Below are 72,089 nucleotides of genomic sequence, written 5' to 3' on the forward strand. Positions count from 1 at the left end.
GAGGGTGTCTGGCCTCTAAGGTGAACACATGGAGAGGAAGGTAAGCTGCCAGACATTACTACATATCCATGACACTCCCCCTGTGTAGTTGTGGGTTGATCCCTCACTTTTCTCATGATCATCCTTACCCCATAAGTTGCTCCAACAGTTGTCTTCTTCTCACCAAGCTTCTTGATGATGGTATTGTAGCCCATTCCAGCCAAGTACAATCTTGTCCTTGACATCCTTTGACAACTCTTTGGTCTTGCCATGATGATGAGGTTGGAATGGAAGAATGAGTGGAGTGGATTCTGTGTGCAGGTGTCTTTTATACACATAAAGAAATGGAAAGTAGCAAAGGACGGATGGACGTCGCACACCAAAAAAACTCTTGAGTTGTCTTTATTGAAGGAACATAAGCAAACACTGCAAATACACAGCAGGAATCAAAAACAGCTACGCGTTTCACACTTGGTTAGTGCTTTTCAAGACCATGAATAAGCACTAACCAAGTGTGAAACGCGTCGGCTGTTTTTGATTCCTGCTGTGTATTTGCGGTGTTTGCTCATGTTCCTTCAATAAAGACAACTCAAGAGTTTTTTGGTGTGCGGCCGTCCATCCGTCCTTTGCTACTTTCCATTACTTAGTGCATTGCCAGCACCCACATCTACCTGGACTTATCCACAATTGCACTTGGTATTTCCCTGGAGCGGTGAACCCCACTATACACATAAAGAGTTGTGGTTAGGATTACCTTCTTAACCACTTCAGCCCCGGACCATATTGCTGGTCAATGACCGGGCCACTTTTTGAGATTCAGCACTGCGTCGCTTTAACTGACAATTGCGCGGTCGTGCAACGTGGCTCCAAAACAAAATTGCGTCCTTTTTTTCCCACAAATAGAGGTTTCTTTTGGTGGTATTTTATCACCTCTGCGGTTTTTAGTTTTTGCGCTATAAACAAAACTAGAGCGACAATTTTGAAAACAAATAATATTTTTTACTTTTTATATATACAAACAGTGTAGCGCTGGAAATAAATCAAAGTGAATAAATCAATAGTCATACATTATGACAATCAAAAACAATATGTGAGGATCATAAGATATATGCTGAGGGCATATATTGAATATAATGGTTAATGTTCAGTGAAAAAAATAAACAACAATAAGTCCAATCAGCAGATGAAAGTCCTAAAGAAAAGATTCAGAGGAAAACTGTGTATCCAGTGTAGGTTAAATGATTCCAAACAAAACGTGAAGTCAGCCCATCACCTAGTAGTAAAATTAAAGGCTTACCAAAAAGCCTGTGACCACCCTTCTCAGGGGGGTCAAACAAGCTTATAAGATGAGGTTATCCTGCAGGTCAGCTGAAAGGATCCTCCGTCTCCCACGCCTTCACTGGATCCAAACCACAGCTCACAGGTGTTTTCAGGAGTGCCACAGGTGTATGTGTGTGGTAATGAGATACACACTCAAAGTGGGGATGAATATGCCACAATGGAAAAGAAACAAAAAAAGAGTTCCATAGTACAGGCGTTTTAAAAGGTTAAAGGATTTATTGGTGGCAATAAAAATACAAACTCTCGTATTCAGCGAGAGATAATAAATGTCTTTGCAAGGAAATAAAATCAGATAGTAGCTCTGTTTGGCGTCAGGCCGCCTATAGGAAGAAAAAAACACGCGCACGCGCCTCTTATACCATCCTGAACCACAACGGAACATAGTCATTGGTTCAACAGCGGGGCCACCACAGAGCTAAAAACAGGTGTACACGGAGAGACAAAAATTATCGGGATCATCAGCGACATCTGGTGGATAGGTAACACAGTGCAGCAATTAAAAGAATGTATATTAGTAAAAAACACAGTGACATATTGTGGACAATTGTCAGAATGCTCATAAGCACAACAGAAGCAGTGTACAACATTGCAAATAACATCACCATGCTCCTTCCTTAATATTATCACAGTTAAAAACCCTTACGAGCTAACAAAGTAAAAATTCATATATTCAACAATACATGAGCGCAAGCTCAGCATTTTGGAATGTATATTGCAAAAATACAAAAAATACAAAAAATGTAGTGGTTGTAATTTAGAGATTATCACCTTCCAGAGAAAGTTCCTATAGGAGGAATAACCCCTACGAAAAGACCATCATAGGAAAAAGATTTTCTCTAAAAAAAGATATGGAAAGAGGACATGGAACCATCATTAATGGGAAGGGACATCAACCATTATTAATAAAGCAGTTGATGTCCCACTCCACATTAAGACCTCCCAGGACGTGACATTCAAGTCTGTGGATCCAGACAGTTTCGCCCTAGAAATTGTCCTTTTACCATTGCGTCCGCGCCAATGAGGCATATATTTCTCCAGGGCTATGAACACCGTCCCAGTTGGGTCTCTATTGTGTTTCAAATCATAGTGTTTGTCAAACCAGCTATGATATTGGAAATATGCTTGCACCATTTAACCTGAAGTTTACAGACTGTGCAGCCAACATATTCAAGCCCACAGGGGCACCTTAATAAGTATACAGCGCATTTCGTGCTGCAAGTGATAAAGGATTTGATCGGATACGTGACACCTGTCTTAGTGGAAGTAAAGTCTGTAAATCTCCTACCCGAAGGGCATTAATATTGCAGAGATAAAAACCTTTAAAATCCCCAAAAAACAAAGGGCGTGTAGGTGGGTCCAGTACATTTGGTGCAACCGAGTGTCTTAGATTTGGAGCACCCCTAAATAGGACTCTGGGGTTTTCTGACAAAAGTGGACCCAATATTTTATAATGTTTAATTACCGGCCAGTGTTTCTTAATAATGCGTTTAATGGCCCAATGTTGGCTGGAAAAGGTCGTCAGAAAGGCCAATCCGAAATCCTCCCTGGTGTCCCTTTCGGGTGGTCTCTCAGAGAGGAGTGTGTGACGATTTCTTGTCCCCACCTCTTTTTGGTGAGATCAAGGCTGGCCCCATCATAGCCTTTTGCTAAAAATCTAGAGCGTAGAATTTCAGCTTCTCTATGGAAGTCCAAAAGGTTTGACAAAAGGAGATTGGTGGGACTTTAAATGAGGCATGGGAAAGTGCCTCCATCCCAGTTATAGCGAGCAAAGAGGGGACAGTGGGACGTTAATGAAGCAGTTCACAGGCGGGGAGAAAGGATGAAAATAATCAAGTTTAATGAATGTATAAAATACCAATGTATTAATGTATGAAAGGTGACATGTGTCAGTGCACACAAAATCAACCTACATGGACATATACATATAATAAACAGAAATCATTAAACAGTAAAAAAGATTATAATCATGAATAAAAACAGGTGTACATTCAGCAGCACATGACAACATGATGTACCGGTGTAAATCATAGCAGGTATAGATGGGTATCGTCTTGTTGGGACAGGTAACTGCATCTTTAGTGCCCGACACGTTTCTGTGTTTCTGTAAAAACACTTTCTCAGGGGCGGATGCTAGGAGTATCTGAAATGTTAAGGTATGATTGTGTCAAAGTATTGGCCAGGTGCACTAGAACGGACAGTATGTCAATTCAGGTACTTACAATGTATATCACATCAGGGTGCAGTATGGAAAAATGGGCCAGGGGGGATATGTCTCTCCCAGGAGCTGGGACGGCGAGGAAACCAGCACAGCACGAAAGCATACCGGCATCACCTCCGGAGTACAGGCCACCCATCTCCACATCACAGCCAAGGGTAATGAAGGTAGTAAGTAGGTAACTAAAGGAGGAGAGTAGGTCCAGTTAGGATTCACCCTGATGTGATATACATTGTAAGTACCTGAATTGACATACTGTCTGTGATTTATGATTTACACCTGTACATCATGTTGTCATGTGCTGCTGAATGTACACCTGTTTTTTAGTCATGATTATAATCTTTTTTACTGTTTAATGATTTATGTTTATTATATGTATATGTCCATGTAGGTTGTTTGTGTGCATGACACATGTCACCTTTCATACATTAATACATTGGTATTGTATACATTCATTAAACTTGATTATTTTCATCCTTTCTCCCCGCCTGTGAACTGCTTCATTTAAAGTCCCACTGTCCCCTCTTTGCTCGAAGTCCAAAAGGTTTGTGCAATTTCGCCCTAGGCGCAAAAATTTACCTTTGGGTACTGCCGACTGCCAGGAGCGGTGATGACACGAGTCAAGTGGTATATAACCTTCTGTCTGTCGGCTTGAAAAAATGTAAATGTAATAATTTACCCTCTTCAATGCGAATGTCGAGATCAGAAAATTGATACGGATAGGGCTTCGCTCATGAGTCAAAACAATCCCTCTGTCATTTAGGTTAAAAATTAGATAAAGCATCTGCAGATTCAACATCACCATCCCAGACGCACAATATCGTCTATAAACCTTTTCCATAATATAAGCTAGATGATCTATCTCGAAAAACTATCCTCCTCCCATTTTGACATGAATAGGTTGGCCATACTGGGGGCAAATTTAGCCCCCATGGCCACGCCCCTTGTTTGCAGTAATGAGTGCCATTATGCCAAAATGGTTATGTTTCATTGCGAAGTCCAATAGTTCCATCACAAAATTACTATGTGTTATGGAAAGATTGGAATCACGGAAAGAAAATTGTACGCTTCATGTCCTAAATGGTGTGATATGGACGTATAAAGAGAAGCGACGTCTGCTGTGATCAACACATATGTTTTCCACTCAATATGTTACTGAGTGTGTTGATCACATGTTTCGTATCTTTCAAGAAAGAAGGAGTGCCCATCACCAGTGGTTGCAAATAATGATCCACATACTTGCCAATTCTAGATGTTATAGAATCTATACCACTGATGATGGGTCTTCCAGGAGGATTCACCAAGTCTTATGTACCTTGGGCATATATACATCACTGGCAATCTTGGTGCCAGAGGAACAGATGATCTTTTTCCTTTTTATTCAAAATACCCATATCATATCCTTTGGTGATTAGTGACTTTAACTCACGTTTGTATTGTATTATGGGGTCCATGGCGAGGATAGAGTAAGTCTCAGTATCAGACAAAATTCTTGTCATTTCTGCAAGATAGGAGGTCTTGTCTAATGACAATAGCACCTCCTTTGTCCACCGGACACAATAATATCTTTCCTGTTACACAGGATTCCATGCCTTTTAAGGTCATGTTGAGCTGTACAGGTTGATATTAAGTTTATCTAGATCCTTTATTAGTAGGTCTCTAAATACATTTAAATTGGAGCTTGAGTGCTCGAAGGATTGAAGGAGGCGTTAGCCATTCGGAATGTGTAATGGCCGAGGATTCCCTATTAAGTTGCCTAGTGGGATACTCAAAATATATCTTTTGACATTTAGTTTGCGAGTATAGTATTTGTCCAAATTCCGAGGTGGGACAAACTTCAGACCTTTGTTCAGGATTGTTAATTCCTCATTTGAAAGTTGTTGAGTACTGAGGTTAATTATACCTGTATTGTCTATACTCCTCTGTCTTTTTGCGGTGAAGTTTTCTCCCGCCTCTGCACCCTCTCCTGCGTCCCCATTTCTTTTGTTCCGATTTCTGCGGTAAGACGAAAATCCCACCCTGAGTTATTCTCCGTTTATAACCCCTGAGGGGGTCTAGATGTATTGCGATTACCACTCGAATTCAATGTTTTTCCACCCCGAATTGTCTGCAGAGGTGTAAATCTGTTACCTGTACCAACATTGTAATGACCCCCGTTTTAGGGCGGCCTGACTCTGAAAATCTGGTTGTTCGGATTGGTGACGCCAGACTAAAGGGGAATGGTGATTCGAACGAGGAATGAAGTTCCTATAGTTACCTTTACTTCTCCTTTGTTGAGGTCCTCTTCTGCCCCTCCTCGGGGTAAGAGGATGTTCTTGTGGGGGATGGGAAACTTGTTGATTGACATGATCATCTCGTGGTAACCCCCTCTGTTCAGGAAAGGAATTTTGGGGAGCAGCTGGGCCAGCATTGCTGTCCGGGACAGGGCCGGGAATAGCTTGCCATTTAAAAACTATTTTATCCTTATAATCTTTTTAAATCTCTATTGTACTTTCTTTTTTTCTTAATTTTTTGCTCTGTTTCTTCTTTAATTAGGATAGCTTTTAATGCATCTGATCTGTGTGACTAATCTGGTTCAGATTTAAACCGAACAAGTTTATCTCTGATGACATTAATTTCACAATCTAGCATAGTGAGTTTTCGTTTATTTTTTGCTATCAAAAATTGCAAAAATTTATGCCTGCTTCATTAAAATATTTAAACCATTCTGCAGGCTCACCATCATCCTTCTGGGAATTGACATCCCATCAGAGACTCCTGGGAACCATATCTGCCTTAACATATTCCTCAAAGTAAGCTATGTCCCATCTGGTGTGAGTTTCAGTAATGGTGAGATTTTTTAATCTAAGGAAACAACCCGTTAGATCATCTCTGGGGTCATCGTTACCATCAAATACCCCCACAGTGTTGGTAACAAGTTGTGACCTATATTCAAAAATATCCATTATGGATATACCAGCTGCAAATACAAAATATATCAAACAGAAAAATGTGTATAGAAGGGAAGGGGAAAGGGGAAAATTTGCGCTTGGTAAAATAGATAAAATGGAATAAAATATGTTGATAATCCCTGAGGGTAATATCAATAATCCCTGAAGGTGTCCTGCAGCTAAACACTAAACCTTGATACCAAGTCAAAAGAAACATATATACAAACAGTGTAGCGCTGGAAATAAATCAAAGAGAATAAATCACGTCATATACATTATGACAATCAAAAGCAATAATGTCCAATGAATCAGCAGATGAAAGTCCAAAGAAAAGGATTCAGAGGAAAACTGTGCATCCACTTAGGTTAAATGATTCCAAACAAAACCTGAAGTCAGCCTATTTACTTTTTGCTGTAATAAATATCCCCCAAAAATATATAATAAAAACATTTTTTTTCCTCAGTTTAGGCTGATACATATTTTTTTAAGCGTTTATTGATTGGTTTGTGCAAAAGTTATAGCGTTTACAAAATAGGGGATAGTTTTATGGCATTTTTATTAATATTTTTTTTTTTACTAGTAATGGCGGCGATCAGCGATTTTTATCGGTACTGCGACATTATGGCGGACACTTCGGACACTTTTGACACATTTTTGGGACTATTGGCATTTTTATAGCGATCAGTGCTATAAAAATGCATTGATTACTATAAAAATGCCACTGGCAGGGAAGGGGTTAACACTAGGGGGCTAGGAAGGGGTTAATTATGTTCCCTGGGTGTGTTCTAACTGAAGGGGGGAGGGACTGACATGGGGAAATTACAGATCGCTGTTCATACATTGTATGAACAGACGATAAGTCATTTCTCTCCCTGACAGGACAGTGTTTACACACACAGCTCCCGGTTCTCGCTCTGTAACGATCGTTTTCGGGTGCCCGGCGGTGATCGCGCCTGCCGGGCACGCGCGTCGGCATCAGGGGCGCGCGGGCGGCACGCGTGCCCTATTGGCTGAACTGCGAGATGACGTATAGCTACATGATCTCGCGCAGCCGAGCCGACCTGCCACCGTATAACTGCGGCAGCTGGTCGGCAAGCGGTTATATTTACAGGACTAATCTGTGTACCACATGATAGACATGTGCACACTGAAATATTTTGTTTCGGAATTTCGTTTTCGTTCGAAAAATAAATGTATTTACTTACTCCCGAAATTCGTTTTTATTTATTCGTTTTTTGGTTGGAAATTGCATTCGTCCGAAAATCCGAACGAATTAAGTTTGAATCTGTCATTGAAGGCTTATGGTGTCTGACTGTCTGTCGAATGTTCAAATAAGATTAGACGGAGCAGCGAAACTGTACGACGCTGCAATCATACTTTTCTGGTCGATTGTTCCGCCTACAAGCTATAGTAGAATTCTAATGTTGTATGACACTAGTAATAATTATATTTATTAATTATTTTACTAGTCAACCAACATTAGAATTTTTCTATAGCCTATGGGCCGAGCATTTGACCGGAAATGTATGATTGCAGCGTCGTACAGTTTAGCTGCTTATCAAATCTTCTTAGAACTATCAACAGACACCATAAGCCTTCAATGACAGATTCAACGTTTGTATGTTTTCCGATGCTTTGTCAAATCTTCGTCATTCATGTTGAATTGTCAAGTTAGTTCTAGCTATTTTACTGCCTCCTCTCTGGTTACAATCAGCCAATAACATTCATCATCATCATCATTATTTTTATTTTACTTCCCCCACCCAATTCTAGCAGCGATTATTTCTCTCTATGTCGAATCTTTTCTCTCTATGTAGAATAATCTTAGACTAATAGAGTTAAGGTTAGGCACATTCGACCAACGAAAACTAAAATAAAGCATTTGTTTATGTCGGAACTTTCGGTTTTTGTATTCTGTGCGTTCGTTTTCGTTTGTTTAAAACGATTACGAAAATACCTGAAATTCGGACGAAAACGAATGCACATGTCTACCACATGAGCACATGTAGCCAGTCTGTGGGAGTCAGAATTATTGTTGGTTGGTAGGGGATAAAATACTCATTTTACTCACTGAACTGCAACTCAATGTATAACATTTGTATCATGTGTTTTTTCTGTATTTTTGGTTGATATTTTGTCTGAAATTATGGACCCTTCATTTCTTTGTAAGTGGGCAAACTTACAAAATCTGCAGGGGATCAAATAATTATTTTCCCCATTTTTAGGACTACAGAATGATTAGTGTCTGTGTTGTGAATAATAGCATAGGGGTGGTTTTTAATAGTTTATAAAAAAAAAAAACTTTGCAAGGATGACACCTCAAAAATGCTGTGTGTTGTCAGCCCACAACAGGAGCTGAGAGCATTTCAGGCAGTTTAACACATGTTTTTCTGTACTTCAAAGAGTCTATAAAGGTATAAAACATTGAGAAATGTGCATGTATTATAGAAATTTACCGTATGTTTTTTTATTATAATATTTTTCCCAACATACAACTTTAAAGTGGTTGTAAAGGCTTAAGGTTTTTACATTGATGCATTCTATGTAGAGCTACTAGATAAGATCGCCTCCTTGACCCCTCTTTTAGCTTCCAAGGACTTATAGAAAGATAGGCCCGCCAGCTTAGCACAGCTGGGACTTTGATGAATAGGCTGGATCCTCAGAAGGATGGAAAGATGACCAAGCAGCTTGTCTGACTGGGAACCTCTTCTCCCAGGAAAAGTCCCTGCTCTGCTGGAGCTACAAAAATATTCAGGCTGCTCATCTGACTCTCCCACCCACTATGTTGTGCAGATCTTGCAGCCGGCAGAGCCCACAGCAGCCCAAAGTAATCACACACACACTGCTCTTTTGATAGGTAGAACCACGGCACTAAATTTGCCACGGCACTAAATTTGCCAGGGCACTAAATTTGCCTAGTCAAACCTAACAGACTATCTAGGAGGGAACTACATCAGTAACACAGTTTTATTTTTATTTTACTTTCATCCATCATATCATTTTTTTTTTTTTTTGGACAGTCTGAAGGCCCTAGATGTTGACAGGTTGATCATGATGATTTAGGGTATCATAATAGTAACGTTTTCTTTATTTAAATGTATTTACACAATCCATAAAAAGGACAGACGATCCAGCATTTTTTAAATATTGACATTGCCCTATTAAAGGCTAGAAGGGGTCAAAATTGTTTAGTGAAGTAGAAAAGTTGTATAGATTGGCATTGATATGGCCTTAGGAACGCTTACCAAAATGCCCTTATAAACGAAAACCAACAGGATCATGCTATCACTTTCTCTGTTCCTTATCACAGACTTATCTTGGAGACTCCCAGTCCCTCGCTCAGCCTCCAGCTCCGTCTCAGAAGCCTCAGGTAATATCTTGTTACAGTATACTAAATGGCGATAATGTGAAAAATATCTACATATGACATGCAGATGGACATGTCATCCTTGTAAAATTCTCAGCTAAGAACGCCTTCCTGCCTGCATGACTGTGCTAAGGGCAGATGGATCACAGGAAGTAAATGTTACATGAATCATCTGCCCTTACTCAAGATGGCCACAGCAAAAAATGCAGTAATAAGCGATAATGTGCGATAAAGTTGTGAAACAATGATAAAGTGTGCTAATTCAAGAAGCTATGCAGCAAAAATAAACAAATATGCATGAATGATTATTCCTAATATAAAAAATAAATAAAAATGCTGTAATATGCGATAATATGCAATATTAAGTAAAACAGTGATAAAGTGCGCTAATACAAGAAGATATACAGAAACAATTGACAAATATACCGTATTTACCGGGGTATAGCGCGCTCCCGCGTATAGCACGCACCCCTAAACTTGACCCGAATTCCTGTGAAAAAAAGATTTTTTGTACTTACAGTTTTGGTGTCTTCCGCGGCGTCCATCGGCGGCCTCGTCGGGTCTGGGGTCCATCTGCGGCTTCGGGTGTCCTCTTCGTCGGGTCCGGCGTCCTTCTGCGGCGTCTTCACATCCTCCCCGCTCGTTTGCCGCGCCGAGTTTGAATACTGCGCCGACATATACCGAGCGCAGTACACTCGTGTATCGTCGGGCAGGCTCGGCTACTCTCGTGGTGACGTCCTGTACGTCCAGGACGTCAACGCGAGAGGCGTCGGAACTGCCCGAAGATACACGAGTGTACTGAGCTCGGTATATGCCGGCGCAGTATTCAAATTCAGCGCGGGAAAGCGGGTATCGGCGTATACCGCGCACCCACGATTTTGCCCTGATTTTCAGGGCAAAATAGTGCGCGGTATACGCCGATAAATACGGTACATGAATGACTATCCCTAATTAAAAATAAATAGAAACAATGCAGTGATCTGCGATAATATGTGAAACAGTGATAAAGTGCACTTATTCATGAAGCTAGGCAGCAAACAAAAGGATAATATGTAAGAATGACTACCCCTAAAAAAAAATTTTAAATAAAATATATGCGATAATATATGAAACAGTGATAAAGTACATTTCACATTTTACAAAAAAAAGATATTAAGATAAGTCCCAAATAATAAAGTGCATGTGCATCAAAAAGTGGTGAGATGTGAAGATCAAGTGCCCCAAAAAAAATAGTTCTTGAAAGTTGTGAACACAGTTGCTCCCATCAGGAGTGTGCCCTAGTAGCTCACCTTAAACAAGACCACAACGGGTCTAGTGGCGCTTTGGTATGTAATATATAATATATTTATATATATATATATATATATATATATATATATATATATATATATATAGATATATATATATTATATATATATATATATATATATATATATATATATATAAAATCTCCTTAACCACAGTTCATGTTCCAATATCCTGTCCTCTCCTGCATCGAAATCCACAGCTGGTCTGGCAAGGCTTTAATATGTGGGTCCTTTATGGACAATCACATTCCACTCTCCTCTCCTTATAGCATAAACCCAGGATGTGGTATATGGCTCAGTAATCGAGGATAAATATCTACTATGCTGTATTAGATCTCCTCCTCTCCTCTATTCACAGGCCATACAAGACAAATAAGAACTCCATAGTGTAGTAATTTCACAGAAGAAATTGTTTTAGTAAAACATAATACCTTACATCTAGGTTAAAAGCAAGCAGTATCGATAAAATCCCTACTTCCAGTCTCGGCCGTGACCGGAAGTGATGTCACTGACTTCTCCTACGCGTTACGTTACTGGACATGTGACTTTTTCATAGCTTCTTGAATCTTTGAAAGTCATGTATTACTGCATTTTTTTATTCTTTTTTTTATTAGGGATAATCATTAATGCATATTTGTTTATTTTGCTGCATAGCTTCTTGAATTAGCACACTTTATTATTGTTTCACAACATTATAGCTTACTACTGCATTTTTGTCTTTTTGTTGCTGCATAGCTCCTTGAATTAGCACACCATTTTCATTTGAATGAAGTAGCGCTAATTACTCTAATAATAAAGTGCTAGGTGAAAATAATGCCGCGTACACATGATCATTTTTCGGCAGGAAAAAAAGTAAGTTTTTCGGCATGTGGAAAAAACGTTGTTTTTTCCAACTTCATCATTAAAGCGACGTTGCCCACACACAATCGTTTAAAAAAAATGCTCTAGCAAAGCGCGGTGACGTACAACACGCACAACGGCAGTATAAGGGGAAGTTCTATGCAGATGACGCCACCCTTGGGGCTGCTTTAGCTGATTTCCTGTTAGTAAAAGACAATTCGCGCTTTTCTGTCTGTTACAGCGTGATGAATGTGCTTACTCCATTACGAATGGTAGTTTTACCAGAACAAGCGCTCCCATCTCATAACTTGCTTCTGAGCATGCGCAGGTTTTTTATGTTGTTTTAGCCCACACACGATCATTTTTTACAACCCGAAAAACGATATAGTTTAAAACGTTGTTAAAAAATGCAGCACGTTCGGAAAAAAAATTTGACGTTTTTCAGAACCCGAAAAATGATGTGAAGCCCACACACCAACATTTTAAATTAAATTTTTTTAAAACGTAATTTTTTTCATGCCGAAAAATTATCGTGTGTATGCGGCATGACGATAGAAGATGAATAAATAGGATATAAAGTGCATTACATCGAGATGGCATCTAAATAAAAAAATCAATCAACTAGATAAAAGTCCATAAGGATTGAAATATATGTAAATTGCATAAAAATAGTGCATCCACAAAGAATCTGATGATCCACGGAGAGAATCAGTCTTTAGAACAACAGGATGATTTCATATGTAAACAGAATGGAGAGGGGGAGAGGGACGGGTAAGGGAGTCCAAATCTGCAGGTTTATGTAGATATCACAGAATTATATCTCGAATCCTCCCCCAGTTGTGCTAGCCTCTAACCTCATTGATGGACCACAACAGGTCTAGTAGTGCATCAAACGGTGATGAACAGCAGAAGTCAATTGCTTTCTCCTCCTTGGTGTGTCCTGGAAAGGGAACCACTGTAGCTATACCTCCGATCTCACCAACGATTTCCTGGGAAATATTAACTCCAGATCCATGGGTTAAAAGAAAAAAAGAAGGTTCACCATAGTATAGTAGATTTTAAAAGCAGGTTCTTGCATTTATTAAAAATATGCGATACAGTAAAAACGGCAAAAAACGCCAGACAACAAAATAAACGTCATATGCAGGGACTTCCGGTCACGACTGTAACCGTAACTGATGTCACCAAGCTCCCCCCGACGCGTTGCATCACTACACACGTGACTTGGGATGTGACTTGATAAAGTCACGTTAGTGACGCAACGCGTTGGGAGGAGCTTGGTGACGTCACTTCTGGTTATGGCCGTGACGGAAAGTCCCTGCATATGACGTTTATTTTGTTGTCTGGTGTTTTTTGCCATCTTTTACTGTTATCGCTTATTTTTAATATACGCAAAAACCTGCTTTTAAAATATTCTATACTATGGACCTTTTCTTTTCTTTTAACCAGTGGATCTGGAGTTGATATTTCCCAGGAAATTGTTGGTGAGATCGGAGGTAGAGCTGCATGGTTCCCTGTCCAGGACACACCAAGGATGAGAAAGCAATTGCCTTCTGCTGTTCATCACCGTTTGATGCACTACTAGACCCGTTGGGGTCCATCTAGTTGGGAGGCTAGCACCACTGTGGAGGATTTGAGATATAATTCTGTGATATCTACATACACCTGCAGATTTGGACTCCCTTACCTGTCCCTCCCCCCCCCTTCTCCATTCTGTTTACATATGAACTCATCCTGTTTTTTAAAGACTGAGGCCCCATACACACGAGAGGATTTATCCGCAGATACGGTCCAGCGGACCGTATCCGCGGATAAATCCTCTCGAGGATTTCAGAGGATTTCTATGCGATGGCGTGTACACACCATCGCATTGAAATCCGCGCTGAAATCCTCTGCCGATGACGTGTCGCGCCGTCGCCGCGATTATGACGCGGCGACGGGCGCGACGCTGTCATATAAGGAATTCCACGCATGCGTCAAATCATTACGACGCGTGCGGGGAATCCCTTTAGACGGATGGATCCGGTAAGTCTGTACAGACGAGCGGATCCATCCGTTGGAATGGATTCCAGCAGATGGATTTGTTGTGCATGTCAGCAAATATCCATCTGCTGGAAATCCATCCCAGGGGAGATTTTCTCTGCGGATAAATATCCGTTGGCGTGTACACACCTAGGAACTATCCGCAAAACCCATGGGTTTCTGCGGATAGATCCTATGGTGTGTACACGCCAACGGATAGTTCCTGTACTGATGTCCATCCCTGACCCGGCTCTGTTCCTGACTCTGATTCGGTACCTCACTGCCCGCTTGCTGACGAACCTGGCTATCCCAGAGACCTTGCTCCTGTCTATGTTCCTGTTAACCCTCGGTTACCTGCCTGGCTATCACCTGTTCCTGCGCAACTCATCACAGTCTGCTCCAGGCCGCTGAACCCTGCCAAGCTGTTCTCCCGGGACCCCCGGCTCCAGGCACTCATGTCCTTCGGCTTCCTCTGTCTCACCTTCAGCGGAGCCAGGACAGGAGATATAAGAGAGGCCGACCTCATCAAATCAGTCTCCCATCCGATCCCTGACACTACTGCAGCTGTGTGCTTCCTCTAGTGCCTGCTCCTGTCACACTGATGCTTGGGGATGGTGGATTGGAAACCAGCCAGCAGTACATGCAGGAATCCTGAGGAAGAAGTGAAGATTGAGATCAGTTGAGGTGTAGGTAAACCACAGTGTATAAGCAGTCTTGGGCCCTTTTCACGTGATTGGGTCTGCCTGTCTGTTTTTTAGGTGGACCCAATTGGATCCTCCATTCACCTCTATAGAGCGACAGATGTAAATGAACGTGTGTCCGCTTACACCTGCCCACCTCCAATCCACTTAAAAAAACAAAACAGGAGGGGCTTTGTCCCCTTCTGCCTGGGCGGATTGGATCAGAGGGCTCATTGCATAGGACAGGCTGTGTCTGCTATGCATATGCTGAGTAGACATGGATCTGTCATCTTCCCGCTACGCCCATTGTGGCCCGCAAATGGTTACCAAGTCCCTAAAGTGGCCCCAACTCCTCCAAAAGTTGGGCACCCATGGTTTAGGCGATATTCACACTAGTTGGGGACATCACCGGTGCATGCCCTCTGAAGGTCTGGCACTGCTGTAACCGAGGGTGTGACGTCATTGCGGCTCCAGCCACTCACACAGCCGGGGTCTGTGAATCTGGAAGGAAGATGGAAGCCCCCTCAGTGGTAACAGCGCACCGCTGGACGGCTTCCTTCTAAGGTAAGTATTTCATAATCTGTTCGAATGCAATGCATAATGCTATTATTTTGCAGGGGAAAGTTTTATTGTTTTGTGTGGGTTTTTTTTGTTTTTTTTTATTGCAGTGGTTTACTACCAGATATATATTTTTGTATTTTTATTTTAAATATGTGACCAGCAACAGGGAACTAGAAGCTCCTCCTGCAGACAGGCTGGGAAAGATCTGCGTCATGTGATGGCTGTATATCGATTAGGAAAAAGATACTTAGATTTTTTTTTTTATAAAAAAGAAATAACAAAAATCTCAGTGCCATCGTCCACATACAGTAAATTAAACAGTGTATATAGTAGCACTTTAAAGGAGAAGTACAGCCAAAGCTGATGTCACAGCGCTGTTCCAGCCTTGGGTAAGATCGCGACATTAAAGTCTGGATCTCCCTAAATGCTTGGACCGGTACCTGGCTCAGCGAGCCACTGAGAGCCTGAGCCAGCTGCTCCTGCCCCCTCCACAGCCCAGTGAGTGCGTGGGCAGAGAGCAGTGACTGACAGCAGCTCAGGGAGCTGTGAGAACCGAACGATCAGCGGTGTTGGATTGCTCGGTTCTCAGTGTTATGATGAGTAAGTACGATTTTAAAGGGATTCACATACTTCTCTTTTAAGTATTTTGAACAATATTTAAAAACCTAAAACATCAGTTTATAAACTTGAAAACATTTCAGAATAAAGAAAGGGTTCCTGTAAAAAAATAAAATAAAAGCCATTGTAATACAAATCTAATAATAACTGAACACCTGGCAAACCTCTAAGTACACCTTTTGAAATGCATAACTAGGAACTGGTTTACCTGCCAAAGGATTTGTAATTCTGTTCAGCCAGTCCTATGATCCAGACAGTATAACCAGACTCTTGACCTCTATTGCAGCAGGAGGATAGCTTGTACAGAACACTGGATCAAAGCTGGCCCCTGAGAGCAAGGCTGACAATTAAAGCTTAAATTAATGCAAATTGATTTGGATGTTCTATGTCAAGCTTTGTGGATGACAAGCGGTTTGCTCCTTTTTTTTGTTGGCCTGTACTTTTGATTGACGTGGCCTCTAACCAGTAAGGGTAAGCTAGCTAGAGATTTACAATCTGTATACAGGAACTACACATGGAGGCAATTCCATGGTTAAATGTTCTTTGGCTCGTCTTCCTCTTGTGAATTATTTTCTATAAATGGAAATGGTTTCCTCAGATGTTGCTGAGCAATAGAAAAACTTCATCAGGCTGTCAAGTCTGAGTGAGCTGAACATGTAAGTGCTGTTCCCCCCCCCCCCCCCCCCCCCCCCCCGAACAGGATGGTTAGTGTATAGCATTACATCATGGTAAAGAAACGGCACAAGTATCGCTTAAAGCGGGATCAGATGTAGAGCAGGCCTCTAGGGATCTTCATCTATGGTGGACATGATGGGACGCACTGCTAAGCTGAACACAGCAATTGGCTACTATGAAGAAGCAGAGCACGAGGGATGGAAGAAAGATGGCGTGTTATGGGCAAGGAGACAGGCTGCGTATTTTTGCTCACAATGCACAAGCCCGCTGTTAATTTTGGTTCCCTTCCAATGCCCTTGTGACCCCCATTTTCCTACCCTCCTGCGTAGGCCTGGAACCCAGCCGCCATTTTTGTTTGGAGAGGACAAGGGGCGGATGTAATGAATGGATTTTATTGTGTCATATTTCACAAACCCTTTCTGACTGCTCAGGGATGGACTGGAAAATCTTCTAGCGGAATCCCTGCCAAGAGCAACACAAAGTAATTCCCCAGACTGTAGCTTGTGCTGCTCTCTCGCTGGCCTGAACCCAGACGAGGAATGTGGCCTGACAATTTTCTAACTCTTGTTCCTTCTTAATGCCTGAAACTCCGCAGCCGGCCAACAAAAACACAGAAAATAACCCTTCAGCAGATAACATATTTACGAGCCTGCAGGTGGGAGGCGGACATTGTTTCGGAAATATTTCTCAGATTTAATACTCTGCACAGGGAATGGCATCGTTATTGATAGAAATTAGGTGATAAATGAATGTGCAGCCCTGGAAATGTCAGATCAAGCTTTAGAAATGTGTGCATAATTACAACTCCTGGTCTAATTAAAAAACACAAGATTGGATTAGAAGTGAAACTCAATTTTTCTTGAGAGGAAGCATTCTATGTAGTGCAAAGATTTTAGCACCTCTTTGCAGATTCTTACCTACTTCGGCACTATAGACGCTCACAAAGACCACAGTAGACTCCTATTATGCATTAAAGAGGGGGTTCACCCTATAAAAAAAAAAAAAATTCTAGCATTAAATTAAGCATAGTAGCGCGAGCTACAGTATGCCTTTATTTTTTTTTTTTTTTGCCCCGTACTCACTGTTTAATCCTATAGTGTAGATTCAGACTCCCCGCAGGGAATGGGCGTTCCTATCCAGAGCGAAGATGATTGACGGCCGGCTCTGGCGCGTCACGCTTCTCCGGAAATAGCCGAAATAGGACTTGGCTCTTCACGGCGCCTGCGCCTAGTCTGTGCGCAGGCGCCGTATAGCGCCGTGAAGAGCCGAGACCTACTCCGGCTATCTTCGGGGAGCGTGACGTGCCATAGCCGGCCGTCAATCGTCTTCCCTCTGCATAGGAACGCCCATTCCCCGCGGGGAGTCTGAATCTTCACTATAGGATTAAACAGGGAGTACGGGGCAAAAAAATAAAAATAAAGGCATACTGTAGCTCGCGCTACTATGCTTAATTTAATGCTAGAATGTTGTTATTGAGGGTCAACCACCGCTTTAAGGTGGAGGGTGAACCTGCCCCTGTGATGTAAATAGGACAACATTGCAGATACAATAGCTCCAGTGCCTTGCAAAAGTATTCAACCCCCCCCCCCCCCCTTGGCTTTTTACCTATTTTGTTACGTTGGTCTTCAATGTCTTTTTTTTAATCTAAATTATATGTGATGGATCAGAACACAGTAGTCTAAGTTGGTAAAGTAAAATTAGAAAAATATATACATAAAGCTATTTTTTAGAAATTTAAAAAATTAGAATTGGCATGTGCATATGTATTCACCCCCTTTGTTATGAAGCCCATAAAAAGCTCTGGTGCAACCAATTACCTTCATAAGTCACATCATTTGTGAAATGATGTCCACCTGTGTGCAATATAAGTGTCACATGATCTGTCATTACATATACACACCTTAGTGAAAGGCCCCAAAGGCTGCAACACCTAAGCAAGAGGCACCACTAACCAAAGACTGCCATGAAGACCAAGGAACTTTCCAAACAAGTAAGGGACAATGTTGTTGAGAAGTACAAGTCAGGGTTAGGTTATAAAAAAAAAAATCCAAATCTTTGATGATCTCTAGGAGCACCATCAAATCTATCATAACCAAATGGAAAGAACATGGCACAACAGCAAACGTGCCAAGAGACGGCCGCACACCAAAACCTACGGACCGGGCAAGGAGGGCATTAATCAGAGAGGCAGCACAGAGACCTAAGGTAACCCTGGAGGAGCTGCAGAGTTCCACAGCAGAGACTGGAATTACTGTACATAGGACGACAATAAGCAGTACGCTCCATAGAGTTGGGCTTTATAGCAGAGTGGCCAGAAGAAAGCCACTACTTTCAGCAAATAAAAAAATAGCATGTTTTGAGTTTGCGAAAAAGGCATGTGGAAGACTCCCAAAATGTATGAAGGAAGGAGACTAAAATTTTACTTTTTACCCATCAAAGAAAACGCTATGTCTGGCAAAAACTCAAAAAATCACATCACCCAAAGAACACCATCCCCACTGTGAAACATGGTGGTGGTAGCAACATGCTGTGGGGATGTTTTTCAACAGTAGGGACTGGGAAACTGGTCAGAGTTGAAGGAAAGGTGGATGGTGCTAAATACAGGAACCTGTACCACTCTGTGTGTGATTTGAGGCTAGGATGGAGGTTCACCTTCCAGCAGGACAATGACCCCAAACACACTGCTAAAGCAACACTTGAGTGGTTTATGGGGAAACATGTACATGTGTTGCAATAGGCTAGTCAACGTCCAGACCTCAATCCAATAGAAAATATGTGATCAGACTTAAAGATTACTGTTCACAAGCACAAACCATTCAACTTGAAGGAGCGGAGCAGTGTTGCAAGGTGGAATGGGCAAAAATTCCAGTGGTAAGATGTGGCAAGCTCCATAGAGACTTATCCAAAGCGACTTGGAGCTGTGAAAGCCACAAAAGGTGTCTCTAAGGCCTTGTACTCACGAGCAGACATGTCCGATTAAACCGGTCCGCGGACCGTGTCCGCGGTGTTGCCGCGTCGATGATGCGGTGTCGCCGCGACAATGACGCGGCGACGTGGGCGGGCCCGCCTTTTAAATGCTTCCACGCATGCGTCTAAGTCATTCGACGCATGCGAGGGATGGCGGGCGGCCGGACATGTACGGTAGGTCTGTACAGACGACCGTACATGTCGGGGGGACAGGTTTCCAGCGGACTGTCCGAACTGTCCGATCCGCCCGAAAATGGTCCGCTCGGGCCTACACACGGCCAAACATGTCTGCTGAAACTGGTCCGCGGACCAGTTTCAGCAGACATGTTTGGTCGTGAGTACGGGGCCTTAAAAGTATTGATGTTATGGGGTGAATAGTTATGCACATTGACTTTTACTGTTATTTTGTCCTTTTTGTTGTTTGCTTTACCCTTCATTATTGTGAAGCAATCGGTTTGCTTTAAATCTGGACAAGGGGAGTTAAAGGTTAAGTCCACCTTTCTGACTATGTTTAATTTAAGGCCCATATAACATGAACCATTCTCACAGCTGCAAATCTTACAAAAGATTATATTCGAATAAGCTCTCTCATATAATTATCTGCTTTAGGGTGTGTTTAAATGGGCAAACTAAGGCCCGGCGGACCTTTTAATCCGGCCCGCGGAGCAGGGCGTAAAACTGAGCGAGTTTGTTTTTTTTTTGTCACCGCCGCCGTGTGTTTGTGTCAGGAGCGGTTCGTCCATAGAGGGCGCCGGAGCACCGCCCCCTCTGGCTCTCGCACAGCCACTAAAATATATAGATTCATGCATTGTATGAATCTATATATTTTCGCCGCTGCCGCCCACTATTCAGCTGGCCGGATGTTGAGCGCCAGACAGCTGAATAACGGCAGCTGGTTGGCTGTGTGGAAGTGCCTATCAGAGCCAGCGGCTCTGATAGGCTTTCCGAGTACAGCCCTGAGGCTGTAGTCTGCTTCCTGAATGCTTATCCTCGGGATGTACTGGCGGTGCGTTCCTTGGATAAGACTGACAGGCGTCTCAGGTTATTGGCTGAAGCGTCATCAAGGGCGGGACGAGGGACGGTAGAAGCACGACTGACCCCAGAAAGATAAGTGCCAGGGGAGGGGCATTTTACAGGTCACAGTGGCAGCATTTTACTGGGCACAGTGGCGACAATTACGGGGCACAGTGGCTACAATTGCGGGGCACAGTGGCTACGATTGATGGGCACAGTGGCGACAATTGCGGGGCACAGTGGCGATAATTGCGGGGCACAGTGGCTACAATTGATGGGCACAGTGGTGACAATTGATGGGCAAATTGGTGACAATTGATGGGCATAGTGGTAAAAATTGATGGGCACAGTGGTGACAATTGATGGCAAAGTGGTGACAATTGATGGCATGGCATAGTGGTGGCAATTGATGGCATGGCACAGTGGTGACAATTGATGGCAAAGTGGCTGTGTTTGATGGCATGGCACAGTGACTGTGTTTGATGGCATGGCACAGTGGTGACAATTGATGGCACAGTGACTGCATTTGATAGCATGGCACAGTGGCTGCGTGTGATGGCATGGCACAGTGACTGCATTTGATTTAATTTATATTAATTCACACATACACACTGTCCATCTACTCTTGGTCCAGCCCCCGGGTCCAATATATGAACCCATTGCGGCCCTCAAGTCAAAAAGTTTGCCCACCCCTGGTTTAACCAATATTTGCCATTGGTGTATAAATTTAGAAAGCTTATACTGTAGTTTTTAAAAGCTAACATAAGTTTTGTATTGGCCTTGAACAATTCGTCTATCAATAACTTCAGAAATATTTGGAGCTTTAGAAGATTTCCATTTATTAGTCAAAGTGAGTCTGGTCGCAAACAATACATGAGACAACTACTGTTCTAAATTGTGCAGGATACAAATCTAATCCTAAACTTAGTAAAGCCATTGCTGGTGTTAAAGATTTTAAACAACCTGTAAGAAATGCGAGAAACTGAGTTCCAAAAACGACATATCGTTTTACAATACCACAAAATATGCAGAAAATTTCCTATTTGATCATTACATCTCCTCCAACAGAGTGGGGAAGAGGATGGAAACATCTTTGAAAGCCTGCATGGCATTAAATACAATCTATGTAGTATTTTTGTGAAATATCCCAGTGATTAGTACAGGGTGAAGCTTTATTGTTTGTATTTATTGTTTTTTGCCATTGTTCCCAAGAAATGCACAATTTTTTTTTTGATCAGTGATGGTTAGTGGTGCAACGGATCGTGACCGATCCGTGATCCGAACGGGTAGACCTGTTCGGATTGGCACAGAACGCGATCCGCGGAGAGCACAGCTGCATCGGCCTTAGGAAAGGCCACAGCTTTGGCCTAGCTCCGGAACGGTTGGCCATCTTGGTACACCCGGCGGCGGCTGCCTAGGTGCTTGCTGATGTCATCACCCCTCCCTCATCTGCTCGTGGATCTTCTAGCCGGCTATTCTGCAAGAGCGCGTCAAGTACAGTGAGTTTTGGCAATGTTGGACTGGCTATTACAGTGATTAGTGGGGGCAATGTTGGACTGGCTATTACAGTGATTAGTGGGGGCAATGTTGGACTGGATATTACAGTGTTGATTGGGGGCAATGGTGGACATTACAGTGATGAGTGGGGGCAATGGTGGGCGTTAAAGCGATGAGGTGGGGGCAATGGTGGATGACTGGATGTTAGTGAGTTTTGGCAATGGTAGATGTTACAGTGAGGTGGGGGCAATGGTGGATGTTACAGTGAGGTGGGGGCAATGGTGGATGTTACAGTGAGTTTTGGCAATGGTGGATGTTACAGAGAGGTGGGGGCAATGGTGGATGTTAAAGTGAGTGGGGTCAATGGTGGATATATTACAGTGAGTGGGGGCAATGGTGGATATATTACAGTGGGGGAGATGACGTGGATATTACAGTGGGGGAGAATTGTTTTGTTTTGCCGATCCGAAAAATGATCCGATCCGTGACTCCTGATCCGAGGAACGATCCGAACCGTGAGTTTTTTGATCCGTTGCACCCCTATGATGGTGCATTTATATATATTTTTTTAAAGTTGGAATAAAATCTTTCCTTAACTGCATACAACTTCAAAATCGCAGTTTGGAGCTGACTTGAAGCTTATCCAGGTTTGAAGACTGTCCCTGCCATCATGGGACAGAGCTGTGTGGCTGAGAAGCCAAGTACCAGTGCTGGCAAATGGGTGGAATGGGATTGAGCCACGCATTCCTGGTTATTATTCTTCACTCTGTTGGCTGAACCAAGAATGGGGCTGTAAAGCAAAAGTGAGCGTGTGCAGCTAGTGTGACTCCAACAAACGCAATCTGTTGCTTTTGTCCTTTATGGAATTATAAAAAATATTCCCAATCCCATCTGAGGGTCCGCTTGGGTATACTTACCTTTTGGTTGAGTCTAGTCTCTTACACAAGAAAATAATCTTGCTGGTTATGTGTAAAAGAGGTATAAAACACAATCCTGCACAGGGCTATGTATGAAGTTTGAGAGGGGAGAAATTGCTTGTTGCCTGCACTGACTTCTGATTTTCTATTTTCAAACCTGGAATGTAGAAACTGATCGGTTACAATGGGCAGCAAAGCAGTGTTCCTCTAGCATGACTCCTTAGGCACCTTCAGATATATTCCAGCATGTTCCTATATTAATGCAAAAGAAGAAAATGAAAAATGAGTTGTGAAATTTGCCCAAATTTAGAACTATTTCATAACTTGGCAAATGTTTTCAAAATAAAGCTATTTCAACACTTGAATCTAATGTAAAATGAGCCAGTATTACATTTTCTGGGAAAAAGTGTTACTGATAATGGTGGTCCCTTGCCTACAGTTACATAATTGTATGCACTAAAATTGCTGTCTGAAGAGTGATCTTGGGAGAGCATTTGACAGCCGTTGAGGTTTTGTATCACCTCTTCACCACCTGCTTTAGCCCTTGGACTCTGCACTAACGCACTGCATCCATATGCATTGTGAACGATTGCGGGGCATTGGAAAAGCAGCCTCATTTACTTGAATGTGTCCCAGTCAACAAGCAGTAGTGCCCACTATAAGCAACAGGGCTGCAGCATGTGTCCACTCGAAGCCAATGCCTCTGCAGCTAAAGGGGAACCAGTTGGGGGCGGTAAAACCACCGCTCAATCTTGGCTGGTCCCTGCTATGGCCGGCTTAAATCATAAAGATCTGTAAACAGATCCCTTGCTGAGTTGGATCAGAATCAGACAGCGGTCCCGTTTGTGACATCTGTATCCATTCTGATTTGTCCTCCGTCTGGCGATGGAAGAAAAACTGAGCCATGCAATCTCTATGGGCGGGTGGACTTGTGTCCTTCTGATTCATCCTTTTTAGGTCTGCAAAAATGAAAAAGTTCTTTGGATGTGGGCAGACATAAATGGACACGCATCCATTTCCATTTGCCTGTCCATAGAAATACATTGCATTTTCTTCAGAAAGTCATGGGGGGGTGGAATACCTTCTACAGGAGTTCACACTATGTATTAGTCTCTCCAGCCACCTACTGGGCCACCCCTCCCTGGAATTGGGTGGTACTCAATAATTATTAAGCTACATGTTTGACTCTCCCTTCTCTTTATTCCAAAAGCCTACAGAAGGATGAGGGGGGGGGGGGGGGGTAAGTCTACCTGCAGCCTCTAAAACCCAGAGCAACCTAAAGAAACCAACCTCAGGTCCACTGACTACAAAGGAGTCACCCTAAAAAAAAAAAATTACCTAGCAGCCTATGCAGGAGGTGCTACACCTCCTATCTTTTACGACCAAGGAAGCTGCCATCTTAGCCTCTGGTTGACCTGCAGTTGCCATGGTGCTGTACATGTGATCAGTTGTGACATCAGCCATTTGATGGAACTTAGTGTTACTATACCCACAACAGTGAAATCAGTCTGTATATGCAGTAAAGCATGCTTGTTATTGTGTAAAAAGATGGTTTGATCTTGTCTCCTCTGATCCTCCCCTTCTTCCACATTCCCCAAAACATCTCCTTATAGAACAGAGCCTTGGGGGGGCAAGCTGCACATGCTCAGTTTGGTGTGTATTGCTAGAGAGTTTTATTTTTTCTTGGGAGGGAGCATGTGATCAGCACAGGGCCAATCGCCATTGTCCAGACCAAGGGTCAGGGGTCTTGCAGCCTCATAGGACAGTCAGAGCACAGTGAAAACTCCTCCTTCAAGCTTTAACCAGACACTGATAGAAATCACAAGACTGCTATATACTGCTAATGATAAAAGGTATTTAGCAGTTTATATTTACTAAAACAATTGTTTTTCCATGTTCTGTGTACTGTGGGAGATCAGGGTCCTGGGTTTAGTAACACTTAAACCAGTAGCCGATTAGCCAACGTCGTTATACTACAGCAGGTTGGCTCTCTTGGGGAAATCACCGTAGCTTTACATCGGCCGCTTTAGGACCACTACGGGGCGTGCGGGCCCGCAGTGCGACTCACTGAACCGATGCGAAAGTATTGCATTTTCATGTTCTGTGTACTGTGGTAGGCCAGATATAGTGAAGGCGGGCTCCTGGGTTTAGTAACACTTTAAATTGAGCTGTAAAATAGCCCTTGGCAACCAAACCAGTTTCTTTTTTTTCTCTCTATTCACAGTAGGGTTGCTTTGCGTTAAGATGGCCATACGCACTTTGATACTTCAATAAAATCTCAAATTATTTTCAGATCAATAATCTATAGTCAACTACCTATTCAATTGATATGCTACACATGGTAGAAGTGGATTTTGATTGATGGTTAATATATACAGACATAATTTACAATCCTAAACTAGCAATCGCATATCTGTTCACACCTTGTAGTCTTATAATCTGGTCGTAAACCGATCAAATTCATGAACAAAGTATCTCAGTGATGCCGATTTGATGCAAAACTATTGATAATTTTCCATCCTGGTCGATTGACTCAGTTTGAACTAGGGTTGTCCCGATACCGATACCAGTATCGGTATCGGGACCGATACCGAGTATTTGCGCGAGTACTCGTACTCGCGCAAATACTCCCGATACCAAAATAGAATACTTTTTTTTTTTTTTTTTGTGACATCGAGCGGTGCATAGAGGCAGGGTCGGATTAACCGTGGGGCTGATGGAGCTGCAGCTCCAGGCCCCCATCATAATATAGGCCCAAACTTAATTCTCTCACCAGGGCCCGGCGGTCGGCCGACGACCGCTATATAATAAATCCACACGTCCAGGCAGCTGCAGCCTGCATTACGATATAGGCCCAATTGACACAGTGAACAACATTTAATCACGGGCCGTGGGCTGCGAGTAGCGGCCGCGAGCCGCTGCTATGATTCACAGCAGAGCCGCGGCTATCCACAACAACACAGCCTCTTGTAGCGCGGGCGGTGCCAGTGCGCCGAGGCTGAGCCTGCTCCTCCCCTTCAGTACTGTACTGAACACAGACACTGACTATAGGCGGAGCTTGACGACCCCCGGCGGCGTGCGTGACGTCATCCAGAGGCCGTCCCCGGTGACCTAGGAGTCTCCATTGCCTTGCGAAAGGACCGCACCGCACGATCGACAGGAAAAGTACAGTAAAAAGCAAGTAAGCCATGAGCGCTGGGGAAGTCACTGTCATACAGATGAGATAATGTTTAATTGTGCAGGAGAAGTGTGGGTACAGTACTGGCTGCAACGAACCTGAAGTGGTTAACTTTTTTTTTTGGGGGGGGGGGGTGCTATATCAGTGCAGGGAGGCAGCTTATTAGTGCATCTCATCAGTGCCACATTTATGAGTGCCATCCAATCAATGCCAGTGCCACCTATCAGTGCCATTCATTTATGAGTGCCATCCAATCAATGCCAGTGCCACCTGTGGCACTGGCATTGATTGAATAGCTAGCTGCTTTTGGGCACTGGCACCGATGAGCTGCACTGATAGGTGGCACTGGCAGTGATCACTCCTTCAACGATATGTAGTTTTCCAGTACCGTATGCTAAAAAACAGCCCCACACCATGATGTACCAGTTCTTCATAATTCTAAAGAAAATATCCTTGGTCTGTATTGTGGTTTGAAAACGGTCACATGACATTTAAAAAAAGTATCGGTATTCGGTATCGGCGACTACTTGAAAAAAAGTATCGGTACTTGTACTCGGTCCTAAAAAAGTGGTATCGGGACAACCCTAGTTTGAACGAATCAGACCTACTGTAAATGGAGTCTAAAGCGACCAGAAGGGAAGTTATGGCCATTCAGTTGTTTGAGAATTTTGATTGGATCAGGCCTCGTACACACGACCGAGGAACTCATCGGAAAAGACACATCGTTTTCCTCGACGAGTTCCTTGTTAGGCTTGTTGAGAAACTTGACAAGCTTTTCTTTGCGTACACACAGTCAAGACCAAATCTCCTCGTTCTCAAACGCGGTGACGTACAACACATACAACGACAGGGGAAGTTCGATTCCACTTGCACAACCCTGGGGGCTGCTTTTGCTAATCTCATGTGACTGCGTGTTAAGTAAAAATTTGGTAAAGGACGATTTGCATTTTTCAGACTGTTACAGCGTGACAAATGTGTTATCTCCATTACAAACGCTACTTTTAGTGAAGGTGTGCTCCCGTCTCATACTTTATTCTGAGCATGCGCGGGTTTCTTGGCATACACACGAACGTGTTTCTCGTCGAAAACCAGCCCGACGAGGAACACGACGAGGAAATTGAGACTCCCGTCCAGGAAAAAGAGAACTTGTTCTCTTTTTTTCCTTGTCGAGTTCCTCGACAGTTTTCTCGATGAAAAGCATACACACGACCGGTTTCCTCGGCAAAAAAGCTCTTCCACCAATTTCTTGATGGATTCTGTTGAGGAAAACAGTCGTGTGTACGATGCCTCACACATTGATCGGATAATAAAATCAAAGCGTGTATGGCCACCAATACTGTTCTGTTCTTTACATTGCAGCTCAGCTTAAGTGAACACACACTCATGTTTCTGGCAAAGCTTAAAGATGACATTCCCCAGACTTCGTCCCCACTCGGAGTAACATGGGTGAGTTAACATGACCGTATTACACCATACGTACAGGGATGAGGGGGGTTTGCAGGACTCATTTGAAAAAATAACTTTCTTGGCAAAATCTGGGAAGTTTCGCTAATTTATTTTCCATTTTGTGACCTCCAAGAAAAAGGCTAGGGAAAAAAAAAAAAGAGAGAAAACTGTGGGAATAGTAGGAACAAAAGCTGGCCTCTTACTGTCGGGACCTGAGCGAGGAGAGAAATTAAGCGTGACGTTCTGTAACACATCCAGGAGCCTGCTACTTCTGTGTCAGAACAATAACCTGGACATCGGCCTGGAAGAAAAGAAAAGGCCTTTCTTCAAAGACAATCTATAGAATTGTACATTGTTTAAATACTCATTTGAATATGTGCCGAAAATGTGAGCACAAAATAATTACATGAACATTTCTCCATGTTTTGTCCCTTTAAAAACAATGGGCCAGATTCACAAAAGAGATACCACGGCGTATCTCCTGATACGCCATCGTATCTCTGTTTCTATCTATGCGACTGATTCATAGAATCAGTTACGTATAGATATCCATAAGATCCGACAGGTGTAATTGTTTTACACTGTCGGATCTTAGGATGCAGTACCGCGGCCGCTGCTGGGGGGAGTTTGCGTCGTAAACCAGCGTCGGATATGCAAATTAGGAGTTACGGCGATCCACAACGGATTTTTGCGTTCGCTACGTCGCCGCTAGTCTAGTTTCCCGTCGCAAATTTAGTTGTCGTTTTGGGTGCCCTAACTTTAGTCAGCAATCGTATTGCTGTCTAAAGTATGGCCGTCGTTCCCGCGTCGAAATTTAAAATTTAACGTCGTTTGCGTAACACATCCGGGAATACGGAAGTACGCTACGCGCGTCGACGTTCGAAAAAATGGCGTCACGGCGCGCAAAGCACGACGGGAATTGTGAAACGGAGCATGCGCAGTAGGTCCGGCGCGGGAGCGCGCCTAATTTAAATGGCACACGCCCATTTGAATTGGCCCGCCTTGCGCCGGAGGCTGCCAGCGTAGTTTTCATCGCAAGTGCTTTGTGAATGAGGCACTTGCGATGAAAACTTGCGGCGGTGTAACGTATCTACGATACGTTACGCCGCCGCTCACCTACGTGAATCTGGCCCAATGCAAGTACTGAAAAATACCAGAAAAATGCCTGGTGCTCCTGACAGTGTGAACTTCCTGTTATTGGCTGACAACGCCATCTCTGCGACAGTCTAGGCGTAAGGCTTGGAACGCACATTGACCAGTGAGAGTGGTATGGCAAGGCAGTAACAACATTGGCTGTATACACTGGTGCCCATACAGACACTGGAAAATGTGATACTCCTAAAAAGTTCAGGCGCTGTATGGAGAACCAACATATGGCAGTCTGTGTGATAAATGTAAGCCATCTGCAGCTAGAGGGGAACCAAAACACGGGCATGGTGTTGCGCAAAAGAACAAACAACAAAAGGATTCCTCTTAATCCAGCACTGGGGGGTGATGGCTACAAACCATTTGAGGCATACCTCAGAGAAGTCATAATAGTGTCTATGCCACGGTTTGTGTAAAAAGATTTACAAACCTCGACAGGCTGACTTGGGAATATCAAGGCTGGTGATGGGGGCAACCAAAAGGTGTATAGGTGGCAGATGTTGCATGGGCATCCACCCAATGGAAGAGATGACAGCAGTGGTGTATTTAGGTTTTGTGCTGCCCTAGGCCTGACAAAACTCACGCACCCCCTTAATTTTAATATGACACACCCCTTCCTGTCAAGGCCACACCCCCATTTAAGACCCACCCTGACATTTTCCAGTGGGGACACTAGTTCTGAGGGCCTTGGGGGGGGCAGTAGAGTCCCTTAATTTGCAGGGATTTACTCTGACTTCCTGTTTTGCTATGGAGCCCGTCAGCTGACTTTTTGATGGTTTTTAGCCTCCCAACATGGCATCTGTCTTTCTCTAGCTGACAACTCAGGTGGAAGGTCCACTGTAATGATAGGACAGTCAAAACTAGAAGCGACGCAAAGCCCCCCCAGTTGTGGAAAAGCCGCCCCCCCCCCCCACAACAACCCATTGGTTGGGGGTCTGCCGCCCTAGCCTACTCCATGTGTATGGGCTGTCCCTCACCCCTGATGGTGGCCCTGCCAGTATTATTATACCGGCAGTAGTGCAGCCACTTTATGGGGGCACTAGACTGATTTGCCTCTCGGCCCAGTCCGCTCCAAGAGTGGCGCTACACTGAAAGTGTAGCGCAAGCCACAGGGACTCTTTTTTTGTGCTGCCCCCCTGCAAAGTGCTGCTCTAGGCCTGGGCCTTGTTGGCCTAGGCCAGTGTTTCTCAATTCCAGTCCTCAGGCCCCCCCAACAGGTCAGGTTTTCAGGATTTCCCTCAGATGAAAAGGCTGTGGTGATTACTAAGGCAGTGAAACTGATCAAATCACCTGTGCAAAATAATGGAAATCCTGAAAACCTGACCTGTTGGGGGGGCCTGAGGACTGGAATTGAGAAACACTGGCCTAGGCCAAGATACAGCATTGGATGACAGACCACTGGTGGAACCCGTAAGGGTCAGTCATCTCTAACATTGGGTGGATGCCCATGCGACATCTGCCACCTATACACCTTTTGGTTGTCCCCAGCGTCGGCCTTGATATGCCCAAGTCAGCCTGCTGAGGTTTGGGTGAGATTGAAATTCAATACCAAGCATGATGTTTAAAACTGATTGTCAGCCATTTTTTAACCCTTTCCATTCTTGGTCGGCAAGAAAAGTTCGATGTGAGCTTTTGGTCGGAAATTCTGACAGTGTGTAGGCTCCATCTGACTTTTTCTGTTGGAGCTGGTTCTCAATTTTTCCGACGGGAAAAAATATTTTGAAAAGTTTTTCTTCGGAAATTCCGATCGTCTGTACGCAAAAAAACATGCATACTCGGAATCAATTAGACGCATGCTCGGAATCATTGAACTTGGGCTGTGGCTTCCCAGCAGGGTTGCTGGCTGTGGTTGTCTAAGCTGAGGGTGTCTGTTACACTCTCTTTCACAGTGCCCAAACCCAGCACTAACACCCCCCCACCCCCCCACAAACATACACATAGATGGGAGAGGAGAGTGGGCTCGATCTGCCCCTCTTCCTGCCGCCCCTACCCCTCTGTGTCTGCCAACACTCCAATCCAATAAGAAAAGGGGATTAGGGGAGGGACATTTGAAGCCCATACATGGATGGGAGGTGCCAAGGGGTGAGTGAGCGCACCATCTATCCCTGTCTGTGACTGAAGTCTCCCCCCTTCTCTCCCCTGCCTCTGAGTGAGTACACTAAGGTAAATCAGGGTTCTCAGAGCACCCTTTACATCAGAGTTCTCCTTTACACCAGAGGCCGCAGTGGTCCCCCTTTCATCAGAGTATTCTCCGTGCATCACAGTTCTCCGTGTTCCCCCTTAAATCAGGGTTCCCAGAGCACCCCTTATGTTAAAGTCCCCAGAGTTCTCCCTTACATCAGAGTCTGCAGAGTCCCCCCTTACAGTGTAAGGGAACTCTGCAAGTTCAGATGTAAGAGCAAACTCTGCAGATTCAGATGTAAAAGGGGAACTTGGTGGACTCTGATGTAAGAGGGGACCATTGTGATTAACTTCATATGATTATAAATGTTATTTAATCACAAAATATATGTACTGTATAATATATACTGTTAAAAAAAATTGCTGTGCGCCGATAAAGTGTTCGGGTTTGACTTGAAGAAAAGGCGGCAACCCTAATTGGCAGGACCGAGTCCCGCTTTCTGTGTTATTGGATGCAGGACTCGGGAGCGTGCCCGCACAGGTGCCCCCATGGAAAGTGGCTCTCTGTGGGGGGAACTCGCTGAAGAGAAGGAGCCAGGAGCACCTTGCACAGAAGAGGTAAGTATGACATGTTTGTTATTTCAAAAAACAAGAAAAAACAAACCTTTGCAATAACTTTAACTATGTACTCTTTATTCAGAAAAGTGACTTCTATTGCTCTCAGCCTCCAAATCCCCAAAGTCCTCTTTTTTTTGCTGTTGTGATCTGACTTCCTGGTAGAGGGTGGTTCCATTTGTTCTCCATGGTCTCACTGTATGTAGGAATGTAGTCACCCTCCTGGTACAGCACCACTAATAATATGCACTGCTCATTCCAAACAAATGGAAATGAGGTAAAAAGGAGAGGTTGAGGAGCTCACAGTAAGAATTTATTTAATAAGAAACAGATTACAGAGTTATGAAGTCATGGATTTCTGAAACTCTTAGGCCTCATTCACACTAGCGTAGCGACGGAGACCGCCTGTGTGAATGAGGCCTTATTGTGTATCCATCACGGCTGAACAGGATTTTATTGCGTATGTATACATGTCTTTGTGATGACATCTAGTGGAAATTCATTGTCACTACAACTTGTAATTTAAAGCAGTAATAAATCCAAAACCAAAAATCCAATATATTGCAGCTAACCAATCATTAGATGTGGGGGCTGCATTCGTTTTCTTCTTTTTTTTTATAGGTTCCCCCCCCCCCCCTTTTCATCTGGTAATCTGGCCATTAACACACCTTCTATATTAGAATGCCTCCACTCTGGATGAAGGAGCACAGGGAGCGCTTATGGACATCAGCACTGTCAGTCTGGGGGGAGTGTTAGATGTACTAGGAGATTTAAAGTGTTACTAAACCCCGGACCCTGCATTCACTATATTTGGTCTCCCACAGTACACAGAATATGGAAATGCAATTATTTTAGTAAATATAAACTGCTAAATACCTTTTCTCATTATCAGAATATAGCAGTCTTGTGACTTCCATAAGTGTCTGGTTAAAGCTTGTAGGAGGAGTTTTCATACTGCACTGACTGTCCTATCAGGATGCAGGACACCTGACCCTCTGTCTGGACAGTGCTGATTGGCCCTGTGCTGATCACATGCACTCTCCCAAGAAATAAAAACTCTCTAGTAATAAACTGGGCATGTGCAGACTGACTCCAGCGAAAAATAACTCTAGCAATACACTGAGCATGTGCAGACTGACTCCATTTACTCTGTGTTAGCCGAGGGGACAATGCAAGAAGGGGAGAATCTGTTCATATAAGATCAAACTGCCTTTTTACACAATACATAGGATTAACCCCTTACATTCCACAGTGAGTATAACAAGCGTGCTTTACTGTATATACCAACTGATTTTATTGTTGTGGGTTTAGTAACACATTAAATACACTGACAAATTAAAGCCGACCTTAAATCGGTTGTATAGCCATTTTTGGAACTTTTACCTACAGATGAGCCTATAATAAGGCTTACCTGTAGGTAAAAAAAATATCTCCTAAACTGTAATTCCCCTCGCAATGAGCCGCTGACTGCAGCGGTGCATGCGCACAGGGGATTCTCGGCTTAAGGCCCGGCAGACGCCGGGACCTTGCCGGAAAGAAGTCTCCTGCGCGCATGCGCGGGAGTGACGACATCGCAGCTCCAGCCACTCACATGGCTGGAGCCGCGATACCCCTGAAGACACGCCGAGGCAACTTGTCAGCTACCTCGGCGTGGACCAGGTAAGTTACCGACGCCTCGTTCTAAGGTAAGTATTTCATAATGAGCTATTATGTGGTGCATACTAGCTCATTATGCCTTTTGCCTTACAGGTGACAATTTCTTTTTTTTATGGGACTCTACAACCGCTTTAATCTAATACTTTATAATCAGTTACAGCAAACAGTTTGCTTTTGGGATAAAGGTTTTACGTCAATAAACTGCTGATCATTGTAAGTATCGCTTTCAGTGTTAAATGGTTTGTTTCATCTCTGTAACCGATACATTCTGCTGGAGAGTTTTTTTTTCTTTTGAAAAACAACAGACTTGCTGGCCAGATCACCAGATGAAAGCTTAAAACGGATATAAATGCAGCCATCACATCTAAGAACTGGTAAGCTATAATATAATAAATGTTTGCGTTTGGGTTTTAATACTGCTTTAAATACACTAACAAATTAAAGCCAAACTCCGGCTCACAGTTACATTTTATTCCTTTTGGGATAAAGGTTTCACATGAATAAATAAAAGCTGATTGTAAGCACCCCCAATGGTAAATGGTTTGTCTCAACACTCTAAGCTCCTACATGTGTAGGAGAGCTTGTTCAATTGAAACCCGCCCCCCCCCCCACCAAAAAAAAGACGACTTAGCGGCTGGATCAACAGATGGAAATGAAAGAAAGAAAGCTTAAAAAGAAAGCTAATGCAACAATCACATCTAATGCCGCGTACACACAACCTTTTTTCGGGTTGTAAAAAATTATGTTTTTAATGGTCTATAAACAAAGTTTTTTTCAACCCAATCGTTAAAATGTCCTTGCCTACACACGATCGTGAAAAAAAAAAATGCTCTAGCAAAGCGCGGTGACGTACAACACGTACAACGGCACTATAAAGGGGAAGTTCCATTCGGATGGCGCCACCCTTGGGGCTGCTTTAGCTGATTCCATGTTAGTAAAAGACGATTCACGCTTTTCTGTCTGTTACAGCGTGATGACTGTGCTTACTCCATTACGAACGCTGGTTTTACCAGAACGAGCGCTCCCGTATAACCCGTCATAACTTGCTTCTGAGCATGCGCGTTTTTTGCACGTCTTTAAAGCCCACACACGACCAGTTTTTACAACGTTAAAAACGACAACGTTAAAAATGTTGTGAAAAATTAGAGCATGTTCGAAATTTTTTATAGCCATTTTTTACATCGTGAAAAATGCTCTGGAGCCCACACACGATCGTTTTTAATGACATAAAAAAAAAACGTAATTTTTTAGAACCCGAAAAACGGTCGTGTGTACGCGGCATAAGAATTGGTAAGGTCCACAAGCCCTGACTAAGCATGGTTGTGTAAATATGAGGACTGGATAGACAGAATACAAATCCTTTGTAAGGTAAAACAGCTTACATATAGAGGTATTTAGCTCTGCTTTAATGGTGTTGGTAATTGTAATGCCAAAATAAAGACTTGGCCACTAGAGGGAGAATCAACAAATCTGGAATTGCAATCATGAAAATATGAAAAATGGAATGCATGTCAAAATGTGAAAGTCGCATCAACAATTCAGCTTGGTTATATGTGCTGGCTGGAAATACCCTGAACCTCTACCGAGGAACATAAGGAGGATGTGTGCCGCGCACAGGTATCCTCTTATAACCATGACCCAAATTCCATGGCTCAGGCTTAGTTCTGAGCTAGACTATGTTTTGTCTATACTACCACTAGTAGCACACTAGAGGGTGATAAGCATGGATTACCACACATAGACATTACAGTGAACCTCTGACAATGAACACAGTGGCCCAGATTCTCATACAATTACGTTGCTCCTGGGCAGCGTAACGTATGTGATTTACATTACACCGCCACAGGTTTACAGCGTTAGTGCCTGATTCTCAGAACACTTACCTGTAAACTTGCGGCGGTGTATCGTAAAAGCGCTCGGCGCAAGCCCGCCCAATTCAAATGGGGCGGGCACCATTTAAATTAGGCGCGCTCCCGCAACAAGCGTACTGCGCATGCTCCGTCGGGTAAATTACCCGACGTGCATTGCGCTAAATGACGTCGCCCAGACGTCATTTGCTTAGACGTTAACGTAAATGGCGTCCAGCGCCATTCACGGATGTCTTACGCAAACGACGTAATTTTTATAAATTTCGACGCGGGAACGACGGCCATACTTAACATTGGTTGCCCCTCATAATAGCAGGGGCAACTTTACGCGTCGCTTAAGCTACGGAAACTACGTAAATTCTCAGCGTCGACCGCGCGTATGTTCGGGAATCTCGCATAATTACCTAATTTGCATAGACGACGGGGAAAACGACGATGCGACACCTAGTGGCGGGAAAAAAAATTGCATTTAAGATCTGACAGCGTAAGAGCCTTATGCCTGTTAGATCTAATGGGTATCTATGCGTAACTGATTCTAAGAATCAGTCGCATAGATACCCGGGGCCAGATTAGGACTTACGACGGCGTAAATGGTGTTGCGCCGTCGTAACGCCATTGAGAATCTGGGCCAAGGGGTGTTTTTACGAAAGGCAAATCCATTTTGCACTACAAGTGCAAAGTGAACTTGAAATTGCACTGAAAGTGCACTTGGAAGTGCAGTCGCTGTAGATCCAAGGGGGACATGTAAGGAAAATAAAAAACAGCATTTTAGCTTGCATAAGATTGGATAAGAAAATCAGCAGAGCTTCCCCTCATTTCAGATCTTCCCCTCAGATATACAGCGACTGCACTTTCAGTGCAATTTCAAGTGCACTTGTAGTGCAAAATGGATTTGCCTTTCGTAAATAACCCCCATGGTAATCCCCACCTCTCCTCTCTATTCCTGCAAAATGTTTAGATCCCTGAGGTTCACATACTTTTTACATTGATGATCTTTATTTGTAAACCATTTTTTTTTCATGAAGATATGGCCGTATAAAGTACGTCATGTGTATGTTGTTATTCTTACAACTTAGAGGAATATCAGATCACATTTTAGGAGCCATTCCTACATGCGTAGACTAAGGGTACACAAACTTTTTCCTGCTCGAACTCTAGTTACGCTGGAGACTTCCCCTCTGACAGGCCTGTGTAATGCTTGTGCATTCCGTAGGGTTGTGAACAGTTAGTCCCCAGCATGATATATTCCATATCTGCTCCCGTGGCAGTACGTTTGATATACTCCATGAGCACTTCCTGGCATATGTGATGCTGGTGTTCAGAGCAGACCAGTAACTGAAGCCTTGCAGGTGCTCATTCTCTGGTATCTGCCCCTAAAATAACATCATGCATGTGGAATGCTTGTCCCCAGCCACCCATTTGTATCCTGATATACCCACATCTTTCCTTTCTGACTGTTTTACTTTCTTAAAGTGTTCTCATTTCCCTGGAATAGGATGTGTTTTATTTCCTCCTGATGCTGCCGCTACCCAGATCCCCGGGCCTATTAGAAGCTGCAAATCACTAATGATCCTTCCATGGCTGGCCCGTCTCTGGAGAGGACCTGTGCTTGGAAATAGATGGGGACCAGGGATTACCTGCACTGGGGAGCTCATCAAAGTCAATTCTCATGTAGATGCTGGGATGGTAAATTGCCCTCTGTTGCTGGGAAACCTTTCCATTTACAAGTAATATATTTGTTTTTTTGGAAGCTCAGGGAGTGCGGTGGGTGAGTCCCCAGCGGTTGTGTGTGCCTGTGACATTACGTCATGGACACAACACATCAGGGAGTATTATTAGCACAATACAAACGTCTTATTAGGATAAAGACATAATAGGTTAACGCTGAGAATTGAGAATAATGTATACAGAAATTGGCAGTAATATCCATACGTAAAACAGTCACAATCTTTGGGTGGAAACCATTGCCTTGTCCTATCAACTAAAGCAGCCATTCTCAACCAGGGTTCTATGGAAGCTTCAAAACTCACACACCTGATGGCAACATACCGGTCCACAAATACAGTCAGGTACCGGTTCCCAGGAAAGCACATCCTCACTCCAGAATACACTGACAGGATACAACTGTTAACATCACCTTCTGAACTTTATTACGTGCTACATCAGTTCCTGCTCATTTGCCTCACCCCACTGATGCATTTCATCCCCATAGGGCTTATTTGTGGAGATTGAGGGTTAGCCGAATCAGGACGAAACGCATCGGGTGAGTGGCCAATGAGTGGGGACTGATGTAGCAAGCTGGTTTTGTTTGAACAAGTGCACTAGATGATGTTACCAGTGTGTGTCTCCATTTAATCCTGTCAAGGTTCCATGGAACTTTAGGGTTCCTCAAGAGTTTCCTTGAGCTGTGCCTGATGAACCTCCCATCTGATGGTGCCACACACCAATGATCTTTTAGTTCAAAGTTTTACAAATTACAGTTTCAGCCTAAAACAGTGAAATATTTATTAAACGGTAAGGAGAAAAGGAGAGAGGATATGATGGAAAAATAAGAGAGGGGGTGGGGGTGTAAGGCCCCGTACACACGACCGAACATGTCCGCTGAAACTGGTCCGCAGACCAGTTTCAGCGGACATGTTCGGTCGTCTGTACGTCCAACCGGACAATTTTCCGGTGGATTCATGCTAAGAAACATGTCCGCTGGAAGCCTGTCCGTCGGACATGTTCGGTCATCTGTACAGACTCACCGGACATGTCCGCTCGGCCAAAAGCCCTCGCATGCGTCGAAGTGATTCGACGCATGCATGGAAGAATTGACCTTCCAGGGCCGCGCACATCGCCGCGTCATCGCGGCCACGTCACCGCGTATCGTGTCCACGTGAATTTCTGTCTGATGGTGTGTACAACCATCAGACAGAAATCTCCGAGCGGACATGTCCGCTGAAAAGGGTCCGGCGGACCGTTTTCAGCGGACAGTCCGTCCGTGTGTACGAGGCCTAAGATGAAAAAGGAAGGGGGAATGGGAGAGGGGGCGGGAAGAAATGGTCGAGCAGTAGTGGACAATGCCAAATTAATTTTTAGTAGGGCTGCTATGGGGTGCTAGCAAGGATCTAGTGTGTCTTGGGAGGCCAAAATAGTTGGGTTGTACTGAGGGAGGAGGGGGATGCACACGGAGTACTATTCAGATGTAACAGAGATAGTATGAGTAGCTTATGGCAGAGTCAAGGCTGGAAAAAAATCAGAGTCCCTGTAAGCAAGTCCAAGAGGAGCAAGTCTCTTCCAGGACATTACTGTTGGCTGCCACCAGGATCTCCATATTCATAACTTCATTGAGAAGCTGGCTTATTCTACAATATGTGGAGGAAAGGTTAATTTCCAATGATGGGAAATGGCAATCTGAGCCACTAAGAGGCAGTGTCTTAGGATTTTTTTTAGCTGTCTCTAAGGGGGAATTCTTGCCACTGACCACCAATGTAGCGGGCTCATTCCTCCATCAATGCCAGGGGCATTTTCCCCACTGACCACCAATTAATTGGTTTTATCAGGAGTCCAATGGGACATGAAAATTATTTCAAGGGTTCCCATAGGGTAAAGATATACAGAATTCCCATAGTAGACTTCCCCGTAGTGATCTGTTCATTTGCCCATCCTATAAAGTCATGAGAGGGATATTCCACTGTCCCGCCAGTGTGCAGGATCGCGCCAGACCAGTATGCTGATTACATGCAAAGAAGTTCCTTCTTCCCATCATCGGGTACACACAAGAGGACACTAAACTTTCCCTTCTTCACAGGAACTTGTCCCTAGACTCAGCCTACACCAAACATCAATTCTGACAACACTTCTAGAAAGAGAAACCCAGGCCAGCCTGTTTAACCTTTGATCCTGAGAGCTGAAACTAAACATGGATGGTATGAGGGCCCTTTAAGTAGCAATGGCAGAATGTCCCTGTTGCAGATCTGATGGTCTTCACCGGCAGTCGGGGCTTATTAATTGTATCCAATAAAGGGGTAGTAACAGAGTGGTAGTATATCTTGTGATGATTGTAGCTAAAGATGCCTATGTACAATGTTTGAATAGAAGTGCAGTGAAGTGTTTCCAAGGTAAATCTGTCTATTTACAGTGTCCCAGTAAAACAATCAAGGAAAGTTTTGCAAAGATGGGCAGTGGCCCTCTCACCAACGACCAGGCCGATTCAACACCTTCCAGCTAGCTACTTCTGGACTGCGGACCTGTGTGTGATAATCATCTGTTGCGAAGCACAAAGCATTGGTTGCTGCACTGTAGAGGTATTGCTGGTTGGATGTCCGATGAACAGCAGGCAGGGCTGGATCTCTTCTCGGTCGGGTAGGAATGCTGTACACCATGTGGTAGGCAGCAACCTCCTTCCCCTTGCATGGAAGGATCCTTCACACATGAGGCCTGGGAGAAAGAGCGCGGGATGGGTCTCTGGTCTCTTTTATAGCTCTTCCCAGCAATCTCTCTGGTGGTAGCAAAGATCCCTGGAATATGAAGTCCGGGTGTATAGTCATGCAGGTGAACAGCCATGTGATGGAACTACCAGTCCCACAATCCCTTTGGTTGGGCTCACAAATATATCAGTCTAGAAACGCTGAGCACTAGGGGGATAATGTACTACAGATAGGGCAGGGAATAGCTGTTTGTTGTAATTGTAGTCCATATTGCTACATTAGGTAGCACTTTTTGTCTTCTATTAGGAAATGTAAGGTTTTTGCTATAATTTTACAGGATTTTGAGACATATCCTCCAAAGTCATTCTATAAAAAGAAAATCCTGACATCTTATAACCTGCACCCCCTAGAAAGGGGACAAGGGGAAAGGCCCATCGCCCCTTCAGGCCAGGCTTCTCCCTTTTAGAGGAAAATACGTCTTCTGTCCCAACAACTACCCCACTACCCTATTGAGGTTGGCTCTGCCTTATTGTCATTAGCATGCAGGGATGGACTGGCCATTGGGACTACAGGGAGTATCCCGGTGGGCCGATGGCTCAGTGGGCCGGCTTCAGTGACAGCGGCCTGGGAGTTTCTCACTTCTGCCTAATCTTGTCCCATAAGGGGGGGGGGGGGGCACCAAACTGATTCTTTGCCCCGGGAGAAATAATGTCTAGCTTCCCCACTGGTACTGCCTATAAGAGTCCCAGTACCAGCTATTCTACTCTAATAAAGTAAAATGGCTAGTGGCTAGTGAAGGGGGAGAGGGGGCTTGGGAGTTGTCCGGCCGCTGTGGGATAGACCTGTCAAAGTGGGCCAGTCTGGATGAAGTCCAGGGCCAAATTTTTGTCCCAGTCCAGCCCTGTTAGCATGCATATAAACTGGTACGGGTGGCTGAAGGGAGTAGCTGCTGTTGGGGTATTACACAACTTTACAATACACAATAGATTGGGAAGTGCGGTGGAGGGGCTGTAAAACAGCTTAGGTTAGCAGGAGACTTTGGGTCAACTATAAGTGAGTGCTTTTCATCAATTCTTCATCAGTCAGCAACTGACTTGTATTGGATCCAAGTGAAATGCATTTTTCAAAAAAGAAAGAGAAAACTTCCATGAGTGCAAACAAGCCCTTGACATCAGACGGGTGCTTATTGTCTGTTATCAATATTGGAGGAAGTTCATACACGTGCTTCCATACAGCTATGGGAATACCAGCCCATATGTGTTGTAATCAAGGGCCAGGCCAAAAATTCGGATGGGGGCTACAAGAGTTTTCTCTCCTTTAAAATGAAAACATAATGAAAAATCTATTGAATACTGTCTTCCAACTACAGCTTCTTTACTGTAATTCTAACCATACACTAGGCAGCTGTGGCAATTGCAGGGCTTTCAGCCAGATTTTAACCACAGTCATTTCCTACTTTCTACGAATTAACAAAACCACAGATTTCTACCCCAATTTTATTTTGTTTGGTTGCTTGAAACCAGGGAATGACTGTACCTGAATTAATGCTAAGTATATGTCCGACAAAACAGCTGAAGAATACCATAACTTCTTGGGTTCATTTAACCACTTAAGCCCCGGACCAATATGCAGCTAAATGCCCAGAGGTGTTTTTACAATTTGGCACTGCGCTGCTTTAACTGGTAATTGCGCGGTCATGCAATGTTGTACCGAAACGAAATTTGCGTCCTTTTCTTCCCACAAATAGAGCTTTCTTTTGGTGGCATTTGATCACCTCTGCGGTTTTTATTTTTTGTGCTATAAACAAAAATAGACAATTTTGAAAAAAATTCAATATTTTTCGATAATAAATATCCCCCAAAAATATATAAAAAACACATTTTTTTCTTCAGTTTAGGCCGATACGTATTCTTCTACATATTTTAGGTAAAAAAATTGCAATAAGCGTTTATCGGTTGGTTTGCGCAAAATTTATAGCGTTTACAAAATAGGAGATAGTTTTATTGCATTTTTATAATTTTTTATTTTTTACTACTAATGGCGGCGACCAGCGATTTTTTTTCGTGACTGCGACATTATGGCGGACAATTTTGACACATTTTTGGGACTATTGTCATTTTCACAGCTAAAAATGCATTTAAATTGCATTGTTTATTGTGAAAATGACAGTTGCAGTTTGGGAGTTAACCACAGGGGGCGCTGAACGATTTATGTTTCACCTAGTGTGTGTTTACAACTGTAGGGGGGTGTGGCTGTAGGTCTGACGTCATCGATTGTGTCTCCCTATAAAAGGGATGACACGATCAATGCAGCCGCCACAGTGAAGCACGGGGAAGCCGTGTTTACATACGGCTCTCCCCGTTCTTCAGCTCCGGGGAGCGATCGCGAGGGGGTGGCTAGAAACGAATAGCCGCCCCCTCATCCCGGATCGCTCCCACACGATTAATGACCGCCGTATGTACCGGGGGGGGTCCCGATTGGACCCCCGACCCACGTCTAGGCAGCGACGTGCGGGCACGTCGTTCTGCCTGTCCGTGACATTTTGCCGACGTATATGTACATGCGGCGGTCGTTAAAGCGGAGATTCACCCGAAAATCCACTTTTTGACATTAGCTGTAGCATACTGCTAACATCTGCAGTATGCTGTTTTTTTTTTTTTTTTTACTTGTACTTATCGTTATATGAGCCCTTGTTTTCCGGCTCCGAGCGGGGAATCCTGCGGGGAATGGGCGTTTCTAAGCGAAGAGGAGTTGATTGACGGCTGCTAAGGCGCGTCTTGGCCTCTGTTTAATCTTCAACTGCCATGATGCTGCACATGTGATCAGTTATGACACCAGCCATTGGATGGTTTGACAGTTTGGTTGAGAGCACAACCAATGTGACAGTTAGCATTCCCGGCATGCCAGGAATGTAACTGCTTTTTCAAACTGTTAAATTGATGGATTTACTTCCGCTTTAGGGATGCTGGAAAGTTCATTTTGAGGGTGAACCTCCGCTTTAAGCGGTTAAAGATGAATTGTTACTTAAATTATCTTGTAACCTACATTTTAAACATTTAGGGGTTCCATTACCTGCACTGCTGTAGCAAGCATTCACCCAGCAGTTATGAATTTGTGCTATATTTTTCCTAATACATTATTTTACTATGATCATCAGCCCCATCTAGTGGCTATAACGTTGTATTATTCCTGAAAAACCTCTATCAGGAAAATACTGCATTATGGTCACTAGATGGAGCTGACAATCATAAAAAATAAATGTATTAGACTGATGAGGTGGGAATTTGTGATGGATGGGTGAATGCTTGTGACAGTCTTCCAGCTATTTTTTTCTTTTTATAAATAGACCCCTTTATTATAATTTAGCTTGTTAAATTGGAACTTCATCTTAAATTGATTTCTCCTTTTTGGGTTGAAGAGGACAGAGTTTGATCCTTTTCCAGATCTAGCAAAGTGTTTCTCTGCAACCCCTTGACTTTTAAACTAAACTACAAAAAAAAGGGGGAAAATCATGTCAGAGAGGAAACTGACACCAATAAAAACTGTCACCGTTCCAATAAATAAAAAAAGCTTTGCCTTTGCATACACTTTAATGCTCCACTTATGGTTATGGGTAAAGCACCTGTTGGCAATCACGATTTAAATTTTGCTCATCTTTAATGAGTAAAAGCTCATGTTTATCTTCTTGAAATCTATGTAGGATAAAAACACCTCTTTGAATAAATCAGAATACCCAAGCTTGTAGCATCTATTCCATTCTAGTTTATTAAACGTGGAACCTATTACACGGAACAATAATTAGAACATTATATCATTGTTATAACAGCAGTGATAACCTGAAGTCATCAGAGGATACTGGAAATGACTTGATAGGGTTATATGATGTATATATTGTATTTCTGCATGGTGAGAGACTCTCATTTTGTCGTGAATGTCTCTAGGATTATGAGACGTAGGGCCAGATTCTCGTAGAATGGAGTAAACCTCTGGCGGCGTAACGTATCTCGTTTACGTTACACAGCCGCAAGTTTTACAGGAAAGTGCTTGATTCACAAAGCACTTGCCTGTAAAGTTGCGGCGGCGTAGCGTAAATTCTCCGGCGCAAGCCCGCCTAATTCAAATGATCCAGGTAGGGGGCGTGGATCATTTAAATTAGGCGCGTTCCTGTGCCGATCGTACTGCGCATGCGCCGTCCCTAAAATTTCCCGACGTGCATTGCGCTAAATGACGTCGCAAGGACGTCATTGGTTTCGACGTTCACGTAAATGGCGTCCAGCGGCATTCACGGACGACTTACGCAAACGACGTACTTTTTTAAATTTCGACGCGAGAACATGGTTACATAGTTAGTTAGTCAGGTTGAAAAAAGACACAAGTCCATCCAGTTCAACCACAAAAAATAAAAATAAAAAAACAAAATAAAAAACACAGTACAATCCCATACACCCAACTCCATACCCACAGTTGATCCAGAGGAAGGCAAAAAACCCCAGCAGAGCATGATCCAATTTGCTACAGCAGGGGAAAAAATTCCTTCCTGATCCCCCGAGAGGCAATCGGATTTACCCTGGATCAACTTTACCTACAAATCTTAGTACTCAGTTATATTCTGTACATTTAGGAAAGAATCCAGACCTTTCTTAAAGCAATCTACTGAGCTGGCCAGAACCACCTTTGGAGGGAGTCTGTTCCACATTTTCACAGCTCTTACTGTGAAAAAACCTTTCCGTATTTGGAGGTGAAATCTCTTTTCCTCTAGACGTTAAGAGTGCCCCCTTGTCCTCAGTGTTGACGGCCATACTTAACATTGGTTGCCCCTCATATAGCAGGGGCAACTTTACGCGTCGCAAATGCTACGGAAACGTTGTAAATTCACTGCGTCGACCGCACGTACGTTCGGGAATCTCGCGTAAATAGCTAATTTGCATAGACGGGGAAAACGACGTCGGTGACACCTAGCGGCGGGAAAAAAAATTGCATCTAAGATCTGACAGCGTAAGAGCCTTACGCCTGTCAGATCTAATGGATATCTATGCGTAACTGATTCTAAGAATCAGTCACATAGATACGCCGGGCCAGATTAGGACTTACGACGGCGCAAATGGCGTTGCGCCGTCGTAAGCCTATTAAGAATCTGGCCCAATGTAGCAAATTAGAATGAAATTAGGGTAAGTGCGTGGGGGCAGTCCCCATGAGGAACCCCTAAAATAAGTTCCTTGTCCTAGAGAACCCCTACTAAAGCCAACTCATTGGGGGTCAATAACAAAAATGCCCCTTATGTTTGTAGTGGGTGGTTAGAATGCCTCCCTCCCAGACAGGTAAAAAGATCAATGGTGTCATGATGTTGGCATTGCCAAGTGGCATAAACCCTGAAACTATGCAGACACTATCAATCAGAGGATCAATCAGGTCAATCAAGGAACAGCTAGCAACCTCCGCAGGAACCTTAGTCCAAAGAATCCAGGTTGAGAATGGCTGGTGTGGGGTACAGAATGGCACTCAGAGGTCAGAAATCGGTCCAAACATGGAGAACAAAGTTTATGGTAGCTCTCTGTGGTGAGTGTGGGCACCTATATACAGTACATTGGGCCATTTACATTACGGAGGGGTAGATCTTACTCGGGTGCGAAATTCGGCCCATGTGTACGGCAGCCTGTCCAAGAGGCATGACAAAAAACATCTGCCGATCGGCATCTGATCAGTGCTCTCAGCCAATATCTGTGAGCGCTGGCCGTTGTGTTCGGGCGGTGGATGCCCCCTTGTCAAAATACAACAGCTTAGCAGGGAGACCTCTGTACTAACATTGGATGGTTAGTACAGCAAGCGCCTCCATTTTTTTCCGTTCAGTCCACTGAATTGATGAAAAAGATAAATGATAGAGATTGTACCTGGCTTAAGCCGGGTACACACAGGCCGAATGTCAGGAGACATTTTTGGTTAAAAAAAAAAATGTCCGACATTCGGCCCGTGTGTATGTTGGTCTGTCTGTTTGGCGACTACTGTCAGACGAGCATGCTGGAAAAATCAGCAGCTGACTTCCGATCAACGCTCCCAGCCAATGGTGGAAAGCGCTAAATGAAGTGTTCTGGGGGAGTCGCTGTACTTACGTCGCATAGTGAGTACAGTGGCTCTGACCTGGAGCTTGACAATATTCCAATCGCACACCTTCCTGGAAACAAGGCTCATCAATAATGGGGGCTGCAACGATTACCAGCTGGATACCGGAGATGCAAAATCAATGAACATATTTGCCAGCGCACCGGGAATCTTTAATTACCATCCAAAGGTTTTTATTGTAGATAGATCACATCACCAGGATAAGTGCAACGTTTCGGAGCCACGCAGGACCCCTTCATCAGGCATGTGATCTGATGTAAAGGGGGAAACTTCTGATATAAGGAAGACTTTAATGAGGACTCCAATGTAAGGGGAACTTTGATGGGGGCTCTCATGTAAGGGGGGTGCCGATATAAGGAAGACTTTGATGGGCACTCCAATGTAAGGGGGGACTCTGATGGGGCTCTCATGTAAGGGGAGAATCCGATATAAGGAAGACTTTCATGGGGACTCTGAAGGGGGCTCTCATGTAAGGGGGGACTCTGATATAAGGAAGACTTTCATGGGGATTCCAATGTCAGGGGGGACTCTGATGGGGGCTCTCATTTAAGGGTGGACTCTGATATAAGAAAGACTTTAATGGGGACTCCAATGTCAGGGGGGACTCTGGTGGGGGCTCTCATGTAAGGGGGGACTCTGATATAAGGAAGACTTTCATGGGAATTCCAATGTCAGGGGGGACTCTGATGGATGCTCTCATGTAAGGGAAACTCCGATATAAGGAAGAATTTGATGGGGACTCCAATGTAAGGGGGACTCTGATGGGGCTCTCATGTAAGGGGGGACTCTGATGGGGCTCTCATGTAAGGGGGAACTTCGATATAAGGAAGACTTTGATGGGGACTCCAATGTAAGGGGGGACTCTGATGGGGCTCTCATGTAAGGGGGACTGCAATATAAGGAAGACTTTGTTGGGGACTCCAATGTAAGCGGGGACTCTGATATAAGGAAGACTTTCATGGGGGATTCCAATGTCAGGGGGGGCTCTCATGTAAGAGGGGCTCCGATGTAAGGAAGACTTTGATGGAGACTCCAATGTAAGGGGGGGCTCTGATGGGGCTCTCATGTTAAGGGGAACTCCGATATAAGGAAGACTTTGATGGGGACTCCAATGTAAGAGGGGACTCTGATGGGGCTCTCATGTTAGGGGGACTCAGATAAAGGGAATACTTTGATGGGGACTTTAATGTAAGGGTGGACTCTGATGGGGCTCTGATGTAAGGGGGGACTCTGATGGGGCTCTCATGTAAGGGGGAACTCTGATATAAGGAAGAATTTGATGGGGACTCCAATGTAAGGGGGGACTCAAATGTAAGGGGGACTCCGATATGAGGATGACTTTGATGGGGACTCCAATGTAAGCGGGGACTCTGATATAAGGAAGACTTTCATGGGGATTCCAATGTCAGAGGGGACTCTGATGGGGCTCTCATGTAAGGGGGACTCCAATATAAGAAGACTTTGTTGGGGACTCCAATGTCAGGGGGGACTCTGGTGGGGGCTCTCATGTAAGGGGGGCTCCGATATAAGGAAGACTTTGATGGAGACTCCAATGTAAGGGGGGACTCTGATGGGGCTCTCAAGTAATGGGGCACTCCGACATAAGGGAGACTTTGATGTAAGGGGGAACTCTTGGATTCAAGGCTAATTGGAATTTCTTGGCTTTATTATTGACGTTTTTTCCTCTTTTTCTAAATTGAATGATGCTGATTAAAAAAAAAAAAACAAGAAAAACATTTATTGAAATTTGATTTGTTCTATTAAACATACCCCCCCCCCCCCACAAATATTTGTAAGACACGACGTGACTGTTGAAGTCTGCAGAGCCCTGTACTGTACATGGAAGTATGTAAACAGTACAAAGACAATCTACAAGCACAGAGATCTCCTTCCTCTTATTCCTCTCACTTTCTGGCTCTGCGGAGTCCTACAAGAATGGTTAATGGTCTTCCAGTGGACGGGAGGTCGGCTCGCTCACTTACTGTCAGGGTTAAGGAGGGAGGGTGGAGAGGTTACTTGGCGCTTCCCACGTCCAGCACAGATGTTTATTTTTTTTTCTGAAGCAATAATCATCTTTTTATTGGGAGAAATCATTTTCAGCTGCATTCACTCATCAGCCGACAGGAAAGAGTGGACTTATTCTTCCACTATAATATTTGCTTTGCGGTTTCTGTTCCTTCTGCTGCCAGAATATGTCATTGGAGCTGTGACATTGTATAAGAAATTCTTTTCATTGCAAGCTCAACCCATTCACTGCTGGGCTGCACCAAGATATGAATTTATATAGCTCTCCTATGTGTATGTGATCTGCCTAAAGTGTTACTAAACCCACAACAGTCTGTATTTGCAGTAAAGCATGTTTGTTATATTCACTGTGGAACCTAAGGGGTTAATCCTCCACATTGTGTAAAAAGGCGGTTTCATCCTGTCTTTTTTGATCCTCCCGTTCTTTCACAGTCCCCAATACATCTCCTGACAGAACAGAGGCTTGTAGACAAGCTGCACATGCTCAGTTTGGTGTGTATTGCTAGAAAGTTTTTTTTTTCTAGGGAGAGCGCATGTGATCAGCACAGGGCTAATCAGCGCTGTCCAGACAGAGAGTCAGGGGTCCTGCAGCTGATAGGACAGTGAGAGTGGAATGAAAACTCCGTCCTTCTACAACAGGGATATGCAATTAGCGGACCTACAGCTGTTGCAAAACTACAAGTCCCATCATGCCTCTGCCTCTGGGTGTCATGCTTGTGGCTGTCAGAGCCTTGCTATGCCTCATGGGAATCGTAGTTCTGCAACAGCTGGAGGTCCGCTAATTGCATATCCCCGTTCTACAAGATATAACCAGACACTGATAGAAGTCACAAGACTGCTATATACTGCTGATGAGAAAAGGTATTTAGCAGTTCATATTTACTAAAAGGATTGTTTTTCCATGTTCTGTGTACTGTGGGAGACCAGATATAATGAATGCAGGTTCCTCCTGGGTTTAGTAACACGTCCCCTTACATGCCACATTTGGCATGTCATTCTTTTTTGGGGGGGGGGGAGTGGGGGCTTTGTAAGGAGTGGGACTTCCTGTCCCACTTCCTCCTTCTGCCCAGGGACCGCTTAGGCGACTCCTCATATTGCCTTAGGTGGCCCCTCCCAGTAGGACGATCGCCTGACCACTCATAGAGCGCAGCGTGGCTCGCGCAGTGAGTGCCCGGCGGAAATGGGGGGGGGGAGCGACGCTCCGGGCGGCTGCATTGCTGGACAGTGGAGCAGGTAAGTGTCTGTTTATTAAAGGTCAGCAGCTAAAGGTTGGCTCTCCTGGGCAAATCACCTTAGCTGTACGTTGGCCGTTTAAAGACCACTAGGGGGCGTGCCCACAGTGCGACGACTGAACCGATGGACGTGCCTGGCGGCCGCGTTGAATGAATGACCTGTATAGCCCTACTCATGCGAACTGAATCGCCTCTGAGCGCTTTTTTCAGCCAGTGTCTGCTTGGTTGGTGCGGTCATTTTTACCCCGTAGGATCTCGACACGCTTGGGACACACAGTCATACACACATATATACTGGGCCAATTTGGACAAGATCCAATTTACCTACCAGCATGTCTTTGGGATGTGGGAGGAAACCGGAGTACCCGGAGGAAACCCACGCAGGCACAGAGAGAACATGCAAACTCCAGGCAGATGGTGTCGTGGTCGGGATTCGAACCAGCGACCCTTTTGCTGCTAGGCGAAAGTGCTACTCACTGCACCACTGTGCTGCCCTTGGGTCCACCGGACACCCACGATCGCTCCTGTGAGAGACAGAATGGAGATCTGTCAATGTAAATAAACAGATCTTCGTTCTGTCAGGGTAGAGGAGACAGATCTGCTGTTCATACTGGTTATGAACAGCAATATGTCTCCTCCTCCAGGCAGTCCCATCCCCACAAAGTTAGAATCACTCCCTAGGACACACATTTAACCCCTTGATCGCCCCCAAGTGGTAACCCCTTCCCTGCCAGTGACATTTACACAGTATCAGTGCATTTTTTTTAGCACGGATCGCTGTATAAATGTCTGTGGTCCAAAAAAAAAATGCAGCAAAAATCACAGATCACAGATCACCGCCATTACTAGTAAAAAAATATTAATAATAAAAATGCCATACATATATCGACTATTTTGTAGACTCTATAACTTTTGCCCAAACCAATCAATATACAATATTATTGCAATTTTTTATTACCAAAAATATGTCGAAAAATCAGCCTAAACTGAGGATGAAATTTGTTTTTTTTTTTTGGGGGGGGGGGGGTATTTATTATAGCAAAAAGTAAAAAAAAATATTGTCTTTTTTTTTTTTTTGTTTATAGTGCAAAAAAAAAAAACCGCAGAGGTGATCAAATACCATCAAAAGAAATCTCTATTTGTGAGAAAAAAAAGGACGTAAATTTTGTTTGGGTACAGTGTCGCACAACAGCGCAATTGTCAACGCCGCAGTGCCATATTGCAAAAATTGACCTTGTCATTAAGGGGGCAAATCCTTCCGAGGCTGATAATGTTAAAGTATGGCCGCCGTTCCTGCTTCGAGATTCAAAATGTTTACGTCGTTTGCGTAAGTCGTCCGCGAATAGCGATTTACTTCGTTTACGTCCACGTCGAAATAAATAGGCCCGTGCGGCGTACGTAGCCGCAATGCACACTGGGAAATGTAGGCGCCCGGCGCATGCGCAGTTAAAGAAAATGTCAAAAACGTAAGGTCAAGCCCCATTAACATAAAACACGCCCCCCTTACACACATTTGAATTAGGCGCCCTTACACCCGCCCGCCTTAGGCTACGCCGCCGTAACTTAGCAGGTAAGTACATTGTGAATCATGTACTTGCCTAGCTAACTTACGGCAGTGTAGCCTAAACACGCTAAGCTACGCCGCCGCAAGTTTAGGCAAATGTACCTGAATCTACCTATAAGAAGGGAAATGGAAGGAAAAGGTAAGTGAACCAACAATGCACTAGCTTAAAGGAACCAATTTAGAAAATAAAAGACAACCCCTTTAAGCTGGGTTCAAGGCAAACAGATGAAAATACACTGATAAAATAAATACAAGGAAGCTGATTTACCTGCCAGATGATTTGCATTGCTATCTGTCCCGTTCAGCTCAGCCACACAGAACAGAACCTGTCAGGTATGGAAGGAGACCTGATTTTTTTCTACTGCTCTTTGGTAACACTTAGGCCCCGTACACACGACAGAGGAACTCGACGTGCTTGGCACGTCGAGTTCCTCGTCGAGTTTTGGGATGAAGCCGCCGAGGAGCTCGGCGGGCCGGCTTCTCCCATAGAAGAACGAGGACAACGAGAAAATAGAGAACATGTTCTCTATTTTCTCGTCGAGTTCCTCGGCGGCTCCATCGAGCCAAAACTGTACAGACGACAGAGTTTCTCGGCAGAATCCGGGTTTTGACCGAGTTTCTCGGTGAATTCTGCCGAGAAACTCTGTCGTGTGTACGAGGCCTCATAGATCTTGTCCCTCCCCCAACCTATTATTGGTCACTAAAAGGAGAAGCAAGAGAACGATGAAGTCATCTCCCTGTCATCTTGCTCTCTCTTAATATCAGCATGCAACTCAGCTCCTTGTTCTGTTTCTCCCTCCCTCAGTCTGAGCTCTGCTGTACAGGGACTGCAAGTGGTTGCTATCAGGTCAAATTCGATTTTGAATTTTTAATTAGGAAATGTAGAAGATTTTTTGAAGACAAGGGCCCGGATTCACAACGGATACGCCGTCGTAACTCTGAGTTGCGGGGTCGTATCTATGCGACTGATTCATAGAATCAGTTACGCATAGATTTCCCTAAGATCCGACCAGCGTAAGTGTCTTACACCGTCGTATCTTAGGCTGCATATTTACGCTGGCCGCTAGGTGGCGCTTCCGTATATTTATGCAAGGAATATGCAAATTAGGTAGATACGCCGATTCACAAACATATGTCCGCCCGGCGCATTATTTTTACATCGTTTACGTTCGGCTTTTTCCGGCGTAAAGTTACCCCTGCTATATGAGGGGTATCCTATGTTAAGTATGGACGTCGTTCCCGCGTCGAATTTTGAAAATTTTACGTTGTTTGTGTAAGTCGTTCGCGAATAGGGCTGTACGTAAGTTACGTTCACGTCTAAAGCATTGGCGATATGCGGCGTAATTTCGAGCCGTTCGTAAAAAACTTCAAATACGTGGGGTCACCATTAATTTACATAAAACACGCCCACATCATCCACATTTGAATTAGGCGGGCTTACGCCGGACCACATGCGTTACGACGCCGTAACTTAGGGCGCAAGTTCTTTCTGAATACGAAAAACTTGCGCCCTAATTTATCTGAGATACGTTACGCCCGCCGAGAAGATACGCAAAAGTATCTGAATCCGGGCCAGGATTTTTTTAATGGGTTTTGCGCAAATAACGATTTTCCCTCCCTGCATTCAGCTGCTTGTCATGGCCCCTTTTCTTTACACCGCGCTTCCAATAAAATTCTACTTTTTCTGCCTATAAAATTGTTTTCCAACACTTTTATATTTTTAAAAGGTTCATTTATACTTTTTACAGATGAAAACTGATTGTGTTACAGTGACACAGAGATCAACGTATCTGCCAACAGGATTATTTATTTTTTAAACTGCGCTGTTCCCAAGAGTTCCTATGAAATGAAGAATACAATGTACTCCACATCCTGTACAATATAGAATGGGTTTATATCAATCACATGATCATTGGAGCCAATTCATTTTTGGTGCAGATGCAGCTGTTGGTGCAAATATTGGGGAAATGCATGAAGTCGATGTCAGAAGAAGTCATAGATATGGCACAGAAGAAAAGGTGTCACTGCAACGGAGGAGAGTCGGCACTTGGCAGGATTTCAAAACATCAAACACTTTATTAAGGCATTGGGTTAAAATCCACGTCTGTAGACCTTCTAACGCATTTCAGCCTTGCGGCCTTAGCCATCAGCTATGACTAATGCCGTGTACACACGATCGGAATTTCGGATGGAATTTTCCATTGCGGTGACGTAAAACACTACGACGAGTCGAGAAAAGTTAATTCCAATGCTTCCGAGCATGCGTCGACTTGATTCTGAGCATGTGTGTTTTTTTTTTTCTCTGTCGGAGTTGCACACAGACGATAGGAATTTCCTATCGTTTCTTTTCCATCGGAAAAAAATAAAACACGTTCTATTTCTAAACACTGATGGAAAAAAAGTCAGATGGGGCCCACACATCATTGGAATTTCGGGTGAAAAAAGTCCATCTGACCTTTTTCATCGGAAATTCTGATCGCATTAGGCCACAAGACTAAAGCGTATACGTGTGTCAGATTGAAAGGTAATATGTTAAGAAATCACTAACATTTTTGTTATTTTTTTATTATAATGTTATATTTTACAAAAAATTTAATAAAAAAATCACTGCCTTTAAAATAATCATTAGTGTTATATCTAAAGCCAAGAACAAAATTGTAAGATATTGCAGCTTACCAGTCCTTGAATGTGGTGACTGCAATATTTTCCTTTAAGTATTCATTCTCTTTATTTTCACCTGGGGGTCCTGCTAGTAGAGCTGGGCAATTTTTTGCCCATCCTTACATTGGTGATCATTGTAGAAGCGACCCCTTATATTGGTGATCAGTATAGAAGTGACCACTTACATTTGTGGTCATCATAGAGGTGACCCCTTACATTGGTGATCAGAAGTGATCCCTTACATTGGTGATTAGAAGTGATCCCTTACATTGGTGATTAGAAGTGATCCCTTACATTGGTGATCCTTGTAGAAGTGACCCCTTACATTGGTGATCAGTGGCGGTTCGTCCATAGGGGGCGCCAGAGCGCCGCCCCCTCTGGCTCTCGCACTGCCACTGAAATACATAGGATCATGCATTGCATGTATCTATGTATTTTCGCCGCTGCTGCCGACTATTCAGATGGCCGGATGGCTGGATGGTGAGCGCCGGCCACCTGAATAACGGCAGCTAGTTGGCTGTGTGAAGGTGCCTATCAGAGCCAGCGGCTCTGATAGGCTTTCTGAGTACAGCCCAGTCGGCTTCCTGATGCTTATCCAGGGGACGTACGGGGGGTGCGTTCCTTGGATAAGACTGACAGGCATCTCAGCCAATCAGGTACACTGGGGCGGGAGAAGACATCGAGGGACGTGGAAGGAGGATGGCTGACCCCCAGAAAGGTAAGTGCCGCGCGGGGGGGGGGGGGGGGGGGCCGGGGAGAAGGGGAATTTTACAGGGCACAGTGGCGACAATTAAAGGGCACAGCGGCATCTATGGGCACAGTGGCGACAATGGGCACAGTGGCGACAATTAAAGGGCACAGTGGCATCAATTGGCACAGTGGTGACAATTAAAGGGCACAGTGGTGACAATTGGCACATTGGCGACAATTGATGGGCACAGTGGCTGCAACTGGCATGGCACAGTGGTGACAATTGATGGCACAGTGGCTGCGTTTGATGGCTTGGCACAGTGGCTACGCTTTAATGGCATGGCACAGTGGTGACAATTGATGGCACAGTGGCTGTGTTTGATGGCATGGCACAGTGACTGCGTTTGATGGCATGGCACAGTGGTGACAATTGATGGCACAGTGGCTGCGTTTGATGGCATGGCACAGTGGCTGCGTTTGATGGCATGGCACAGTGGCTGCGTTTGATGGCATGGCACAGTGGCTGCGTTTGATGGCATGGCACAGTGACTGCATTTGATGGCATGGCACAGTGGTGACAATTGATGGCACAGTGGCTGAGTTTGATGGCATGGCACAGTGGCTGCGTTTGATGGCATGGCGCAGTGGCTGCGTTTGATGGCATGGCACAGTGGTGCAAATTGATGGCACAGTGGCTGCATTTGATGGCATGGCACAGTGGCTGCATTTGATGGCATGGCACAGTGGTGACAATTGATGGCACAGTGGCTGTGTTTGATGGCATGGCACAGTGACTGCGTTTGATGGCATGGCACAGTGGTGACAATTGATGGCACAGTGGCTGCGTTTGATGGCATGGCACAGTGGCTGCGTTTGATGGCATGGCACAGTGGCTGCGTTTGATGGCATGGCACGGTGACTGCATTTGATGGCATGGCACAGTGGTGACAATTGATGGCACAGTGGCTGCGTTTGATGGCATGGCACAGTGGTGACAATTGATGGGCACAGTGGCTGCGTTTGATGGCATGGCACAGTGGTGACAATTGATGGCACAGTGGCTGTGTTTGGCATGGCACAGTGGCTGCGTTTGATGGCATGGCACAGTGGTGACAATTGATGGCACAGTGGCTGTGTTTGATGGCATGGCACAGTGACTGCGTTTGATGGCATGGCACAGTGGTGACAAATGATGGCATAGTGGCTGCGTTTGATGGCATGGCACAGTGGCTGCGTTTGATGGCATGGCACAGTGGCTGCGTTTGATGGCATGGCACAGTGGTGCAAATTGATGGCACAGTGGCTGCGTTTGATGGCATGGCACAGTGGTGACAATTGATGGCACAGTGGCTACATTTGATGGGCACAGTGAGGCTGCAATTTTTTTTCCCGTTTGTGCCCCCCCCAAAGATTTTGAGCACCAGCCGCCACTGTTGGTGATCCTTGTAGAACTGATCCCTTACATCTGTGATCAGAAGTGACCCCTTACATTGGTGATCAGAAGTGATCCCTTACAATGGTGGTCAGCACAGATAGGAGATGAATTTGCCAATACTCTTTTCTCACGGAACCCCTATCAAGCTCTAGGTGAACCCTGGTTAAAAACACGTTGGCTTACAATAAGAACGGTATTATACTCTGCTGTGATCATTTTTATTTTTTTATGTTACAGTATTAGTAAACTTTGTGTGCAGTACAGCTTATGCCCAGCAGGAGGTGCTGCACCCCTTCCATAAACACTGGTTGTGTAGACTGGTGAGCAGAGTGGAAAGCATACCTTCTGACCAGTACATTTAACCTCTTGTAGTGCTCACAGACACACCAGTGTGAGTATTGATTTGTTATGGCTTGGCACTCATAGCCGCATTAAAATGTAAGGATCCCTTGTGTCCTGAATGTGCCCGACGGTCGTATTCCTCCGGCTGAAACTTATTATTGGAAATTGACACTCCTTTGCGTCGCCCCGGTAGAATTTTTTGTAATACTAAAACAGCTTGGCTGGAACACAAAGGCGAATGAAGGATCCAGTATATGACCATGCTTTGTTCTGATTTTAGCTGCATGCAGTCACTAGAATTGACCCTAATGATGTGGACTACACAATAATGTGACCCGTGTACCTTGGCATGAAATGAAGGATGATTCTACAATCCCCATACACCTGCAGACTGAGTTCTTTTACAGGAAAACGGTAATTGGCTCACTTCTAAATACAAGTACAAATCTCAGATGTAGAAAAATACAATTTCTCACTACAAAACCTACCCAGGGCCGATGTAATATTTAAATATTTCAGTATCCTTGCTTGTGTGCTGGACCCCACCATGCGGAATACAGGCCATCTTTATATCTAGTTGGGTGCATAGATGGTCATTATTCTCCAAGGCCACATGTCACATGTGTGACCGTCTTATTGGATGCTGCAATGCTTTAACCCCTGGCGCCCAACCTGTGGCTCAGGGGCCACATGTGGCTCTTTGGCATTTATTGTGTCCCTGCATAGAGTAAACTCTTTTCATTACCTAAGTTCTTACCAGTGAAGGAAAATGATTCTATAGACTGAATTCTAGTAATTAAATGGATTTCTTTAATTCAGCAGTTTTTCTAGGTTAATTGTTGCCTGAGGTGGCCATTTTGTTGTCCCCTTCACCTTAACTGGTTTGATCTCCAGCGGATATCATGGATACCAAGGCAGCCTACGCAAAATACACCAAACAAGTGAAGGAAACATTCAAAAGTTGGTACAATCTCTAATGGGCATCCCCGTTACTATAGCAACCCACCCACTTTCCACCAAACAATAAGTGCAAACAATGACTGGACCAACTTTTGAATATTTCTAGTAATCCTGCTATACTGAATCCTGTGGACACTTCTAATGCTACATTATTTTTGCCACCCCCATGTAACCATTTTTGATTTGTGTGAGGCCCCCGTACACACGACCAAGGAACTCGACGTGCCAAACACATCGAGTTCCTCGTCGAGTTCAGTGTGACTTTTCCCATTGACTAACGAGAAAATAGAGAACATGTTCTCTTTTCGGCCCGACGAGTTCCTCGACGGGTTCCTCGCTGAAAAGTGTACACACGACCGAGTTTCTCGCCAGAATCCAGCTCCGACCGAGTTTCTGGCTGAATTCTGCCGAGAAACTCGGTCGTGTGTACGGGGCCTGACTCTATGTGGCCCAGCTGCCAGCACCCTAACAACAATGACACAGCCACACAGTATTATTGATTGCTATACCAACACCCTAGAAACTATGCACAGCTACATAGCATCACTGGTTTCTAGGATGCTGGCATAGCAACCAATGATGCTGTGAGAGTGTTGCTAGTGACAATGTGAGACTGTGAGTTATTGGTTGCTAGGATGCTGGCGGCTGGTCCACACAGCACCTTTGGTTGCTAGAGGACAGGCAGCTATACTGCATAGCGTCATTGGTTGTTATGGTACTGTAATAGCAATGATCTCTACCAGTCACATTTAATGTGTCTCCCGTCTCCAACAAATCCTATATCATGCTCAAGGTATCTCACCATCTCCTGCTTTATGTCTGCAGTCTTCAACAGCTTTATCTCGCATTACATTCACTAAATATTTTGTTTGGTCTTGTGGTAATGTCAGGGGCCGCACATGAATCACCTATTTTAAGAATGTTGACCACCACTGGCTTAAGCGCTGCATTGGGGGCGCATTTTTGGGGGGCACAAACAAACTAAAAAAAAACCTGCAAAATTGCAGCCACTGTGCCCATCAAGAGCAGCCACTGTGCCCATCAAGAGCAGCCACTGTGCCCATCAAGAGCAGCCACTGTGCCCATCAAGAGCAGCCACTGTGCCCATCAAGAGCAGCAACTGTGCCCATCAAGAGCAGCCACTGTGCCATCAAACGCAGCTACTGTACCCATCAATTGCTGCCAGTGCACCCAACAATTGCCGCCACTGTGCCCATCAATTGCTCCCAGTGTGCCCCATCAATTACTGCCAGTGTGCCCCATCAATTACTGCCAGTGTTCCCCATCAATTGCCGCTACTGTGCCCCATCAAATGCTGCCCCAGTGTGCATCCCCCACCTGGCACTTACCTGTCTCGGGTCACGGCACTTTCCTCCACGCTCCGAGTCCTCAATGTCTTCTCCCGTCCTCTTCCCGTCCTCTGCTACTATTGGATGCCTGAAATCAGGCTCTTCCAAAAAAAAAAAAAAAACGCTGCTGTAATTCAGATGCCTGGGGCACGACAAGGGGCTGGACACCTGAATAGGGGGCGGCAGTGGCAACAATAGATAGATTCATACAATGCATGAATCTATCTATTGGTGATAGACAGGTGGCAGGAGAGAGGGGGCAGAGTTCCTGCACCCTTTATGGACGCACCGCCACTGGCAAGTTGTGACCAAATAATGTTGTCAGAATCTAAGATATATACTTTGTTTGGGCTTAAGGGGTGGGGCATTATTTTATTGAATTATGATCAGTTGCATATATTTATTTTAACTAATTGAAAAAGGATTTCAAAGAGAAGTCCACCTTTCTAACCACGTTTCATGCTACACCCAAATTTAGGGTGTGACATGACACATGGTCACAGTCCTCCAGTCCAAACCACTCTCCCAAGTTACTGAATCTTGGAGTTTTTCTTCAACCATCTCTTATCAATCGTTGAATTCAGTGTGGCCGTTACCCCAGCCCCTGGGTGTCACTTTTTAACAAGAGTCCATGAGGGATTCATAGTTCTCAACGGTGACCTCACTGTATTTGCAGTGCTTTGAACCTTTCCCCAGCCCTGTAAATGAAGGTGCTGGAGACTAAGCCGCAGGTTTACAGCGTAAGTGCCTGATTCTCAGAACACTTACCTGTAAACTTGCGGCGGTGTATCGTAAATGCGCTCGGCGCAAGCCCGCCCAATTCAAATGGGGCGGGAACCATTTAAATTAGGCGCGTTCCCGCGCCGAGCGTACTGCGCATGCTCCGTCGGGTAAATTACCCGACGTGCATTGCGCTAAATGACGTCGCTCCGACGTCATTTGCTTAGACGTTAACGTAAATGGCATCCAGCGCCATTCACGGACGTCTTACGCAAACGACGTTGATTTTTAAATTTCGACGCGGGAACGACGGCCATACTTAACATGGCTTAGGACAACTAGGGCTCTGCCCTAATTTTACGCGGCGTAACTCGACGGAAACGACGTACAGTTAGATCGACGGGCCGTTCGGACGTTCGGGGATCGCCATAAGTATTCATTTGCATATTCTACGCCGGCCGCAATGGCCTCGCCACCTAGCGGCCGGCCTAGAATTGCATCCTTAAGATCCGACAGTGTAATTCAATTACACCTGTCGGATCTTAGGGCTAGCTATGCGTAACTGATTCTATGAATCAGTCGCATAGTTAGGACGGGCCTAACACAGAGATGCGACGGCGTATCAGGAGATACGCTGTCGTATCTCTTTTGTGAATCTGGCCCTTTATGTCTGTGGGAAAGTTGAAATAGTTAGTTAGGTGCTGTCCTGGCCAGAAGGGTAGGAGTTAATGCCTTTCTTGGTTATTTGGTCTTTTGACAGGCTCTTCTCTAGGTGCGGCCCACTGATCATGTGTGATATAAAAGGGACAGTGGCCCCAGGCAGAAAGAGTGGGGGGCGAGACAAAAGAGAAGGACGACAGAGGTCCGAGTTCCATCTGGAGAACCTGGCAAGATAGCTGGGAGAGTTTGGGCTTATCCATCACAAGAATGTTTGTAACGGAGTGAGACAAAGAATGTCACCCACAAGGAGCAGAAGGGGGCCATCTATAATAATTGGGATGTAAAATCCTTGGAACCTGGGGTTTGCCCTGAAGACACCAGCACTGGAGTATGCCTCTGAAGGACTTACATCTGCATGAGGGTGCATCTGAAGGACTGTATTTGCTGAACTTCACCTTTGCAGGTATGCCAGCGCAGCACAGGCCTGTAGTTAGGAATAGGGGCATAGGAATAACTTTGTACTTGTACGCTGGATCGTAGAATGTTCATTTTTGCACTCAAGTAAATTATTGAAATGTTGTCCTTGCCTGGTCTGAAGTTACTAAAGGAGTGTATCGCAAGTAACTGGCACACACATAGTCACTGAGTGGGTCTTAACTAGGGATGCACCGATAACAGTTTTTTAAGACCAAGTAAGAGTAATAATACTTTTTCTCAAGTACTCAACTATACCTATTTTTAGTGTGACGTGACAATTTTTTAGAATAATGAAAACTTACTGGTTAACCGAGTTTACATATATGCGAATTGGATCCATTTTGAACCACAACCGATTTGCATGGCATGTGAACCAAAATCCTTTTCTATGGAGCCAGTTCACATTTAAAAATGAGTCAGGTACGATTTCCACAGTCATACATTTTAACAATTCACAGTGGAATCGCACCTAAATCAATGAACAAAATTGCACCGGACTCTTTTGCAAGTCACACTGCAAACCCGCCCACACATAGATATTGGTTTCAGTATCGGATCATGTGCACAAGTACTCATGCAAATGCTTAGCATTGCCACCGATACTGGTATCGGTGCAGCACTAGTCCTAACACATTGAGGTATGAAGGCATTCGTGTGGAAGTATTGAGAAGACATAAGTAGCTGCCAAGAGTAACAAGATACCTGTCAGTAGCATGTACCAGTTATAGGTGGTACGGGCTCTAGCAGCAAGGGAAATTTTATCGGCACTCCTTACGCTAGCGGTCTGTCTCTCATAGCAACGGGAGTGGATTTGCACCACAGAGGTTCCCATCCTGTACAGAGGTACGAAGTTTCAAGAGTTTGTGTGGAGTCCACTCTTCTATTGGGGAATGGTAGGGGAAACTGCTGGACAGGTGAATGTTGACATTGGTCCAGCATATCCCCCCTAAATGCAGATTACAGTGAAGGTGCACATTGGCACAGAGAACCGAGAGTTAACTGGAGAACAGTTACAGTGTCAGTATACATGATGTATTTCATCTCTAACAGTAGAGGTCCACCTTAAGGTTGAGTATTCCACCTTGGCAGCCTCAGCCTTGTCCCAGGGCATTGAAGAGCATGGCACAAAGCAAAGATACCCCACGTGTGTATTGAAGTGACCCTGCCCACGGTGCCTAGTGTAGTCCAGAAGAGCACACCCCGAGGTAGGCCTCTCACGTGACCCTTGTTTGGCACCTAACAATGAGGAAAACATGGAGGATATGACAACCAACACCAACCTACGATTACATGTCACTAATGTGTTCCTACAGAGCTTTAGAGATACAGTGAAACCTTGGTTTAAGAGTAACGCGGTTAACAAGCATTTTGATTTGCAAGTAACTTTTAAAAATAAATTTTGACTCTGTTTGCAAGTGTTGTCTCGCAAGACGAGCAGAATTCAACCTAATATGGACTGCAGTACAGCATTTGGCAAGAGGTGCGGGGGAGCCGGAGCCGAGCAGAGCCGAACAGCGACAATTGCAGCCGATTTGAGCCGTTCGGCAATGCTCGTAAAGACACGGAAATACTCAGTTTCCGAGCCTTACCAGCATTTGCCGAGGTCAGCCGACGTGTCCTTGGCGCGTTTCCGAGGCTCTCCGGTGCCCCCCCACCGCTGGCCGCATGCGGTATTGCATCCCATTGAATTATTTTAGTTTCCACTGACTTTAATGGGGAAACTCGCTTTGATATGCAAGTTTTTTGGATTACGAGCATTCTCCTGGAATGGATTATGCTCGTAATCCGAGGTTCAACTGTATAGTGGCTGGTAGGTGGAACCACAGCACCTAGCAGGGTGAGCAGGCATCTGGGTCACCTGGCGCGTCTCTGCAAGAGAGTGAAAATCAGAAGATATTACTCATCTTTTGCAGGTTGGTTTTTCTTTTTTTACAAAAAACTTTGCCGTCTATACAGTGAAACAGGGTAAAGACAGAGGCTGATGTACAGCATGCAATAATCCATAGCAACCAATTCAATTTCCCTTTACTGCAGTGAGGTCATTTGAGAGGTGATTCCTGATTGACTGTTTTGGGTTACTGCTCTCACACTGCACTTTGCCTTATTGAATAAGCCAGTTTATATTATAAAGGGCTAGTAACCTTTTATGACTATATGCCATATGTGAAACAATTACATTCACAATTTTATATGCATTTAGGAATATGTGTCTATAGGTACATCTAAGAACGGAATTCATTTGAGAAAAGGTCTCAGTAATGAGGACCATTGTTGCTCACAATTTATTTCCTTTTAGTATTCTTCCTGCAGAATGATAAAAAAATATATTTTTAAGTGGCTGCACAGAAGTTATAAATATATTTTGTCATTTTTCAACTCTGTTACACAATAGTGTGATAATGGTATTTCAGTTGTAGGGCTGAAAATGCTGAGTTGATACAACACTAGTTCCAAAAAAGTTGGGATGCTGTGTAAAATTAGCAAATCCCATAAACCCATATTTTATTCTCACTAGAAAACAGAAACATATTGTATGTTTAAATTGAGAAAATGGTCCATTTTAAGAAAAAAAAAAGGTAATTTTGAAATTGACGGTAGCAACATGTCTCAAAAAAGTTGGGACAGGGCAACAAAAAGATGGCAAAGTAAGTGGTACTAACAAGAAAGAGCTGGAAGAACATTTTGCAACTATGTAGGTAAAATGGCGACAGCTCAGTAACATGATTGGGTATAAAAAGAGCATCTAAAGCCCCATAAACACGATCAGAATTTCCGATGGAAAAAGTCAGACAGACTTTTTCTATAGGAAATTCCGACAGTGTGTATGCCCCATCGGAGAAATTCCATCAGAAATTCCGATGAATTCCATTGGAGTTTAAATATAGAACATGTTCTATTTTTCTCTGATGGAATTCCATCGGAATTCCGATGTGCTGTTGGCCAGGCAAAAGCCCGAACGTGAGTACGCGAGAATGAGAGTGTTTCAGAAGTAAAGATGGGCAGAGGTTCACCAATCTGTGAAAAGCTGCATCTAAAAATTGTCAAACAATTTCAGAATAATGTTCCCCCATGAAAAATTGCAAAGACATTAAATATATAATTATCTACAGTAAATAATATCATCAAAAGATTCCAGGAATTTGGAGAAATCTGTGTGTGCAAGGGATAAGGCCAAAACGCAATATTGGATGCCTGTCTTCGGAACCTCAGGTGGATTAAAAACAGGCATGATTCTGTCTGTGAAATGCAAGTTAAAACTCTATCATGCAAACGAGAAGCCATATTTGAAAATGATCCAGAAATGCTGCCATCTTCTCTGGGCCAAAGCTCTTTTAAAATGGTCTGTTGCAAAGTGGAAAACTGTTCTGTGGTTAGACAAATTGAAATTTGACATTCTTTTAAGCAACCATGGGTGCAGCTTCCTCTGGACTAAAGAGGAGAAGGACCTTCTGGCTTGTTATCAGCACTCAGGCTTCAAAAGCCTGCATCTCTGATGGTATGGAAGTGCATTAGTGTGTATAAATGGGCAGCTTGCACATCTGAAAAGGCACCATCAATGCTGAAAATATATCAAGGTTTTAGAGCAGCATAGGCTCCCATCCAGGTGACATCTTTTTCAAAGAAAGCCTTTCATATTTCAGCAGGACGATGATAAACCACACACTGCATCTATGACAACAGCAGCATGGCCTCGTAGTAGAAAAGTCTGGGCGCTTAACTGGCCTACCTGCAGTTCAGACCTTTCACCAATTGTAAATATTTGGTGCATCTTTAAACGACAAATAAAACAAAGAAGACCCAGAACTGTTGAGCAGTTGGAATCCTATATCAGGCAAGAATGGGACAACATTTCTCTCTCAAAACTTCCGCAACTGGTCTCAATTCCCACTTCCCAGACATTTACAGAGTGTTGTTAAAGGAAGTGGGCATGCTACACCATGGTAAACATGGCCCTGTCCCAAATTTTTAAAACATGTTGCTGCCATTAATTTTACAATTACCTTACATTTTTTTTTTTTAAAGCACTCACTTTTTAAATGTTTAAACGTTTGAAATGTTTTTTATTTTCTATTGTGACTAAAATATGGGTTTATGAGATTTGCAGATCATTGCATTCTGTTTTTATGTAGATTTTACACAACACCTCAACTTTTTTGGAATTGGGGTTGTATTTCAGTTATCGGTAGACTGGTATTTCAGTTAGAGGGGGAATGTCATTTCAACTACATGTTGGCTGGTAGTTCAGTAACAGATGGGCTGCATTACCCAGGGGTTTCTTGTATCTCGCTGAAAATTCAAAGATGAATTTTACAGAGAATGAGCCAGGACTGGGCTTACCCCTGAATCGTCTTGAATTCTGCTAATTGTCTAGGCTTTGTCTATGAAATAAATAAACAAAAATAACCAAAAATAGTTCTACGAAAAATCACAAACAAATTTCAAGTCTGTGCAGTGTAAGGCATCCATAAAGATAAGGATGCTAGATCAAAAGTACAGTAGTGCAATAATCACATGCATAAACTTAGTACATGAGAAAAGTGAAAGCAAAAAGTGTCCATAAAAAGCTTGGTATAGAGTGTTCAAAGATTCCTTGCAATCCGCACTGTGCATGCAATAAAGCAGAGAGGGTTTCCACCTTCACTGATTCAAGACACCAAATAGTGCATATAAGGATGGCTCCTTACCACAAATTATTGACCTTTCTCGTTAGAAAAGAGGTCAAATAAAGCTTGTCGTCACCATAGACAGATATGCAACACCTGAAGTTTCCTTTGGATCAGCTTGTTAGAGCATCATAAGGCATGATAAAAAAAGAGAGAGATACCACCATGGCATAATAACGTTTTATTTAAAAAATTAAAACAAACACAGTGCCGAGTGGCTCCTTACTTTGGATGGTGCCCTCGTCCCGGCACTGAGGCTATAGGCTTAAAGGTCTGGTAGAGATGCGTCCGTGCTGGGGAGGCTTAGGCGTGCGCTCTACCTCTCACTGCTGAGAACCCAGCTGGACCGGAAGGTGCTGTGCGTGTTCACGTACCGCCTCGACGTACGTTTCAATTTGTCGTCATCAGGAAGCGTACCTGATACACGCACAAGACCCGTTTAAATATGTCTCAAAAAACAGCGATGGCTAGGAAATTTTGTCCAATCACAGCCTCAGTCCCGGTTACCACAGCAATTAGTACACAAACTCACAGGAATGTGCACAAGGCTAAGCAACGTATTAAAATACAAATGGCAGGTTGTAAACAAAATGTTACTCCGCTAGACATCTCATCATAACAAAATTACATTAGATTAAAAATACAAAATATGACATATAATATATAACAATTAGTATCCAAAAAATTAACGCATAATAGGATACTATAAATAAATTAAAATTCACAAAAGCTGGTATGCTATTAAAATTAGTATTAAAATAGCGTAAAACATGAAATACCCATATTCATACCCAAAAAATTACATTTCACCCCATATTTCTCATTCATTGGTCAGATGTGACAGCTGTCCAAGAAGGGATTCCTTCACTTTGGAGAGATTTTCTGCCTGTTCCATCTACACAACTGGAAATGGTGAGAAATCTCCCCGATGGGACACAGATGAAATAGTAAAAAAAATATCCTAACCAGGATTTAAACCCTTCCATAATCTACAGAAAAATGGGAAGTCCCGAGGGGTGAGCAACAGACACTGAGAGATGCAACGGATGTGAAAATCTTACTATAGAAATATCAGAAGAATCAATAACTGAAAAGGACTGGATAGATAAGTTGGAAAAAAATTATGAAATTTCTACTAACAAGGTAAGGCACCAAGAATGAATCTGTCTGCCAGACAAGTAGCACTGCTAGAGGCAAACTGCTATCTGAAAGAATGATAGACCTCTACAAAACTGCGAGGGCCACCAGTCAACCAGCATAAAGTAAAACAAATGGAAGAAACACAGATCAACACATAAAGTGGTTATCAATAAAGATATCTGAGGATAATGCACTAGACTGGTTTGCCCTCTGTTTCAGTGGCGGCTGGTGCTCAAAATTTTTGGGGGGCGCAAACAAACTGAATTATTTTTATGGGGTTTAGAGGAAGATGGGTGTATACAGCTAATACACCCACCTTCATTCATGTATATATAGATCTTCCTCCATCATCACTGATTACAGACATACATTATCTGTCCTGTTTATAGCCATACATTATATACACCCACCTTCCTTCCTGTATATAGATACCTTCCTCCATCACTGACTGTATGCATCATCTGTCCTGTATACAGCTATATATACAGTAACAGGACAGATGATGTATACAGGAAGGAAGAAGGTGGGTGTATATAGCTGTATACCGTGGACAGGGCAGACATGATGTATTCATTTAGGGATGATGATGGAGGAAGCAGGTCTCTCCTCCGAGCCGATCTCTGTACCCCGCTTGCTCCAGCCACATGATCAGTCACCCCCCGACCCCCGGGCCCAGTCTGCACTGTCTGCCACTAAGTCTGTCTGACTCAGGTGGTGGACTGCCTGGAGTGGAGAGAGAGAAGCGTGGAAGTGTGTGTGGAGCAGAGAGGTGACTGTCAGTGCACAAGGTGACAAGCAGCTTACCAGTCCAGTCAAGTACTAGACAGGCACTGCTCAGATTTTGCTCTGCTGCTTCCTTCCATTACATCCACAACACAGACAGGGAGTGGTGGGAAACCGAAAGTGAAGCAGCGGTTCTGCGCAAAGCACCGCCTACCGCCTTCCGGACCCGCCAATTAAATAACAGTTACTGGAGGAATCATTGCAGTGAGGGAGTGCTCTAGGTGCATGGCTTGCGCCCCGAGGACACTCTAAAGACAGCCCAATGGAGCTTCTAAGCCGCAATCACCTGATTGCATCCACGCCGAGATTCGAATAGAAAGCTGTGTGTATTGCGTCCTTACACACTTAAAGGACCTCTTTCTTTTTTCTTCATAGCTTTGGGGGGGTGTGCCCCCTATTGACGGGGAGCCACTGCTCTGTTTGTTTTATGCCTGCAACTTGTCCAGACTACCCCAGTCTTAAGAGGGCAGCATTTCCATGTGAGTCAATATTGGAACAAGGAGTTAAGAGCCTGTAGCATGTGTACCGCTTTCAAGTACAGAAGGTGCTTTGTTTGCTTCAACACATAACATGCTACAGAAACAAGGATAGTGACAAAAGAGAAAAATAGTAAAACTATAGATAGAGTTCCACAGCAGGGCTGAGAAATAAGCATCAAACCTCCTAGGACAGTGATGGCGAACCTGTGGCACGCGTGCCACAGCCGGCACGCCGAGCCCTCTCTGTGGGCACGTGAGAAAATCCTGTACTGACTCAGTATATCGCGTCCACAGCTCCCCTTCACATAGAACTACATCTCCCATAAGTCTCTGGAGCCAGGGATGATGTGTCTAGGATGGGCGTGGACGAGATGAAGGGTTGCTCCGGGTTGGATGGCAGACGGAACATGTGGTGGGAATTGAGCCAATGGGGGGCTGTGTCTAGGATGGGGCGTGGACGAGATGAAGGGTTGCTCCGGGTTGGATGGCAGGCGGAACATGTGGTGGGAATTGAGCCAATGGGGGGCCGTGGTGGTGCCTACTGAAGCTGCCCAATCACAGGCCGTTCTTATGCCCGGGAACTGACTGAGTCGGCTGATGCATTGGAGTGCTGTGGCAATCGTTAAAGTAAGTGTACATGCTGTGTGGGGAATAAATGTGTTTAGCTGTGTACACTGTTACTGTGCCTCTTCAAATAGAATCTATTCCTTGGGGACTTTTTTTTTCTTCTTGTTCCCAACATTGCCACAAAATATGGAATTGTATGGTCAGAATAATGTTGTTTATATGCTGTCTGTGTTACAGCAGATGTCTCATGCTTTGTGTTGGCTATTCAGGTTTATCTGGCTGGGAATGCCTGCTAGATTTTGCAGAGATCACTGCAGTACAGTGTGAGATGTAAATACATATAGTTTTTGTCCCTGACACCCCCCTGTATTTCATGATACCAGAGTCACATGACAGACAGTCCAGAATCACTGGCATTAGAGGTGTAGAGAGGTGTAGAGATGCTGCTGGAAGTTTGCATTTGACGTGCATTGAACTGCACAGGCATTGTGAGTGAAGCATTGGTAAAGCATTGCTACAGTTGTCTTTGAATGTTCACTTTCAGAAGGATGTTTCCTGGACATTGAGGTCTATGAAGATGGTCAGGAATGAGAGATTTTCTAAGTAGTCTTCTGCTGCAGCAATGCAGGGCAACCAGTATGTCTTCAGCTGGAGTAGAACTACAGATCTCAACATGCCTTAACCAAAGAGAGCATAATGTGTGCCAGCAGGGAATGGGGGGACTGGGAAGTTCTGCTGCATTGGAGAGTTGCTGGTTGCATGTCACCCCCTGTAACAGGATTTGTTTATCATCCAGCCAGTGCTTCTACTGAACAACTAGTAATTTAAAGTACACCTGTCATGCAACTTGCGTGTATTGAATATTAATGTATAGTTATTATAGTGATACTGGAATTTGATTGCACAATGCTAGGACAGCTTCCAAAAAATGTAACTTTTGTCAAATGTGTTCTAGTTTTAGATCTTCTTGTACAAAACACTGACTACATAGTGAATACACAATGATTTCTGATGTGTCACATGTTCACCCCCAGACATCATATCCCACGCTCATCAAGTTCTGTATATGTTGGCACTTTGGAATGAATACGTTGATTTTGCGCTGCAGTTTGGGCACTCGGGCTTAAAAAGGTTCGCCATCACTGTCCTAGGACACTAGCAAAAAAATGATTTGAGATGGTTTGTTGGGGTTATAGGTCACCCCTTGAAGGCAACTACATATAATTCAGTTGAACTGGATGGACCTGTTTTTTTTTATTTAACCTTACCAACTATGTAACTATATAAGAATTTGTGCTCATGTGTTTCTTAATGGACGATAAAGAAAAAGTAAACTTTTGTTGACTAGTAATGTTCTGTGTTTCTTTTTACCCCCCGAAAAAGGGGGAATATGAATGGTCAGCATGGACAACATGTCACCTTTACACATTTTTATTCACATTTGTTTTGTTATAAATAGCATAATGCATGCATCGCAAAAAATATTCCTGCCACACATGTTCCCGAAATAGGTGCTGAAGCAATTACCAGCTTGATAGAGGCATCGTCATGAATAGAAACATAGGACACCATGGATCTTTAAATGAAAGCCCAAATGTTTACTAGTCACTTCAATACAGGGCACTTTCACCCTCTTCCTGCCCAGGCCAATTTTCAGATTTCAGTGCTGTCACACTTTGAATGACAATTACTCAATCATGTACCCAAATGAAATTTTCATAATTATTTTTTAGACAGATCTTTTGATGGTATTTAATCACCACTGGGTTTTTCTTTCCGTTATAAAATTTAGCAAACAATTAATTTTTCTTCATAAATTTAGAGCAAAATTTATTCTTTTACATTTCTTTGGTAAAAAAAATAAGATAAAATAAGATAAATCTGTGTATATTATTTAGTCTGTGTAAAAGTTATAGTCCCCAAATCCTATATGTTTCAAAACGTATGAATCCTGATGTTTTGACAGCCTCTCATCTCATTTCTTGAGGCCCTAAAATGCCAGGACAATACAAATACACCCCAAATGACTCACTTTTGAAAATGAAACACCCCAAGGTAAGAGGTATAGGGGCAGATCCTCGTACAATTGCATGGGCGCAGCGTATGTGAGATACGCTACGCCGCTGTAACTTACTTTTTTAATCTTTAAATCCAAGAAGAATTCGGCGGCGTAGTGTATCTCTTGCGGCGTAACGGCGCGTAATTCAAATCGGCGAGTAGGGGCGTGTTTCATTTAAATGAAGCGCGTCCCCGCGTCGAACGAACTGCGAATGCGGCGTCCCTAAATTTCCCGCCGTGCATTGCGCTAAATGACGTCGCAAGGACGTCATTGTTTTGATGTGGACGTAAATTACGTCCAGCCCCATTCACGGACGACTTACGCAAACAAAATAAAATATTTTCAAATTCGACGCGGGAACGACGGCCATACTTAACATTGCGTACACCACCAAATAGCAGCTTTAACTATACGCCGAAAAAAGCAGAACGGAAACGACTTAAAAGAATGCGACGGCCGCTCGTACGTTCGTGGATCGTCGGAAATAGCTAATTTGCATACTCAACGCGGAATACGACGGGAACGCCACCCAGCGGACGCCGAAGAATTGCATCTAAGATCCGAAGGCGTACGAAGACGTACGCCTGTCAGATCAAACCCAGATGCCGTTGTATCTTGTTTTGAGGATTCAAAACAAAGATACGACGCAGGAAATTTGAAAGTATGCCGGCGTATCACTAGATACGCCGGCATACTCTCTTTGTGGATCTGCCCCGTAGTATGTATGTTAGGAAAAATCTGAAAATGTTTTAAAAAAATTATTTTTCAAACTTTTACATGTGCCATTGTGTACATGTATGATAGCTTTGATTAGGCACAGCTATCACATGGTGCAGGTGAGCTGCGATTGGCCCTGTGCCATGTGGTTACTGTGACCAATTACAGAGATCACAATAGTATGCAATGAATAGCTATGAATAAAAGCCATTGGGGTTGATTTACTAAAGGAAAATAGACCGTGCATTCTGTAAAGTGCAGTTGCTCCAGAGCTTAGTAAATGTGCAGAAGCTCTGCTTACTTCCATCTTACAACCATGTGCAAGCAAAAATGCAGTTTTTTTTTTTCCTTACACGTGATTGGGTATTCTTTGCAAAGTGAAGCTTCATCTCATTTACTAAGCTCTGGAGCAACTGCACTTGCAGTCTATTTGACTTTAGTAAATCAACCATAATGTGTACAACTGACCTGATTGCTGTGATTGGTCACAGTGTTCACATGGTACCAGGACTTGCCCTGTAAAACAATATGTGTTCCACTATGTCTGGTGGACACAGCAGGTCACAGATTGTGCCGCTGTGCAGCCTCTAGGGCGTGCATGAGGTGCGCAAGTGGGAGGGAATCGTATGACTTCCACCCGGGATAATGGTGCTCCTGCTTATAATAGGTCAGATGGGAGGTGGTTAAAGTGATCCTATCACAGCAATGAAAGTGCAATGTTTCGGGGCCCCTCAAGACCTCTTCATCAGACATGTGATCATCATGTGCCTGACAAAGGGATCCTACATGGTTCCGAAATGTTGCACATTCACCACTGTGATATGATCGCTTAAACCCCCCTGGCGGTTTTCCTGAGTGTTATGCTCGGGGTAAGATTTCTGTACCAAAAGCGGTAACCCCGAGCCACACTCGGGATCGCCTCGCAGCAGCCACAGGCAGGTTTTACTTACCTTGTCCCTGGATCCTGCGACGCTGCCGCGCTGTGTGAGCGAGCAGTATCTCCTTGCTCGATTCACAGTGTCCCTGTGCCGCCAATCTCCGTTCCCTGCGCCTTTACGACGCACGGTGGGACGAAGAACGGCGCCAAATTCAAAAAAGTAAATGAACACATTACATACAGTATACTGTAATCTTACAGATGACAGTACTGTATGTAAAAAATTCACCTCCCCCTTGTCCCTAGTGGTCTGCACAGTGTTCTGCATGCACTTTTGTATAATAAAAACTGTTCTTTCTGCCTGCAAACTGTGGATTGTCCATAGCAACCAAAACTGTTCCTTTATATCAAAAGTGATTTTAGAGCAGCTAGAAAACAGCGATAATAAATTAGAATCACTTGCAGAATTGAGCGATAGCGATTTGTGGGGAAATTTGTCAGAAAAAAAAAAAGTAATGACAGCGACAATTCTGCAACTGAGCAAATTTCAGTGATTTTGAGTTGATTACATTATTGAATAATTTTTATTATAATTATATTATTATTTGTTATAATTATTTATAATTATTTATTATATTATAATTTATGATTTTGTTTTTCAAACTTTTTCATACCCGAGATGTCTGCTAGACTCTTGTTCGGACAGATTTAAGTGAGTTATTCCTAAGAATTACAGGCCTACAATGTAAAACGCCAAATTTCCTTGCAAAATAATGGTACCGCTTTCAGCACCTAAAATCTGAAATAATCATACCGCCAGGGAGGTTAATAAACATATGGGCTTTATTTTGAAAATCCATGGAGTGCTGGTGATATATGTTTGTATTAATGCATGTGATGTAGTGCACAGTGTTGTGGTGTGAATGGGGCATCAATAATTCCTATATTGTAATAGGCAGAGTTGATGCAGTGATACTTTAAAACCTGTACAGGTAAAATGGTTGGAAATTAAAAAGATTTTGCTATTGTGTTTTATAACTAAAAAAGTAACACTAAGGGCCAGATCCACGTAGATCGGCGTAATTTTAAGCAGGCGTAGCGTATCGTAGTTATGCTACGCCGCCGCTACTTTGAGAGGCAAGTGCTGTATTCTCAAAGCACTTGCATCTAAAGTTATGGCGGCGTAGAGTAACTGTGTC

This window comes from Rana temporaria, chromosome 3 (genome assembly GCF_905171775.1).
Source record: "Rana temporaria chromosome 3, aRanTem1.1, whole genome shotgun sequence".
Taxonomy (NCBI): Eukaryota; Metazoa; Chordata; class Amphibia; order Anura; family Ranidae; genus Rana; species Rana temporaria.